The sequence below is a fragment of the Ipomoea nil genome, unplaced genomic scaffold (assembly GCF_001879475.1).
Source record: "Ipomoea nil cultivar Tokyo-kokei standard unplaced genomic scaffold, Asagao_1.1 scaffold1474, whole genome shotgun sequence".
NCBI classification, from domain to species: Eukaryota; Viridiplantae; Streptophyta; class Magnoliopsida; order Solanales; family Convolvulaceae; genus Ipomoea; species Ipomoea nil.
In genome coordinates this window covers 1158373-1230461 of record NW_017617902.1, presented here as the reverse complement: position 1 = coordinate 1230461, position 72089 = coordinate 1158373, and the positions used below count along the sequence as shown (strand labels likewise).

The 72089-nt window shown below is 34.7% G+C and overlaps 5 protein-coding genes across 5 annotated transcripts in view; all 5 read right to left on the bottom strand.

Moving 5' to 3' along the window:
• The window catches only part of LOC109188736 (elongation factor 1-alpha-like), a 2575-nt gene extending 2037 nt beyond the window's left edge, over positions 1–538 (bottom strand). Inside the window, exon 1 of the mRNA XM_019339356.1 lies at positions 405–538. The gene's annotated coding sequence lies outside the window, so the exon portion shown is untranslated. The remainder of the gene's footprint in view (positions 1–404) is intronic.
• Positions 539–28858: 28320 nt separating this feature from the next.
• Positions 28859–33144, bottom strand: LOC109188731 (isovaleryl-CoA dehydrogenase, mitochondrial). The gene is made up of 15 exons (XM_019339350.1): positions 32910–33144; positions 32721–32804; positions 32554–32611; positions 32102–32226; positions 31970–32014; positions 31542–31590; positions 31304–31413; positions 30682–30758; positions 30337–30387; positions 30188–30252; positions 29894–30048; positions 29752–29792; positions 29607–29661; positions 29408–29464; positions 28859–29205 (listed from the first exon to the last, which is right to left on the bottom strand). Exons 1-15 carry the CDS (start codon positions 33024–33026, stop codon positions 29059–29061), a joined length of 1236 nt encoding a protein of 411 aa, XP_019194895.1. The 5' UTR covers positions 33027–33144; the 3' UTR covers positions 28859–29058.
• A 4437-nt stretch (positions 33145–37581) lies between these two features.
• LOC109188732 (protein SENESCENCE-ASSOCIATED GENE 21, mitochondrial-like) lies at positions 37582–38147 on the bottom strand. The gene has a single exon (XM_019339351.1). The coding sequence runs from the start codon at positions 38025–38027 to the stop codon at positions 37731–37733; it is 297 nt and encodes a 98-aa protein (XP_019194896.1). The 5' UTR covers positions 38028–38147; the 3' UTR covers positions 37582–37730.
• Positions 38148–41960: 3813 nt separating this feature from the next.
• On the bottom strand, positions 41961–47462 carry LOC109188730 (auxin response factor 4-like). The gene is made up of 12 exons (XM_019339349.1): positions 46634–47462; positions 46491–46547; positions 46120–46311; positions 45926–46010; positions 45744–45834; positions 45351–45515; positions 44224–44343; positions 44065–44140; positions 43562–43724; positions 42724–43475; positions 42450–42640; positions 41961–42357 (listed from the first exon to the last, which is right to left on the bottom strand). Exons 1-12 carry the CDS (start codon positions 46958–46960, stop codon positions 42177–42179), a joined length of 2400 nt encoding a protein of 799 aa, XP_019194894.1. The 5' UTR covers positions 46961–47462; the 3' UTR covers positions 41961–42176.
• A 5669-nt stretch (positions 47463–53131) lies between these two features.
• On the bottom strand, positions 53132–63217 carry LOC109188710. The gene is made up of 11 exons (XM_019339340.1): positions 63151–63217; positions 62305–62391; positions 62120–62212; positions 61891–62001; positions 61616–61750; positions 61072–61513; positions 60022–60947; positions 58724–59941; positions 58203–58635; positions 57283–58016; positions 53132–53409 (listed from the first exon to the last, which is right to left on the bottom strand). Exons 1-11 carry the CDS (start codon positions 63215–63217, stop codon positions 53132–53134), a joined length of 4524 nt encoding a protein of 1507 aa, XP_019194885.1.
• Positions 63218–72089: the final 8872 nt, after the last annotated feature.

Here is a 72089-nt window from a genome sequence, read left to right as displayed (position 1 = left end):
AAAAACAAAGCAAACTACAAGTACGTTTAGTCGTTTATGCACCCAACTGTGCCTAAAAAACTCAAAAAAAGAAAGCATCGAAGCAAATCAATTCAATAAACTCATAAAAGAAAGCATCGAAGCAAATCAATCCAATTTCCATGCTTATAAAGCCCTGAGTGTTACATCTGTACGGTGAAAAATCAAACTAAACAAGCCAATAACAGATCTATCAACTTCGAAACGAGATCAGCAAGTTTATATGAAAGAACTACACAAAGATCAACAAGCTTATACGAAAGAAAAAAAATCCAAAGAACTAAACAAGATCAGCAGTAGCTTATACGAAAGGACAAGGAACAGACACAAACGAGCATAAACACAGATAAATTCAGTGATAAAGAGATGCAGAGAGAGTGGATTACCTTTCCTCGCTCGACGGCTGCGGCAGAGGGAAGACAGGATGAGCGTTTGCAGGAGCGAGGAGCGGAGCAAGAGGAAGGGTATTGAGGCAACAAGGAGCTTATATAGTTGGAGAAAGCGGTGTAATTAGGGTAAGACGACTCTATGTCTCTATATCCTACTTGTGTTATACTTGTGTTACGATAAGGTCATACTAGAAAATAAATCGCTACGATAACGTCATATCATACTACAAAATAAATTACTTAAAACGGGCTTAGTACGCCGGGCTAGTTCATCCCGACCTGTCAAAATGGGCGGGATAGACTTTATTTAAATTTTATAACTTGTATTTTGATGGGTTTTTTTATCATTTTTTCCTGTTAAAATGACGGGCTTGGACGGATACATTATTAATATTGTATATATATATATATACACTATTTTATATTATTATATATATAAATATATGTTAATTTATTTATACTGAAAAATGTATTAGTAACTAGAACATGGTACAAAAGAAAAATTTGTGTGAGATGGTCGGGTCGGACCAAGATGAAAATGTAATCCTTATGCGCACAAGTGTTATACTTATATGATCAAAAGTAATACTAATCATGATTAAAAAATTTGTTACTTATAAGTGTACTAGTTTTTTACGCGCATTGCGCGATTGGGATAATGCCCAATGTTTTTTTTTTTTTTAAATAAGTACTTTAAAATATATTAAGGCAATATTATATTGAAATTGTTCATGCATAGATAATTGAAGGTTGAATTTGCGTATTTAAATAGGTAATTCTTCTCCCAAAGGTTGAGTCCCCAACTCCAAGGGCCCCCCACACTCCGACCCGACAGAGCATTGTGGAAAGTTGTAAATCACGGTGACTCAATGGTTCAGCAGACAGGACCAAATGCCGGTGCGAACAAGGAATCTGCCCACTTTGGACATAATTCCCGCACTGCCGCCGCCGAGGTTCAAACCTTGGTCTCTTCTCCCAAATACTGCCCACTAAACCATTGAGCTAAGCCCGTGCGGGTTAAATAGGTAATTCTAAGTTTACAAATGCAAAATAATATAGTCAAGATTGATTATAATTGTCAATAAAATAATTGTATAGGTATGGTTGAAACCAAATACGGGACATAAGGGAGAACAAATAAAAATTAGAGCATAAAATATTAAATATATACTAATATTGTTTGAGGAGATTTCGACATTAGGATTTGTGGTTAAGTTCTATTAAGACTTTAATATTAGAATTAGATTAATGGTGTAGTTATAATTCTATATTAGACTTTAATATTAGAATTAGACTAACCGTGAATTAACGGTATTAAACGGAAAAAGTTAAATGGATAATCATATAATTAAGGATAAATTAGAAAAACTTAAAAAAAAAAAAAAAAAACCTGAACAATCTGAACCATTCATTTGATTTAATCATTTGGCGGTCATTTTTTCTACCCAATGTTAATAATTAAATAAATTCGTTGGTCAAATCCGCTAATATAATCCGCTAACTGCTGATTGTCAAACAAGGACATTGCAAGGTAGTTCTCACTTCAATTTGTTGTGTGATTTGAATACTCTCTTTGTCACAAAATCTCTCAAAGTAGTTAATATGGTTGGCTTTATTAATTATATTTTTTTTAATTTTTTCATGGTATTAATAAAATACTTGGTAAATAAATATATAGCATTATTTTGTATTATAACTTTGATATTTAATTAAAAAAAATGCACAAAAAAGATAATAGACAATGTAGTAAATATAATCAATTGATGAATTTAAATGTAAAAAGTTTTACATTTAAAAAAAATAAAGACAATATAACTAATGAAAATATTTCTCTTAATTAATTTATTGATAATGAATAATTTTTTTCACTGAATTAAGACATTGTAAGGACAATGTAGCGAATATAATCAATTAATAAATTTGAATATAAAGAATTTTTATATTGTAGAAAAATAAAGACAATATAACTAATACAATTATTTCTCTTATTTAATTTATTGATAATAAATAATTTTTTTTTGAATAAAGACATTGTGGACACATAATTCTAAATTAAAGAAATGCATATCTATAATTTTTTGTTGTAGCTACTAAATTATTATTTATATAATTTAATAAGAGTAAAATAGAGTACTAATTATGCCAACTTTGATTGGGATGAGGTTCGAACCTAAGACCTTTTTTTATTGAAATCAATGAGTAAGTTAATGGTGAACTAACGGCAATTCTTAAAATTTTAACGGAATTAGTAACGGTGTGTGGGTATTTTAGAAAATTTTAGTATAAAATTTAAATCTTATCAATCTTTTAATTTTAATCAATCTGAGCCATTCATTTGATTAAAATCTGTGACCGCCATTTTTTCTACCCATTATAGGTCTAACTCTCTTGGGCTCTTATATATATATATATATATATATATATATATATATATATATATATATATATATATATATATAGTAGAAACATAATTCTTTTAAGGGAAAATGTAAAACTTTTACATTTTAATTTAAAAATATTACATTTTCCCTCAAAAGTATTATATTTTCCATTATAAGTAAGGGGCACTTGCAAACATTACTTATTATGGAAAATGTAATACATTTGATGGAATTTATAATATTTTTACATTATAAAATGCAAAAGTATTACATTTTTCCTAAAAAATATTACTTTTTTCCTTATAAGTAACAACAATTTTATTTCTGATTAGTATTACATTTGAGCATATAAGTATGACATTTGCATATTGATTCGACCCGACTCGATCTCTTCTCACGAATAAAGATCCGTGAGACAGTCTCACACAAGTGTGACCTTTGTATAAATTATTTGTTATTGCTTTATATATTCACATATTATATATATAATTATGTATTATTTATTAGAACTTATTACTATATTAGTTATTATTGTGTTCAACAAACTATAAATGTATTAATATATGTTTAAACTATTTAACAAATTCTGCGTGGCGGGGCGGATTGGCCTATTTTAGGCTCGTATTTTGGCGGGCTTTTTAGCATGCCCCCGTTTGCCGGCCCGTATCAACAATTCTAACGACGAGATTGCTTTTTATGGAGTATTAGCATACGCCCCCATAGGCTATCTTTATCATGTAATACTCTCTCGCTTTCAAAAGTTAGAGCAACCCCAATAGAGGTTTTTGTGGAATTTTTTCAGCATAAAAACTAAGTGTATGATTTTTAACTAATAGGAGCCTTGGTTTTTTCTTGAATTTTTCTCCTGCAAAGACTTGGTTTTTGCAGGAGAAAAAAAAACACACAAGGAAGAGGTGCGGTACAAGCGCACGAGCCACCCAGCAGGCGCGTGCAACGGAGATTCAAAGTGGTCGCCAGCTGGCGGACACTCTGAATAAAGCTTTGTTTTATAAAAAAAAATTATAAAAACTGGTTGTTTCAATCTTGATTTTTTTTTAAAATTAATTTTTATAAACATACTCAATAATTTTTTAAAATTTTATATTGCCTATTTATTTAATTTTTTTAATTTAACATTATTATTAAATTTATGATTATCAATTAAAATAAAATTTATTAATTATAAATTATAATATTATTAAATATATAATTATCAATAACATTGTTATCAAATTTATAATTATAATTACAATTATAATTTTTAGAATGATAATAAATAAGGAAATAATTAAAATATAGTGAAGTAAAATGGTGGGTCCATAAAAAATTAGAAAAAAAAAAATCTAAAACTAATGACGAAAAAGGTTTTTTTTTTTTTTTTTTTTTTTTTCTTTAAGATTAAGTGAGATAGTTAAAGATGAGGTGGATGCTGGGACCCACAAAAAACTTATGAAAAAACCTCAATTATTGAGGTTGCTCTAGAGCATCCATAACAATTTATATTTTGTGGTTTTTGGAACAATACATGATGGCATGGTGGGGAGCAAAGGCAAGAGAGAGAAAAATGGGGTTGCTCTGCAAGGGAGGGATTTCTTTTGAGAAATGTGGGACCCACTGAAGAAGTCCTCCACTCAAAACGGGCTTAGCCCGCCCCGTCTCGCGGAAAGGGCAGGGCGGACTTTGATCTTTCGTGTCCGTAGTTTGGCAGGCTTTTTAGCCCGCCCCCGCTTAACCCGCGGGCTTGGCGGGCCGACAGGGGCCTGCCAAGCCATATTATATATATATATATATATATATATGTGTGTGTGTGTGTGTGTGTGTGTGTGTGTGTGTGTGTGTGTGTGTGTGTGTGTGTGTGTGTGTGTGTGTGTGTGTGTGTGTGTGTGTGTGTTACTCCGTATATCATAAGTCAGGCATTTATAGTATATAGTAATGTATACACTATACCATTAGTGTATTGGAAAATGACTTCTCTCCAAAAAAAAAAAAAAAAGGAAGTCATTTTCCTCCAAAACATACCTATTTTCCTTTGACTAAAGTATCATTTTTCATTGAAAACATTTTCCAGAAGTCATTTTCCGGGTTTTCAAACGCATCCTTAATTGCATAATTCTTTAATTACAATTCGACAATATTAGTAAGCTTATTATAATCATGTTGCTTTAAACAAAATATAAGTAAAGTTTGACTTATTCATCAATATCGTATTAAGAAGTTAATCTATTTTAAGAGTTAATTCCAGCAATGGTCCTCCGACTATTGCGATTTTTTAAAATTGGTCTTCGACTTTTAATTTGGACGAAAAAGACACTTGACTTTCTAAACCATTCCACCAAAGGTCCTTCTGTCCAATATTAGTTTGTTGGCTATTAATTTAAGGGGCAAATTTGTCTATTCAGTATATTGTTTTCTTCTTCCTAATTTCACATGTATAGCCTAGCTTATTTGATGTTTCCTAGCTTATTTGACTCACAGAAGCGCGAAGAAAGCACGAAGAACACCACAACTTCTTCACCGTCTGAAACCGCCGACCACTTTACACAGCTTTGTCGTCCTCTTCCACTGCCAAGCTTATCACCACCACTGTTGCCACCTTCTGCTGCTACACCTGCACAACCTAGTCACCACCCTCACCACCTTCCTCGTCATCTCAGCCAGGTCCGCTGCTGCCTCGCTTCAGACTACCAATTGTCAACCACTTCACCCAGCTGCCACCGCCCGTCATGCATCCTCGTCATCCTCATCTAACCTCGTCGACAACCAAGGATGCCGGCAAACAGCCTCAGGTCGCCTCTCCCATAGTTGCCCGTCATAACGTTGTGACACGCTCGGCAGCACGCAAGGCTGCTACTACTCTGCCATAAACCCCCCGATGTCCATAACTCAACGGAGTAGTCGGAAGCTCCGGTAAACGCGTGGATTAGCCTCCGCTTCCGTCAACGAAGCCGTTGCACCCTCCTCCTCTTCCAATTCTAAATCCAAATCCGAGGAGACGAGATTGGCGAACGATTCGAACCACATCAATTTGTTCGAAGGAATTCAAATTTTCGATCCTATTGAAGCTAAGCCTGAATCTAAGGACCAAAGGCCTATTAATAATGTGAAGAAGGAGCAGCCGCCTAGGGTTGTGATTGCCAAGGATGAGAAGTATAAACTAGGGTATGGAATTGTTGGGAAAGGAACGAAATTACCTTGGTACATGGAAAAACCGACCAAAAAATCAAATGAAAAGAGAGATGATGACGACGATGACGAAGAACAATGGGAAGAAGACGGTGGAGGAGATGCGGAAAGAGAGGTTAGAGAGGGAGAAACGAGAGAAACAAAGAGAAAGAGCTTTGCTGAATGAGAAAAGCCGCAGAGATGGAGGGCTCTGCTGAATAGACAAATTTGCCCCTTAAATTAACGGCCAACAAACTGATATTGGACGGAAGGACCTTTGGTGGAACGATTTAGAAAGTCAAGTGTCTTTTTCGTCCAAATCAAAAGTTGAAGACCAATTTTGAAAAATCGCAATAGTCAGAAGACCATTGCTGGAATTAACTCTTTATTTTAATATGAAAATTATTAGGGCGTCATTTTTATTCTTGATTATAATTATTGACAACAATACTTATATTTAGTACTACTTTTATTACAAGTTGAAAATACTCATTTTAATTATATTGAAAATAATCATTTTTATTTTATATTAATTATTTAATATTTAAAAATTATATTAAGTATTTACTTATTTTGCTTTTTGTGTTGGGCATTAATTTAATCGCACAATGTGTGGATTATAACTAATAATAAAATCTAATAAAAACCAATAATGTTAGTCATTAACTAGAATGAAAATTGTTTTGACAATATAAGTTGTATAGTGTTTGTTTTTTTGTGTTATTTGTATTGTTTCTTTACACTTTCTTTTCAATTATACTTTTCACATGTTTCATTTTAACATTAGTCCTTAACTGGAATTAAGAATTTGTTATTAATGGAATAAGTGACATTAAATCCATTTCTTTGGTGTTCTTTATGTTGTACATTTATACTTCCTTACCAAGTTTACTCTCATTATTATTTTTCTTTTACCAGTTATATCCTCACTTTATAAAATACAAAAATTAAACATACATACATATGTGAATATGTAATTTGAATAAATATATTTTAATTTAATAATAATTTTGAATTAATGAATATTGTGCATCTATTTTAATACTCCTGTCCCATTTTATATTGGTTAAACAAACTTTGTTAGACTACTTGTTCTTCTTTCTCCAGTGAGGACTCCTCCATTATCAACTGCTGCTCCTCTTTAGCTTTGTTGCTGCTAAGCTTGTTACCAATTCGTTGCTCTATCCAGCAGTGAAGGAGAGCTTCATAATCTACTTTGAAATGGCACAACTTCTGGGAATCTTGATTGACAGATTCATGGAGCTTACCATTCCAGACTCTGTAAAAGTTCACGAGATTAAGGGTGGCTAAGCAGTTGGAAGAGCTGGAGATATTCCACAACAGGTGTAAAGCCACCGGACATCGACAATTACCCGCAGAAGAAGCTCGGTCTCATGGAAGATCTTATCTGGGAGAAATCGGATATGGAGTGGAAGAAGCAAACCGGCACCCAAGCCGGACATGAATGCGATAAAAGCAATCCAGAATACAAGGATTAAGCTGTTAATTAATGTTTATATGTAATTTGCAGAACAAGCAATTTAGATTTTGTAAGAAGAAGAAGAAAAAAAAAAGCAAAAGAAAAGAACAGATGAACAAGAAGAAAAGAGAAAACACTGCTTGTGTGCATATTGAAGAGGTTCCCACATCGCCAGATGAACAAAATGGGGAGGAGAGGTGGGTTATAAAATTGGGCCAAGTGCTATTGGATTACATACTTACCTGGACGGGGTCAATGGGCGATCAACAAGGCCCATGGCCTAGGTTGATGACTTTCATTGCACTTTGGAAGGGTGTTAACTTAAGGTCTATCTTATAGATGGAGCCTACGTCATAATTTGTGATAGAGGGGGCCTGCGTTCGCGCGGCCCCTACCCAATTTCAGTACTAAAGTTTGGGCATATGTTAATGGGCTTCTTCGTACTTCGTAGAATAGATTCACCGCTAAATTTTGGGTTTCTGTAATTGGCCTCTTATGTAGTTATTATGTTTATTGCCTTATTATGACCAATTACTGTGATTGCTTCTTTGACTTATTATTTTATTGATATCGTTTAGAGTTGCAGAAATTGCCACAAGAAATTTGGTTACACTTGCACTGGATGCACTGTAACTACATTACCAAATGATTCGTAATAATTATTTAGGAGAAAGTCCAGTTGAGTTGATTTTTTCGTAATAATTATTTAGGAGAAAGTCCAGTTGAGTTGATTTTTTGAGTTCTATGAATTATCGTTCTAAGGGTCCATAACAATGTATTTGAACTTTTGTCTGTTGAAGTTCCAAACGCTACACTATCAAATTCTCAATTCCCCAACTTGATAGCTAACAATCCTTTAAATTGTTCTAACAATCCTTCAAATTGTTCTACATTGTAGTAAGTAAATTATTTATTATAATTATTTTTTAATTGTTTGATTATGGTACAAATTAAAAGATTTCAATAAAAAAAATCAACTGAATTTCAAAAAATAAATATTAAAAGACAAATTTAAGAGAAATGTAAAAGAAAATAAACACTTGAAATTGAAATCCTTTGAATGATTCATTAATAATAATTCTAAATTATAGATTCATTAATAATAATTCTAAATGTTCTAATAATTTCATGATCCAATTGGTACATAAAGAGTTACTCCGTATTATTTGTAAACTATTACTACCGAAATTATCTACGGAGTATTACTTGGTGAATATCTAAATAGTAAATCTTCCATTAATTTTAGAATAAATGAATAATTAGCATCATATTTTCCCTAATTACTCTCCTCCATAATTAGCCTTGTTATAATCTCATAGAGTTAATTTCCAAAATGGTCCTCCGACTATGGTATTTTCTCAAATTAGTCTCTTGACTTTTAATTTTCTCAAAGTGTTCCTCTCGACTTTTGAATTTTAAGCTTTTTGGTCATCTGTTAGCTTTGACGTTAAGTTGGTGTTAAAATGAAGGGTAATATTAGAAATTTAGGCTTTGCACTCCAATTTAATGCAATCTGTGATTCCTTTCGACTGTCTGTGCATATATTTTTTCAAATTAGGGTTTTGCTCTCCTAAATCTGCAGTCAAAATGTGGATCAACATTAGACTCAAAGTCTAAGTCATCATCTCCATCACTTTCATTACTGCACTGATAATCATCTGATTCATTGCCTGAAGATTCACCCTCTGCAGACCCATCACCATCACCCTCATCAGACTCACCACCAATAACCCACACCTCAATCTGCTTAGGAAACATTCCAACATCACAAATTGCCCAACAATCACTTTCATTTACTAATTCAAATAATTCTCCGGAACTAGTAGGTGTGAAATACTTAAACTTGTCTAATATGTTATATCCCAATTCTTCTACTGTCTCCCTTAATGTTATCATCCCACAAATCAATGTCCAAAGTAAAACTTTGACTAATCCCTCCAACATATCCTATTCCTTTAACTTTAAGGCAACCACCATGTCTTAGCTTCAATATACACTGTTTTCATCTATTTCATTATGACGAAAAAAAAAACCCCAATTTAAAGACAGAAGAAAACTGAACATTGTCAACTAACTTCAAGACAGTGAAAATGGACACACAAAACTACAATAAAGACACTACTTATACAGTAAAATGCAATACTGAAACTCTCCTTTATGGCTTTTCCAGTAAAAACAAAAAGGAACCAATTGAATACAAAATTGTAGTCCCCAATGGGAAAGACAAATGCAAGTGGTCCACACTATATGAATATATCTACTGCACTTCATAAAAGTGAACAACAACACAACAACACATGGACCCATTCACAACTGCACATGGAAACAAGAACCCCACCAACGACAAGTACAAATTATTTAAAGCCAATAACACATGGACCTAGATAACATACATATATAAAGGAACTACTTTCAATACACAGAGAACTCATACATAGCATACAATTTTAGTCAGTAAGTGCTCTCAATACACAGAGAACTCATAGATAGCACATAAAAATAAAGGAACTGCTTTCGTACCTAATTTATCCGTCTCCATTTGCCTGCCAGAATCCATCCTCTTTTTCGTCTTGGAAATGCCCAGAGCTGAGAATTTGGTCTTCAATCTGCAAATCACGTGTTTGAATCGAAGGATTTACTTCGCCATTGGTCTTCGACTGGTAAGATTATAGTCAAAATAGGTCTTCGAATGTTAAGTCTAATGGCTGAGAACGGCAATGAAAAGGGCTGCAAGAAGGAGGTATGTTGAAAAGACACAAATACCCCCTCTCAAACGGGGCATCTAACGGGAAGATTGACGGAGGAACAAAATTGTCCTTGTCACAATAAAATTGTCCACAAATTGTCTTATTTTTTTAAGGAGGACCAAAATTATCCGTGCATGACACTATAAGTCTAGGACCAAAAATGTCTTTTACTCTTAATTTTTTTTACTTCACTTAATAGATGTCAGTTTTTAAACTAACCGTCGTCTAATATATTGTGTTATATTACGTCACTTAATAGATGTTGTTTGTTTAAATAACGGTCGTATATTGTTGACATACATGACGGTTGTTTATAGTTAACATATACGTTGGTTTCTAAAATCGTCATAGAAAGTATATATTTACAACGACAGTCACTTACACGCGCGACACTTCGAAAATCGCCGTGTATGTGTAAAGAAAACCATCGTAGTAGCGATGTTATGTAGTAGTGAATGTTTTATTATTAAAAGGACGAAAAGTGTAACGTCAATGATAACTTAGGGACGAAAAGTGAGTATGACCAACACTTAAGGGACGAATCCTACAATTACCCTATAACTCAGGGACGAAACGTGCAACGCCAATGATAACTTAGGGACGAATTCTACAATTACCCTATAACTTAGGGACGAAAAGTATAATTTTTCTTTTATTTTAATATGAAAATTATTAAGACATCATTTTATTCTCGATTATAACTATCTACAACAATACACATATTTACTACTACTTTTATTACAAGTTGAAAATACTCATTTTAATTATATTGAAAATAATAATTTTTATTTTATATTAATTATTTAATATTTAAAATTTGTACTAAGTATTTACTTATTTTAATTTTTGTATTGAGCATTAATTTAATCTCACAATGTGTGGATTATAACTAGTAATAAAATCTAGTAAAAGCAAATTATGTTAGTCATTATTTGGAATGAAAATTGTGTTTACAATATAAGTTTGTGTTTATTTTTTGTGTTATTTATATTGTTTCTTTACACTTCCTTTTCAATTTTACATTTCACATTTTTCATTTTGACATTTATTTTAACACTAGTTCTTAACTGAAATTAAGAATTTATTAGTGGAATATGTGACATTAAATACAAAGTGAATTTATTTTAACATTAATCCATTTCTTTGGTGTTCTTTATGTTGTACATTTATACTTCCTTACCCAGTTTACTCATTATTTTTTTTCTTTCACCAGTTATATTCTCACTATGTAAAATACAAACATATATATAAACATGTGTATATGTAATTTGAATAAATATATTTTAATTCAATAATAATTTTTAATTAATGAATATCGTGTATCTATCTTAATACTCTTTCTGTCCCATTTTACATGTCTTGTTTACTATTGATTGGTTAAACAAACTCTATCTTCTTTACTTATTTTCTTTATTATTTTATAATTATTTTTAAATTTAAATTTTTGTTGTAATTCGGCCTATCAACTTGTTAGTTCTCTCGTGATAGTTGTATGGTAACGCATCGATTGTATGTATGAAGAATATTGCAATATGGAATGGAAGAGTAGAGAGAAAAACATAACACAAGAATGTAGAACTCAAGAACACAAGTTCTCCCTTTCATTATGCCTTGAACATGTATATATATACATCCATATAACCATTCATTTTCTATAACATAAATAATGGAATAAATATAAGGCAAATGAAAGGTCTTGTGATAATGACCATAATAATAATAATATTTATAACACTCCCCCTTGGCCATTATCAAACTATACTCATGCCTCGTTAAAAACCTCGCTAGAAAAACCCAGTGGGAAAAACCTAGACGAGGAAAAGAGTACACGAAGTATGTTGATCCATGTGTTGCACCGGTTGCCTCATTAAAAACCTTAGCCTAAGAAAACCCAGTGGGAAAAAACTTAGCCAAGGAAAAGAGTACAAACATAAGCCTTCTGGGCATAATCTTCAAGATTTCAAGAGTTTTCAGGACTATCCACTCAAGTGCACCAACATCGGTTGCCTCATCAAAAACCTTAGCTTAAGAAAACCCTGTGGGAAAAACTTAGCTAAGGGAAAAAGAGTACAACCATATGCTTTCGTAGCATAATATTCAGGATATCAAAAGTCCTCTAGATTGTCCATTCTAGCACAGCTAGGCGTTGTTGCTCCCCCTGAAGATAACAATCTTCTAAGCCCACGCATCCCAATTTTATGAACATATTACTCAAAAATGGATGTAGGCAGAGACTTAGTGAACATATCTGCAAGATTGTTCAGTGGGGAAAACATTCTCAATAAGAATTTTACAACTCTTCTAGAGTTCATGTGTGTAGAAGGATTTAGGTGCAACATGTTTTGTAAGGTTCCCCTTAACAAAACTATTACTTGCTTGTGCAACACAATCTTATTTGTCCTCATATGGGACATTGGGGGTAAAAATATAACATAACCAGTTTTGAACTTGGCATCATAGGGATAAAATAAAAGAGCTAATGCCCAAGTTGCCCATCAAAACCACATATTGGTTTCTCACATAAACGTCAAAATCTTTGTACCTCGAAGGTGTTGGAGGATATGTTAAATACCATTCCAATTTTCATTGTAGGGAGAAGCACTAAATCTTGCTAGCAATTTCATCGCAAATTCAATATCAGGCCTGATGCGATTATGGAACTTCTAGTTCAATAATAGTGCTCCAATAGCAATGAAGTAATGGACTTCCAGTCTCTAAATATCCTCATTATAACCTTCGAGTCTAAATGGTCATTTATCTACTTCAAGAGATTATTGGACAACCGTTTGTGCGATAAGTAAATAATACTTGTCTATATAAAACATCTTCAAGATATTTTTCAAGTAGGCTAACTGGTGTATAAAACTTCTTCAAGGAGAAGCTCGATCTTCAGGTCGAGACAATACTTGGATTTCCAAGTCTTTTATTTTAAAACTGCATCTTTCGGCATGAGCTAATATCACCAAGCTCTCTATGTGTTTCAATGATATTTAAACCGTCAATATCGACTGAGATGATAAATAAATAACTCCATTAGCAATTCTTTAACGAACACATAATGGTACATATTATTTATACATTCCTTCTTCGGGAGGAAAACACTCAGTCAATAATATTCAAGTCATACAAAGACTTTAGTAGTTTAATGATACATGTTGAGATTTTCACTTTCCACATTCCAAAAGTGTTGAATCCATCGGGGATTTACAAATAAATATTAGCGTCTAATGACCAGTAAATTACGGTCATGACGTTCATCAACTGCATATCTAAATTCATAATTCACTGCCAATAATGTTAATTTGCGGAACGTAATGCCATATGTTGTGGGAGAGAATATTTGATCAAAATCAATTCAGGGTCTCTGCGTAAACCCTTAAGCTACCAGTCTCGCTTTATATCATACCACCATATTGTTTGTATTTCTCTTTCGTACAAACACCCATTTGTAACCTACAGGGTTAACATTAAATGGTGTACGTGTTATGAAGAGAATACAGTTTTAGCGAGCTGAGCTGTACATGCCTTAATTGCTCCGTTATACATAAAAAATACCAAGGCACAACTGGTACCTATCTCTGGATCCAGATTCTCATATAACGAGAACAATTTGTAAAGGCAATTTTGTTGTCGACAACTATAACATTTTTCATAAATTTCTCCCATATATATAAAATAATGGCAATTTCTAATTCAACCAGACACTAGACATTTCCCAAAGATATTTTTATCTGGTCGTTTCGCATCCCCAGTATTATAATTTTGGGTGCACCTAAAATTTTACTGGGGTTTTCGCCTTCAGGACGAATGTCTTCACGACATACTTCTTTAAGCGATTTCAAGAGTGACACCATTTTCTACTAGATTTAGCTTTCCGCGGATTATACCAACATGTCTCCACGCTTCTGGCGTCAAGGAGCATTGGTAGATATATATGGTCCAAGTTGGGGAAAATATATAGGACCTAGTCACTCATGAGTATATATATTGGCAGATTAATTATCTACTGAACTTCTAGTTCAGTTTACTTCTTCTGAACTTCTAGTTCAGTCTACCTAGTACGTGGATTTAAATATTGAAGATCAATCATTCATAGAATTTCTCGGCATTCTATAAAATTTGAGATCTTATCTCCCCCTAATGCCGTGAAATGATCTTCATAAAGTGTGCAGTCGGCGTACCTAATTATATATTGATCCCTTATCATGGGCTCTAAGAATTTAAATAACAGACGGAGGTTTATAATCAACATATACATGCCCACAAAGGTACACTATGGTGGTGATATAGGAAAAAGACTGCACACTGTGAATAAAACGCAGATGGGAAATGTTTGGTTTTATACCACGTACTAGGTTCTAGGGGAAATAATTATGATATGCAGTAGGTCAGATTGTGATAACCACAATAGCATATAAAACTGATGTCCCCAACAAGAAAAAAAATATATAATCCGATATGAAAGCATACATATCAATTGATATTACAAGGGTACACAACAATCATAGGGAAGCTGTGAAGCTTGTCAAATAAAATATATCTTCAAGATCTCCCAAAAATCCTTATCCTCAACTTTAGATTAGTTCACTCACTGGTTTGGGAATTGCTTCGTGCAAATTCACATGATATATTTCATTCCCTCATTTGCTTCGGGCAAACTAATATGAAATAATTTAGTCCTTCGTTTGCTTCAGGCAAATTGATATGATATGATCCATTCTATCTTCCAAACCAATAACATCTAAATCAATCATATCATGTATGGCATAAGTCAAAGATCATTCTTATAAAAGAGTATACCACTCCTTAAACAACACAGAATTGCACTAAGCCATAGTCGGAGAGGGATTTGTCATGTTGACATCTTAAATTTAGTCAAAAGATGATTATCATAATTTGTTGATAATAGCAATCCTTCCGGGATTGATATAAGATTTATGGAACAAATAATAATTCAATTTTGAATTAGCAGCCAGTCAATTGCATACGAGAGTTATGTTGCATGCATGAGAAAAATTTCCATATATAAATAAGCATGCAAACTAAGAGAATTAAATCTGAGAAGTAAACTTCCTCTGGAAAATAAAGTTCCAGAAAGTAAAATTTCAAGAAGTAAATCGAGAAGCAAGATTACAGAGGTAAGCTTAGAGATGTAAGCTTAGAGAGGTAAACTTTTTGAATAGTCAATTCGAGTAGTAAAATTAGCAAGAAAAATCAGCAAAGTAAAGTCACTTTGCACTCATAATAATTTGCCTCCAAAAATAACTTTGCACTCAAAAACACATTTGGAGTGTATATACTCCTCGGTTACGCAATAAGTTATTGCGGCCATGAATTATCTTTTCGAATGCTTCAGGCATAAACTAACTTCTCGGATGCTTCAAGCATGAGTTTACTTCTCGGATACGTCATGCCTCAGGCATGAGCTAACCTTTTTGTCCATGAATATATTTTCATGAATTACTTAAACATTATCATGACACTAATCATTTCTTCATCAATACCTTATCATTTCATTATCACAATTTATCGCAATATTTGCTTCAGGCAAATTAGCTAGAATCATCAAGATGATGTTCATTCTCCGATGACCAAATGCTTTGGTGTGCGGCACGTAGGGATCAATGCACTTCAGACCACAAATCTGCTTCTGGCTAAGATTTTGCCTCGATAAGTTTGGTCATCCTTGAATATCTTGATCACTTTATTTCTTATTCTGAGCTCGAAACTCATACCACACTGGTTATAATCTCGACCACAACCCCTTATGAAGTTACTCAACTAGGTAACATTATGTGCTTCAGGCACCTGTGCAAAATCAACCAAACATGCACTTTGATTCTTCATCAACAACTAGTTATGTTTCTTAGCCACAAGAAGTGCTAAAATCACCTTAGGATGCTTCTCATAATTTGTTGTCTTGTACTACTGCTGGAGTACAAATTACTCACACGAAAAGTTGACAATGTCTTTTCAATTAAATATTTCTCTAAAACTTCTTGTTTAGAGTTTCACTTCTGAGACTATTTTGTGCAGAGCTGAATTATAGTCAGTTACTGACTTATAATCTTAAAACTTAAGATTAATCTAGTCAAATTGTGTCCGAGGAAGGACAATAGATGACTACTAGTCAAAATGGTCCTTCAGGGACTTACATAACGCAATAGGGACTTTTTCAATCAAATACTCATTTTTAAGATCGTAGTTCAAGTAGTGACGTATGAAAATGAGAGCTTGTGCCTTCTGGGCATCGGTTCTCTGTGACTTAGCAACAAAATTTTGGCTCGATTTCTTAGAAGGCAAATATATTTCAATATCCAAAACCCAAATGAAATAATTGCTATCGACATGAGCGAGCTCAATAAAATCACATTTGACAATTGAGTACGTAATCTACAAAACATATATCATATGTTCTCATATACATTCATAATATCACATGTTTATAGCAAAATAAGGAATCTAACATCTTCTAGATGCAAAATGAACTTTCCGAGATGAAGTCAAAAGATAAAATCAGAAAACAAATTGATCTTTCGAATATACACAAAAACCGAAATGGTGCAACACGAATTGGTGAGGCAAACACCAAATTGAAGCAACAAGCATTGGCTCGTGTTTATACCATCAACTCGTGCTACAAACAACAAGGCACGAATCGGTGCGAAAATACCGAATTGATGCAGCAAGCATCGACTCGTGTTTATAGCATCAACTCGCGCTACAGGCAACGAGTGGTGTTTCATTCTCCAATACACCGAATTGATGCTCCCAAGTCATCAATTAAGCTTTAAAGTCTTACTCACTCTTAAGCTTCCACAAAATAAACTTTAACAATCTTAATTAAAAACCATTCATTCATTGCCTAATCGGCACAAAAACTAATTGCTAATCACATGCAAACGACATATCATAAAAACATAATAATGCACTACATCATAGGGTATATAACATACAAAGTATGCGAAATGAAAATAATATGTATACATACATTGCATCTTCATACGAAAAGCCCCATCTATTTACACAAACATATATATCACATGCTTTTCTTTCAATTTTAAGAATCAAAAATAAAATTGGAAATATATATTCAGGAATTTACACAATCATATATATATGAACCGGTATGTGCAATTCATATTTCAAATTTTAGAATCAATATGTATCATATCAATCATGTATTTCATAATCATATCAAGAGGTGTAGAATCAACATGTGCCATATAAAAACATATATTATATGAAACCTATGAACATGCTTGACTAGTATAAAAACATGTATTATAACATGTCCGAGCATACCGTTCACCGAGGAATATGTTGGCGATTCGTGCTGATAACGTGTTGTAATTCGGCCTATCAACTTGTTAGTTCTCGCGTGATAGTTGTATGGTAACGCATCGATTGTATGTATGAAGAATATTGCAATATGGAATGGAAGAGTAGAGAGAAAAACATAACACAAGAATGTAGAACTCAAGAACACAAGTTCTCCCTTTCATTATGCCTTGAACATGTATATATATACATCCATATAACCCTTCATTTTCTATAACATAAATAATGGAATAAATATAAGGCAAATGAAAGGTCTTGTGATAATGGCCATAATAATAATAATAATATTTATAACAATTTTTATATTTTATAGTAGTACTTTTAATGTAATTTCTAAATATATAAATTTTATATACTAATAATAAACTTAATGTTATGAAAAAATGAATTCAAAATAACTTCACTAGGACTATGTGGTCCAATGGTACCTAGGTTGGATTTTCATTTTGAAGATTATGAGTTCGAGTCTCAGTGGAGGCGTTATTAGTTCTTTGTGTTTCAGTAGGTTGAGAAAGTATATGAACAGATACTACAATGTAATAGAGCCAGTAATTTACAAATGTATATATACATAGTTTTCTGTAAAAAGAACATCAATGTTGATTTGCACCCCATGCACATAAAAGAGAGCCTCTAAGCTATACAATTCAAGCTCTTTTTAAAATGGCATTGTATATATAGTAGTGCAAATTCACTTCCCAAACCAATGTGGGGCAAATGATTCTTCCAAGCCTTTTCACATTCATTTTCCAACTCAAATGGGTCTACTTTAAAATAGTTACTTAAAATGTCATTTTATGCTAAAAATTTCAACACTATTTATTTTAACTATTTTTTTTTAAAAAAAATCAATTTTCATTTTTTTTTTTTTTTGGGTAAAAAAGTTATGTTTTTCATTTGTATCTTATTTGATGCGGAATACCGAATATATGCATTGTTGGGTTATTGTCAACAAATCATTTATGTGTCATTTATTATATATGCTATTGATGTTAAAATCGAATCGTAATAGAAAAAAAACCATAGCTTGTATTACTTTTGTTTAATGTTTTAATTAAAATCATAGCTTGTACTAATTTTTTATATGAAAGTATTAATTTATATTTATATTATATACAATACAATGAACAAATATGGAAAATGATAAGTCATTTGAATCTTACTTATCTTCCGTTGCAATATCCTTTATTATTTCTGTATAGAGAAGATAAATATCATGACGATAGGTGGAGGTTGGAGGCAAAGAGTTATTCCAAGGTAGGGAATATCTGTCTTTCAAAATGCATGAGAAGTTATCCAAGATCTCTACGTCGTTTTGTGCAAATAGATTATTTCAACAATTTGTAAGCGATGGATACATCATGGTGGAATCAAACATGCTAATATATATATATATATATATATATATATATATATATATATATATATATATATATATATATATATAAAAGGACACATCAAAAAGTTCTGAGGTGTGAAGTTTACAAAGGTTTAGCTGAAGCATCAACACGGGGTAAGGTTAATCCAAGTACTAAATGAAAGCGAATTATACTTCATTCAACCTTCACTGGCGAAGCTAGGTATATGACTCAAAACTATCAAGATGCTATAGTTATTTGCAAGTGGATTAGGTACCGAAATCTATTCATTACTGTTACATACAACTCTACGTGGCCAGAAATCCAACGGTATTTATATCTTAGGGGACTAAAAGTAGAGGATAGACCAGACATTATATGCCAAATTTTTAAACTGAAGCTGGAAGCAATGCTTAAAGAGATTCACGTCAATAACATATCTGGTAAGGTAATTGCAGTTATGTTTCAAAATATAAATTTTGAACGGTTCAATTTATTATGCATTATAAGTATGCAATGTCAATTTCTAATTTTTATACGGAGTAATTTTTCTTTTGTATAAACAGTGATGTATATAGTGGAATTCCAAAAACGCAGATTGTCCCATGCACATATCTTAATATTTCTTCATAAGAAAGATAGGGTCAAATCGGGGGGAGATTTCTGTCCCAATTGCATACCAGTCCTTCTTCTACATGCAATGTTAGTTGCCTTTGTAGCTGCTTGTGTGCATATTGAAAAGAGGTTCCCACATTGCCAGAAGAACAAAAGGGGGAGAGGAGCCGTGGGTTATAAAAATGGGCCGAGTGCAATTGAGCTCCATACTTACTTGGACAGGGTTAATGGGTGTTCAACAAGGTCCATGGCCTAGGTTGATGACTTCCATTGCACTTTAGAGGGGTGTTATTTTAAGGACTACCTTATAGGTGGAGCCTACGTCATAATTTGTGGTAGAGGGGGCCTGTGTTCGCGCGGCCCCTACCTAATTTTATTATTAATTAAAGTTTGGGCTTATGTAAACGGGCTTCTTCGTAGCATAAATTAAATACTAAGTTTTGGGCCTCTTATGTTTATTGCCCAATTTGACCAATTATTTTGTTTAGAATGTTTACAGTAGCTGAAATTCCAACAACGAAATTTGGTTACACTGGATGCATTGTAACTACATTACCAAATGATTCTTAATAATTATTTAGGAGACAAGAGTTGGTTGGATGAACCACAAAGTTTAAAGTCAAAGTACAAACCAGTACAATTTTTTAGTCTTGTGATTGTCTAATGGGGTTCATAAAAGTTTGAGTCTTGTGATTGTGGTTCTAGGGGTTCATAATGTTACAATAGAACTTTTGTCTGTTGAGATTCCAAAGGCTACACTGTCAAATTCTCAAAGGTCCTACCTTTATGGCTAACAATCTTTTAAATTTCTCTACATTATAGTAAATAAACTATTTATTATAATTATTTTTTAATTGTTTGATATGCTACAAAATAAAAAATATTTCAATAAAAAAATCAATTGAATAATAATTATTTCAAAAAATAAATATTAAAAGACAAAATTAAGAGAAATGTAAAAGGAAATAAACACTTGAAATTGAAATCCTTTGAAGGATTTCATTAATAATAATTCTAAATGTTTTAATAATTTGATGATCCAATTGGTACATAAAGATTTATTATTTATAAACTATTACTACCGTAATTATCTATTACTTAGTGAATATCCAAATTGTAAATTTTCGACAAGCACATTGTGCTCAGATGACATGTAGTGACATCTCCCGTGCACTTCATTAGGTTGGAAAAATATGTTTGAACAGATACTACAATGTAGGCATTGTTGACTCTTTGTGCTTCATTAGGTTAGGAAAGTATGTTTGAACAGATACTACAATGTAATAGAGCCAGTAGCATTCAAAAAAAAATAATAAATCTTCCATTGTTGATTCAAATAGCTTGCCAAATTCTGTGCAAAAAGGGATTACCAAATCCAAATAGGAATCAAGATTCCTACTTCTATTTTGTCAAGGATTATCACAAATATCTCTTAGGACCACCACATGACTCTTGACACTATAAAAGCAGCTACTCATCAAGACATAAGGCTCAAGCTTTCAAGATCTAATTGTGAGTCACGAGAGTCCACTACTGGAAATTATGAAATTTCCGACCACCTGAAAGTGATCTTAAATCAAGTCGAAAGCCTTGTTCCGACCACTTTTGGTATCCGGAAAAATCTTTATTGCTATTTCCGACCACTTTTTGGTATCAACTTGATTTAAGATCACTTTCAGGTGGTCGGAAATTCCATAATTTCTAGTAGTGGACATTGAGAAGAGTTACCCAAATCCCTTTGAAAAGTAGTACATATGTTTAGGTCACAATAGTCTAATAGTAAAGATCATCATATTATGTAATCCCCGTTCCCTAAACAAGTGTACTTTGAATATTAAGCTTTTAGTGGATTTAGGCAAATTCTCAACTTGAGAAGTGCCTCGCAGATTAGGGTTGTTTGCCCGAACTGCGTTATAAATTGTTTGTGTCACAACGTCAGTTTCAACATTACTGTGTGCAACGTTTATATATATTTCAATTGGTATCAGAGCGGGTCTGCTCAAGTTACTAGCAGGATCCAAATGGAATTCCCAAGAGAAGGACTTTCAAATAATAGGCCACCAGCTCTACTTGGCACAAATTTCTCCTACTGGAAAGTCCGAATGCAGATATACATTTTAGCACAAGGAGAAGGTGTCTGGAATGCTATAAAAAACGAATGGAAGACTCCAGTTGATGACAAAGGAAATAGAAAACCTAAAATTAACTGGAGTGAAGAAGAGAAAATAGAATATGACTTCAACTCGAAGGCAATGAATGCAATATATGGAGATGTGAGCGAAGATACCTTCAAACTAATTGCTACCACTCGCATAGCCAAAACTGCATGGAGTAAGTATACTATGTGATCATCATGAAGGAAGCACATCTGTAAGACAATCCAAGTTATAGATGATACAAACAGAATTTGAAAACCTGAAAATGGAAGAGGAAGAAAGTATCACACAATTTAGTGCCAGAGTATTAAGTATCTCTGGAGATGCATTCAACCTAGGCGAACCTATACATGAACACAGGATCGTCAAAAAGGTACTACGCTCTCTTCCTGGAAGATTTCTAATAAAAGTCACAGCAATTCAAGAAAACAAATATCTGAATACTTACAAACTTAGTGATATAATGGGAAACCTTCAAACTTATGAGCTCGAGATGTTACAAAATCAGAAAAATAATGGCAAAGGAATAGCACTACAATCCAAACAAGAAGAAGACTCAGAAGCTGATACTGAAACCATGGAACAGTCAATCGCATTATTGACAAAGAATTTTAATCGAGTTCTCAAAAAATTCAACAAGTTCAGAAATAAAAACCCCTCGAATAGCCAAGGAAATTCCACAGTCAATCAAAAACCATCCAGTACAAAACGAAGAGACAATTCAAATACAGAAGGAATACAATGTTATGAGTGCAAAGGGTTTGGACAAATCCAATCAGAATGTGCCACATACTTGAAAAGGAAAAACAAGACATACATAACAACACTAAGTGATGACTCAGACAGTGAAGAAGACATCAACACCAATTTCGTAGCTTTCACCGCCAATCATGAAAATAACAATGACGAAGACATGCAAGAATTACTAGACGCATATACCCAACTAAATTCCAAGTGGGAATAGATCATCAAGGTAAATCTAGAACTAATGGAAGAAAATCAGTTTTTAAAGGATGAAAAAGATCGGGGAGAGAAACGTTACAAAGAAAGCTCAAAACGAACTATTAGACTTCAAAAACAGAGAAGCTAAACTACTACAAGAAATCAAGGAGCTTACCGAAAGACCCAGATCTCCGATCTCAGACTCCAATGAAAATCTCCAAACCGAAATACACGAAGTGTCGCAACATCGCTTTCAACATCGAAGAAGAATAAGATGCTACTATTGTCATAAACTAGGAAACATCAAAGCACACTGCTACAAAAGACAGAATGATCTTTATTACAGGCAGAACAACAGAGATTGGACAACACACAACAGAAATAACAGCAAGAAAATCTGGGTAAGAAAAGACCAAAATGTTGCATATACCTCCAAAGGGAAGATCATTGCAAGCGGAATTTTAAACATCCATGGACTACCAAGACTACCAAAAGTCTTTCTAGTACAAGGACTAAAAGCAAACCTAATTAGTATAAGCCAACTATGTGAAGATGAACTCAAAGTGGAATTTTCAAAAAACAGTTGCAATGTTCTCAACCAAAATCACGAATGTGTAATGGTCGGGAAAAAATCCACAAATAAATGTTACACGTGGGACGGTAATCTAACCTGCCTACAAACAACCGTCAATCAAACACAATTGTGGCATCAACGAATGGGGCACATAAACTTCCATGACATGAAAAATGGACTAAAAAGAGGAGCCTAGCGAGGAGTTCCATCACTCGACATAGATGAAAAAAAAATGTGATGCATGCCTTGAAAACAAAATTACACGAACTGCCAACAAGAAAACCTTGGGAATACATACGTCTAGAATTCTAGAACTACTTCACATGGACCTATTCGGACCTACTCAAACGGAAAGCATAGGAGGAAAGAGATATGTCTATGTAACAGTTGATGATTACTAACGATTCACATGGGTAAACTTCCTTAAAGAAAAATCTGAGGCATTCACAACTTTCAAATCACTCATCATCAAAATCCAAAATGAAAAAGGTGGAAAAATAGGGAAAATCATCCGTTCAAGAAGTGATCATGGTAGAGAATTCGAGAACACAAAGTTCAAAGACTACTGCGCAGAAAATGGAATTCATCATGAATTCTCCGCCCCAAAAACACCTCAACAGAATGGAGTAGTCGAACGAAAGAATCGTACCATCCAAGAAATGGCAAGGGTTCTTTTGAATCACAAAAGATTACCATCAAAGTTTTGGGCTGAAGCAGTAAACACCGCATGTTACCTGATAAACCGAATATTCATACGAAAGGAAACCAATATGACACCCTACCAAATCTGGAAGGGAAAGACACCAAATCTAAAACATACACATGTCTTTGGCAGCAAATGTTATATATTAAAAGATAGAGAGCCTTTGGGTAAGTTTGACATCAAAGGAGATGAGGGAATATTCCTAGGATACTCCTCAAACAGCAGGGCCTATCGAGTATTCAACCTCAGAACAGACAGTGTCATGGAATCCATAAATGTGGTTATCAATGACACAACACCAGAAAATCCCACCACCGATGATGAAGAATCAACTGTTGTTGAAACTACAGTTCCAACACCATTGGAACAGAAAACTGAAACAGAAACAACACAGAATGAAGAAACAAATGATACTGAGAAAATTGAGGAAAGTCACACTACTAATGACACAAGAATCCAGAAAAATCACCTAGTAGAAAACATTATAGGCGGACTCAATGAAGGAATCAAAACCAGAGGAAAGAAACGAGATTATCAAAAAATGGAAGAAGGAGACTATTGCTACACCTCCAAAATAGAACCCAAAAACATCACTGAAGCCTTAAAAGATGAATTTTGGGTGGAGGCTATGCAAGAAGAATTACAACAATTTGAAAGAAACAACGTCTGGGAATTAGTCCCCAAACCAGAAAACGCCAACATCATCGGGACAAAATGGATCTACAAGAACAAAACAGACGAACAAGGAAACATAACAAGAAACAAAGCCCGACTAGTAGCACAAGGATCCACACAAATTGAAGGGACAGACTTTGAGGAAATCTTTGCCCCTGTAGCCCGAATTGAATCAATTCGTCTCCTCATAGCAGTGGCTTGCATACTCAAGATAAAACTCTATCAAATGGACGTGAAAACGGCATTCTTAAATGGTAATCTAAAAGAAGAAGTCTATGTTGCTCAACCAAAAGGGTTTGAGGACCCTCATTCTCCACAAAGTGTATTTAAACTCAACAAAGCACTATATGGGCTAAAACAAGCACCACGAGCTTGGTACGAACGTCTCACTGAATTCCTAATCAAAAAAGGTTACAAAAGAGGTAGTGTGGACAAAACCCTATTCGTCAAACACTATGGTCAAGACATTGTCATTGCCCAAATCTATGTTGATGACATAGTTTTCGGCTCAACACATGAATGCCACAAAAACCAAATGGAAGGAGAATTTGAGATGAGCATGGTTGGTGAACTGCGTACACTACTTCCTTGGGCTACAAATCAAACAACACAATAATGAGATCTTTATATCACAAACCAAATATGCAAAGAACTTAGTCACAAGATTCGGATTAGAGGAAAGCAAAGTTGTTAAAACACCAGTTCCAACAACAGAGAGAATATCAAAAGATCCAGAAGGAAGACAGGTTGAGCAAACCCTATATAGAAGCATGATAGGAGGACTACTATACCTGACTGTAAGTAGGCCAAATCTAAGCTTTGGAGTAAGAATTTGTGCTAGATATCAAGCAAATCCTACTGAGCAACACCTAAAGGCAGTAAAAAAAATCATTAAATATGTCAAAGGAATTATCGAACTGGGACTATGGTATTCCTTCGATACCAATCACCACTTATCAGCCTATTGTGATGCTGATTGGGCAGGAAACATAGATGACAGGAAAAACATCTCAGGAGGATGTTTTTACTTAGGAACAAACATGGTATCCTGGATTAGCAAAAAACAAATTTTCATATCTTTATCAACAGCTGATGCTGAATATATTGCAACAGGAAGTTGTTGCACACAACTACTTTGGATGAAACAAATGCTAGAAGACTACGGAATACATCAATCAATCATGACAATACATTGCGATAACCAAAGCGCAATAGATATCTCAAAAAATCCAGTACAACATTCTAGAACAAAACACATCGATATTAGGCACCACTTCTTAAGAAAACTGGTAGAAGATGAAATCATCAATTTGACACACATCAACACAGAAAAACAACTAGCAGATATCCTAACAAAAGCACTTGATGGAAACAAATATGCAAAATTAAGGGCCGAATTTGGACTATGCATTATATAAAGATCAATAGGCACATGGGCCAATCCTACTCAGACAAATATAAAAAAAAAAGGGCCCATACCACAATAGAAGAGCCCATATCTTATTAATCACCCTACAAGCCCAAACCCGGGCCCAAACCAAGAAACATCCCCAAATTAAGTAACAGAGTCGTCTTCTACCCAAAGCAAACCATCCCCAAACATCTCTCACTCTTCGCAACATCAAACAATGGTGAGAACAAGAAATCAAGGAAAAGGAAATATACCGCGAAGAGGGATTACCGGCAGTTCACCACAGTACACGGGCACCGGAGCACCTTCGAATCCACTCTGCATCGAAGAAGAAAGCTCTATCACCATGGAACCGGTCCCAATCTCCCAAGTACCGTTCGAAGAAATCCAAGAACAGCAGAACACAACTCCAGGTAACATAAATCTTGTTGTTGAATTGAACGAAGAAACTACAAATTCCCTACCCACTGCGGTAGATTTAGGGGACAACATCATTCAAGGCCCGAATGATGATCTTTGCCAGCTGGTATTTTCCCAAAAAACAAGGAAGGGTTCCTTCACAAGACAAGTTCAAACATAATATGATATTAGAATAATAATATTATTCTTTTTGCAATTGTTCATTACAATCAAACAAGGCCTTATTAGTGGGCAGAAAAGCTGCCATACTGTTAACCTTCAACTCTCACCCAAGACAAGCTTCTTCAATTGCCCTGTGTTAGATCACAATCCATAACAGGAAGAACTCGTATCGTAATGTGGTAAATGGTAATTCCTCGTTCATTGCTCTTTAAAGAGCTCGCGACCAATTATCATTCTTCTAATCTCACTAGTGCCTACCCCAATCTCGTAGAGGTTGGCGTCGCGAAGGAAGCACCCAGTCGGGTGCAAATGAGTCAAGGTTTTGTAGGCTCAATTTTTGAACTCAAATGAGTTTACTTTGAGAATCAATTTCTCATTTACTCATTATCCATTTTGAACGTCAAATATATCAATTCTTTCTTCTCACTACGAAGAACCCGAATCCACTTTAATCCAACCCAAATTAGAAGTGAACCCCATATATACTTGTACCACAAAGTAGCCACTCAAAACTATCATTTTAGCTAAAATTTCCAACATATGTATGATTGTACTAGATCCAAGGCAAAAATATTGCAAAATGCACAAGGCATGGTATTTTTTTAATATTATCATCCTTGATGTAATTAGCTTCACTCTTGAAAGCTATTTAGTGTCTTGGTGATAATGAGTATGTAAACTAAGTACCCAATTGGCCGTTTCCTTTGTGATTCCAAACTCAGCGAGAATAGAGCAGACACTAGAGAGATCAGAAGAATGATAGTTGGTCGTGATCTCTTTAAAATGTAATGAACAATGAATTACCATACAACGGTACGAGTTCTTTACGTTATGGCTTGTGGAATCAAACCACCCTTCAATTCTGTTGGTGCTTTTCTGCCCACTAATGGCCTTGCTTGTACCATGACCACAACCCAAGTACACAACCATGGAATGTACTTATGTAGTGTCATGGTGGAATAGCATGGCAAGTTGCCATTTTATTTATTTTTTTCAATTCAACACTTGTAAAAATATTATAGTTATAATATGTGCCATTAAAAAGTAAATTGAAGAGAAAGACCAGTGGTTGAGTTTTTGAGTGCTAAAGAAATAGAGTAAAAGAATTAAGTTAAAAAATATTCAGGGTGTTCGTCAGTTGGTAACCACCCTAACGCATTTAACATGCACATACATATTGCACAATTTTCTCACTTATTTTTTTCCAACTCCAAAAGCAATGCAAGAATTTGAATTTGTAGGAGAAGTTGGTTTATTTCCCTTTCCCTACTCCAAGTCATCTCACATACACTATGCCACACAAGTCATCTCACATACACTATGCCACACAAGAAGAAAACCCAACAAAAACACATTAATAGAAATATTTTAATGTTTATTTTACAATAAAATCAAAGCGCTTATTGTAATTCGAAAACACCCAAAAAAAAAAGGGTATTTATAATCTTGCCAACCTCCACAATAACAACAAAATATCAAGGTCACCTAATTTGAGTATTACTTGGTATGTTTGATGAACGCGAATTTAATTTAAACTTACAGTGAATCGCATCAGGTTCAGCAGAGCACAAAATCAAATATACAACTGCGCACAAACAAATGGGCTTTGTATTAGACGCTGAAACTTTGGTATGAAATTGGGTAAAACGCAGGCCCCCTCTACCACAAATATCAAATATACAACTGCGCACAAACAAATGGGCTTTGTATTAGACGCTGAAACTTTGGTATGAAATTGGGTAAAACGCAGGCCCCCTCTACCACAAATTATGACGTAGACTCCACCTATTAAGTAGACCTTAGATTAACACCCTTCCAAAGTGCAATGGAAGTCATCAACCTAGGCCATGGGCCTTGTTGGTCACCCATTGACCCCGTCCAGGTAAGTATGTTGCCCAATTGCACTCGGCCCATTTTTATAACCTACTGCTCTGCTCCACTGTCTGTGTTCAGCCGATGTGGGAATCCCTTGCGTATGCAAAATTGCAAATGAACCACTTCTTCTTCTGCTGCTCTTTTCTTTTGCTGTTTTTCTTTTGGCATATACAAAATCTAAATTCCTTAGCATATTTATTGCATCCACAAAAGTTAAAATGGTACCAAAATCGATGTATATATGGTAATAAGATGCAACTCTTAAACCAACTTCTCTTCACAAAAATAATTGCAGATCATATGTATGTCTGTCCGCTTTGTTGCTTGGGGTTGTGAGAATGGAAAAGTTTATTCAAAACTTCAGAGGAATAATCTCTCAATATTCAAAGGATTATGTTAAAAGGCTCAAAACAGCAACAGCATATATGCAATTTCAACCAAAGAGGGGATTCACAGGACAAGTTCAAATATAATATGATATTAGTATTATTATTCTTTTGCAATTGTTCATTACAATCAAACAAGGCCTTATTAGTGGGCAGAAAAGCTGCCATTGTGTTAACCTTCAACTCTCAGCAAGACAAAGCTGCTTCAATTCCACTGCGTGAGAAGAACTCGTATCATAACGTGGTAAATGGTAATTCCTCGTTCATTGCTCTTTAAAGAGCTCGCGACCAATTATCATTCTTCTAATCTCGCTAGTGCCTGCCCCAATCTCGTAGAGTTTGGCATCGCGAAGGAAGCGCCCAGTCGGGTACTCGTTTACATACCCATTACCGCCAAGACACTGAATAGCCTGCAAGAATGAAGGCAATTACATTAAGGATGATAATATTCAAATACCATATAGCCTTGTATCCAGTACAATCTAGAGATACAGATTCGAAAAAACAGGCGTAGAACCATAGGCTAGTAAAAGAAGAATTTCGGCAGCATAGGGAAATGCAAACTCTATCGTAAAATTTTAGTGAAAGCTATTGCCAGAATTCTTCGCTCACCTGAAGAGCAACTTGAGTGGCTCTTTCAGCTGCACAGAGTATTACACCTGCACAATCCTGAGAGATTTATAACGTTAGAATCAATGACAAAATCTAGGCCCGACATTGTTTGTTCAACATCTAAATAAAGCAAAGAAGACCACAAAGATTATCCACGAGTGATAATATGTAAACATTAGGCGAAGTGATAACATCCAACCTTTGGATCAACCTTCCCGTTGTCACAGTCTCTGGCAACCGAATAGACATATGATCTGCAATCATGTAAGAAGAAGAGTTAGTATAAGAGCCGTGCATACTAAATAAAAATCGTGAGAGACAAAATTACTAAAGGAAACTTCAACCTTGAGGACTGTAATGCAGTATACATGTCGGCAATTTTGCCCTGCATTAAAAAAAAAAAAAAAAAAAAAAAAAAAAACGGTTGACTTTAATAAGAAGCATGCAACAATGAATAAAATAAGTTTTTGCATCATGTGTTGGAACCTGTATAAATTGATGTTCGCCAATGGCCCTCCCGAATTGCTCTCGTTGACGAACATATGGAAGTACCACATCAAGACATGCTTGCATGATTCCAAGAGGTCCGGAAGCCAGAACAAGTCTTTCCAAATCCAGGCCCGACATCATGACATAAACTCCTGAAGTAGACACGTGAGGCCAAGAAACATTACACTTTATGTTATTGTTTTCCTTGCACATCTATTAAGTTCCCGTGTTCTAAGAAAATGATATTGAAACCTCAAATGCATTGCTTTCTGACATTAAAAGAACAGATACCTTTCCCTTCCTCTCCCAGAACATTTTCTTCCGGAACAAAGCAATTTTCAAACACAAGCTCACACCTACAGGGTAAAAAATACAAGTGTCAGCCCATTTTCCACACAGAGGGTATGGTATATACAGGCTTTGGGATAAGACAAACATACGTATCACTTCCTCTCATCCCAAGTTTGTCTAATTTCTGGGCAGTACTGAAACTGCAAAGAGAAAAAGTTGCAACATGAGCTCTAAGACATGTAAAACTTAACCTTGTTACGCACAGATGCTTCATACTAGAAATAAGCCAAAATGGTCAAAACTGGTATGCAAATTGGTCCCTTAGTTATCATCTCATAATAGTTAGATCAATCCATCAATTGAAAGGGCAAACAATGTACTCCTTGCTTTCTCTCAATTTTCTTTAACTTTAACATGTCAAAATCTAAATTTAGTGGTGTATTTTGGGGGAAAAAAAATCATTTATTTCTTCTGAATCAAGATGAAGTACATACCCTGGCATTCCCTTCTCAATGATAAAAGCTGTGATTCCTTTTGAGCGAGCAGCAATATCTGTTTTTGCATAAACAACCTGACCCAATCTAATTTATCAATGATGGATACCAAAAAATCATTCCTAACCCAAAAAGAATAATAATAAGATAACAACTATACTGGAGTACCATCAATCCTATTGTTCAAGGAAGACTATTATTCATCACATTCACAGAAGAGATATTCCAGAAGAACTACAAAGAGAATGAAGGAAAATAGTAAATTGTTCAGATAAGACCATCAAAAAAGCATATTCTGAACAAGAATTCAGTTACCCGCAGCAGACTAAAGGTCGTCTATTCATACAAACTAAAAAAATGGCAATTGGAGGGGTACCCCCAACAAATGGCTGCATCTTCAAAGATAATACTCCAACAAGGATCAAATCTAGAGATCAAACTACTGCAATGAGATTCCTTTTTTTGTCTGGGCATGCTAATAGGCTATATTATGTTTAAAAAATCCTAAATTTAATATCAGATGGAAATATTTATAGAATAAGAATTTTAGCATCAACTTCAAACCAGTCACAATCTCTCAGATAGTATATAAAGCAAGGAAAGGAATTGTCAGGAATGATACCAGAGCCTGAGCCACAGGACCGTTGGTGCACCACATCTTATTCCCATTCAGAACATAACCCCCATCAACACGATCAGCTCTGCATTTCATGCTAACAACATCTGACCCAGCTGAAATGGGAACCGAATTAATCACAAACCATTAAAAACCCAATGAACTCATAAACCTCTACTAGAAGTTTATAGAGAGAAAGAGAGAGAAAACAACTCTGGAATAAATAAAATTATAGGAAAAGTACCATTGGGTTCACTCATTGCAAGAGCCCCAACATGCTCGCCGCTAATTAGCTTCACCAAATAAAGATAGAGAAAAAAGTTAGCCAGAAAACAAGTAATTTCATATCTAATTGAAACTGAGAAAAACAAAGTAAAGTATTAGCTTAGAAAAAGAAAATTTGACTCATTGCTGAGGGAAAAATCTTGAGAGAACCAATGTGCTATTGCATACAGATTTAAAAAGTGAATTTTGTTTTTATAATATTTATTAAATCTTCTGGTTGCAATGTAGTACTAAATATTGAAATCAAATAAGCATTGTGATACTGAAAGAAGTGTTGGAGTTTACCACCAAGAAACCACCTTTAATTATACATTTATCACATGCATGCATCAACCATACAGGATGAACACAAGACAACCAAAAAGATAAAAATCAAAATTTTGGAACCTTTGGCAAATACTTTTGCTTCTGATCAGGATTTGCATTCCTCACCTACAAAAATCTTAAATATTAGTAAAAGACGAGGGAGGCAGTAATACATATTCCTTTATAAAATAATATTCCGAGAATATTATTTACCAACTGATTAATGCATAGGTTAGAATGGGCACCAAAGGAAAGGCCAACTGATCCAGAGGCACGACTAATTTCTTCCAAAGCTATACAGTGATATATATAGCCAAGGCCAAGGCCTCCATATTCCTCTACAAAAATGCAATAGATTAACTCATACACTTAAAAAATGGAGTACCAAATCTAATCAAAATAAAATCAGGTCTGACAAATATATATGAAACTTTCAACAAATTTGTTTTAAAAAAAAAAATTATTGATAATCAATAACTAATGAAATCATAATTATTAGGCCCCTTTCAACACTGCTTTGTAGATAGCTTATTATGCATAGTGGAGTTGTACCCTTCCCTCCTAGTACCTCTGGCAAAGCTAGAGTTACATCTCTTCCATGCCCAAGGTACCATAAAAATTCCCACGATAAGAATATCATTTAGTGCAATGATGAAATGTTCTACCTGGAGCAGTAATTCCATGGAGATTAAAATCACCCATCAATTTCCATAAATTAACATCCTGAAATATATACATATGAACATCAGCATATAATCACAACAATTTCTTGAAAAATAAAATAAAAAATAGCACCCCAACAAAAAAAAAAAAAAAAAAAATTGTATACAACCTGTGGAAAGTAATTCGTTTTATCGATTTTTTCCGCATGAGGGGCAATATGTTCTTGAGCAAACTGAGAAACACTTTCTTTAAACTGAAACCCAAAAAAAAAAAAAAAAAAAAAAAAAAAAAAAAAACATTAGAGTAATGCTAAAATCAGCAAGAAATTATAGACAAGAGAGGTAGATGCAGAAGAGACCTGTATCTGAGTATCATCGAAGAGTAAAGAAGTAGAGAAAGCAGCAGGGAGCTGATGGCGGGGTCGATTTTTAAATAAAGCAGAGGTTAAGGACCTGGCAGCAAATAACTTGTGCATTTCTTTGAGAATGGCGATGCAGAGCAAAGAGCAGAAGAAAAGCAGGATAGAATGTAGAGTTTGGTGTGAAGGTTCTGACTTCTGAGCTGGAGGATATCTATCATCTATAAGTATGAAGAATTAATATGAATATATATCCGATTCATTGATTGGTGAGTCATCCGATCGTAGACGCAAGCAAAGAAGATATACAATTTTAAATATTAAGGAGACGTTTGGTTCATAGTGCAAGATTGTATTAACTAAGAGCAAATAAGCGCATTTAAAACAAGCCTCACTGGTACCCGGTCACTCTTCTAAGTGAAAAGTGAAAGGTTTGAACCTCACTTTAAGGCAAGTAAGGATAATAAAATTTATTCTCATATTCGCCCCATGGGGATAAAAATTGAGTTAATACCCAAAAGCGTCTTTGACTATAGTAATTTTTCTCAATTTTGTCCTAAACGACTTTGGTGACTTAATGTAGTCCCAGAGTTTTGTGTTTTTACTCAATTTCGTCCCTGACTTTTGTGTTTTTGCTCAATTTAGTCCCTCATTTGTTATTCCGTCCATTTGTTGTTAAATAAATAAAAAATTCAGTAATTTTAATATTGACATCTCTTTATTCATAGACATGTGAAGTGCGAAATGCCTCTTTTTTTTACGAATTACTCCCAGAATCACTTCTAAAGCTGCGAATATAAAATTTGATTCGTAAGTCTGAGAGTAACTCTGGGTGTAATTCGTGTAAGAAAGAGAGATATCTCACTTCGCAGGTTGAAAGTAAAGAGAGGTCAATATTGATATTATTGAATTGTCTTTTTATTTAACACCAATTTGACGGAATAACAAACGGAGGACTAAATTGAGCGAAACACAAAAGTCTGAGACTATATTAGGTCACCAAAGTCGTTTAGGACGAAATTGAGAAAAACCACTATAGTTGAGGACAATTTTGGGTATTAACTCAATAAAAATTTTATTACTGCAATTTATAATAAATATTACATTTGCTTCCAACTTCAACATTAATGTATAAAATCTTAACCACTAGCACCAAAACATTAGTGTATAAAATCTTAGCCACTAGCACCAAAAAATAATTAGAAGTTGTAATATTAGTGAGTTAGGACATTCCCTTACTACCCAAAAATCTATATAATACTTCAAGTTTAATGTTCCAAATCTTCATGAATTATATTAGTGCTTCAAATCCTCGACTTAATACAAAAAAGTAATTATAGACTTCAACACGAGAATAACACTATATATATATATATATATATATATATATATATATATATATATATATATATATATATATATATATATCTGTGTGTGTGTGTGTGCGGGGCGGGGATACCTCTCCCCGCACTCACCCCCATACCCGCACGGGTTTAAAACTTTTTCCCCATACTCGCACCCATTACCCAAATTGTGCGGGTATTTTATTGCCCATTGAGGCGGGGATGCGGGTAACCCGTTGAGTGCGGATAGAATTGTCATTCCTACATGTGACCAACTAAGACTGATTTTTATATTAATGGGAAATGTGGATTTTTTGTGGTTTATCCTCCTGCAAAATTAGGTTTTTAAGTAGGCCCCATAATTAACCCAAAAACCTCACTAACGAGATTGCTCTAAACAATTATCTCTTGAAAGATAATGTAAAATTTTGAGAATGTAATATTCCTTCCGTCTCATTTTATGTGTTTAGTTCAGTTATCGAAACTTGATTGAAGTTACTTTTGATTCAATTTTACATAATATTAAGTTTAGTATTAGTATACAAAATTTATATATTTAGAAACTACACTAAAAGTACTATTAAATACAGAAAAAAAAATCGCAAAAAAATACTAAAGAAAGTTTGACCAATTAATAGTAAGGCCATCTCCAACCCACGCAACACCAAAACACCCAATTTCTCCACCAAATGTCACATCAGAAGGAATATTCTCAGCATATTCTCATACCAAATTTTATTCATCTCCAACCCATTTACACCAAAACACCAAACTTTTACACTAAAATAATTTAATTTTTCAATTATTAGTTTGAATTTAATTAGTTTAATATAAATTAATTCGAACTTAATTAGTTTAATATAAAATATAACTTGTGATATAAATAATAATTTTTATTAACATTAATTTTTTTATAACATTAATTATTTAAAAAAAAACAAATTTAACAATATTTTTGAAAATTTAATTTATTCCACAATAATAATATAGCATACAACATCTAGTACATTTAATTATCGGAATTACTAAATCGTTCCCACAAATCGTGAATTTGATAAATATTTTGATAATTTGGGAGGAAGTGGGAGTGGACTAGAAAATTATTTATTTTATTTTATTTTTCAAAATTGTGTTGTATTTTCTAATATCAATATTATGTCGTATGTATTTTAATTTTTATTATGTTCTAGGTTTGATGTATTTGAAATTTTAATTAATATATATTCAATATTAGTCTCGTTTCGATCGTCTCAATGAGATTTTTAAAATGGTATAATTTATATTTAATAATACAAACTTTAAATATAAGTATTTAAAAAAAAATAAAAAATTACATATAAAACAAATAAAGGATACATTTGAAATCATAAAAAGAAGGAAGGGCAAAATGATAACTTTTCTCCCTATATTACATTTGCCGCGGATGAATAGTGCCCCGCCATATATGGCGTGGCACTGTTCATTTAACGCCAAAAGCATTGGCGTTATGCCGCGATGCCATCTTCCTTGGAACCGTCTAATTTGCATATTTAGTGTTTTTGCTGACATAATTTTTCGTTTTGCAGCCACTTTGGAGTTGCTCTAAGTAAGACAAATAAAATGGGACGGTATTACTTTGAATATTATTTAGTTTGGGTTGTACGAATAATTGTTTAATTAATAGTTATCAATTTACTGTACTAAAAAAATATAGATCAATGCTATAATGTCATCAATAATGTGTGTGTATATCAATGATTAATTATTAATAAATATATAAATATACACACATGTATATTTTTTATTATATAAATATATATTTCTTTTATATATGTTGTTATTGTTATATAAAGATAAGGATTAGTTAACAAGGGTAAAGTTGAGGGGGCAAGTGCGGTTGTGCGGTGAAAGGAGAACCATTGATTTTGCTTAAATCAACGTTTAGATTACCAAAATTAAATAAAAAACACTGAGGTATTTTGGCAATTTTTTACATTTAGGTCAAATGTAAGGTACATGATTTTTGTGAATAAGGTGCGTGAGTTTTGTATATTAGGTGTGTGAGTTTGTGCTTAAGGTGCGTGAGTTGTGTACTTAATGGTAGAAGTTGTTAAAACTTAAGGTGCGTGAGTTTTATGCTTAAGGTGCGTGGATTTGTGCTTAATGTGAGTAGTTGCTAAAACTTAGGTGCGTGAGTTTCCTTCTTAATGTGCGTTGTTTTCATCTTAAGGTGCGTGATTTGTATGCTTAATGTGCGTCAGTTATGTGAAACTTAAATTGAACTATTTTTAAAACTTTAGGTGCGTGATTTGTGTTCTTAAGGTGCTTTGTTATGTGCTTAAGGTGCGTGGTTGGTGTTCTTAAGGTGCGTGATTTGTGTTCTTAAGGTGTTTTGTTTGTGTGCTTAATGTGCGTGTGTTGTGTACTTAAAGTGCGTCAGTTTAATGCTTAATGTGCGTCCAACTGCAGAACCGCACGGGAAGCTATTCCCGCACCTGATCCCTTCCATATATATATATATATATATATATATATATATATATATATATATATATATATATATATATATATACACACACACACACACACAAAAATATAATAAGAGCCAATAATGTTAGGCCCTTAACTGGAACAAAAAAATATTGGCGTAATTGTTTCTTAAAATGAATGGTTCATATTATTTTAATTTTAGTATTTTTTAATGATTTTCCTTATTTACCCTCTATTATATTATTTTCTTCCATTAAATAACCCTAAATTCCATTAGTATAAAATTTAATAACGGAATATTTCGTTAACTATTTATTATTTCTTTACTTAATCATTAATTTCTATAAGAAAGGTCTTAGGTTCGAACTCCATCCTAATTAAAGTTGGCATAAACATATACTACGAATATGTTAAAATGTTTTAAAATTTTATAATAATATAAAATTTAACATAAACTTTGGTCAAATAATTGACAAATTATTGTGTGGACCATAACAAAAAGTACATTTTTAATATACTAAATATACATTATTTGTGTACTGAGTGTACATTATGTTATATAATCTACACTCAGTACACAAATAATGTACATCCCCTGAATACAATATACACTTTTAATATACTAAAAATACATTATTTTTATACTGAATGTACATTATTTTACAGTATACAAAATATGGTCCACACAATAATGATTGCAAATAATTAGCTCAACTAAATACATAACATTCAAAGTTTAGCATCAAAGATTATAAATTAGGAACTTTAAAAATCATTTGATTTTTTTTTTCCATTAAAAAAAACAAATTTAGGTTTTTTTTTCGTTTAATTAATCTTATTTTGATTATTTAGAACAAAACTTTTTTTTTTTTTTTTGAAAAAGAAACACAAATTCATTCTATTCTTTCCCGGAACCAGTATATGTCTGGGCGGGGTTGCTAGTATAGGAAGCAAACATCATATCAGCGGAACAACATAGTATTAGGAAAGTAGTAAAGATTGATGTGGTTTAATGTTGTCTAGTGGTATTCTTCAAGAGCATCTGACGCAGCTCGGCAGCGTCGACCTCGTTAACGTGGCTCTCCGGTCTGTAGTATCCGGTGACGGGATCCGGAATCCAGGAGGTGGCGCTCTTCCCCGATTCATCTCCTCCTTTCTTCAGCATCGTGTTGCTCCTCCCTGCTACACCGGAAACAGACCCCTGCGCCGCCACCGCCGCCGCCGTATAGCTCCTGGTAGCGGAAACAGAGACTCTGTCCAGCACGAAAGCAGAGACGAACTTGGCGTTGGAGATAGAACGAGCCATCTGATCCCCCGGAGAATTGACGGTGGTGAAAGTAACGCTGCCGCGGCGGAAGGCTTAGCTTTGGTTTTACTCTCCCCCGCTGCGGCGAGACGAAACCTGCTGTCTCTTTAGTTTAGTCTCTAATATTTCAATTATGCTTTTGCATTATTGGATTGATTTAGGTCATTATGGTATTAATATTTCTTGTATGTATTTTTATAATGGTACAATTGTACATTATTTTACAAATATTATACTATTATTTTTTTATCTACAATTGTTCTTATATAATTGTCAAACCTGCGCAAAAAACTACAAAGTTGTTGATCATAAATACAATTACACCTGGACTTTAAAACGGTATGACCATTTTTCAAAGAATTGACAATATTGACATCGCATTGACTCCAATTGAACAAGTTTACACATCAGAATTTTATCAATGCATGAAAACTTTTAAAGAAATTTGTAAGTTAATTTTTACTATAACCATATATTTGAATTATTTATTATCATCCTCTATTGACAGCAATTGCAATTGTCATTGAAAAACTCTCAAAACAATTTGTTTCAACGACGAATGGAAATTAAAAAAAAATAAATGATTTTATTATTGTTGATAAAAAGTATGTAAGCCACTTTATTACTCTTATTAAATTAAATAAATTAGTAGCTACCACAAAATATAATACATATGCATTATTTAATTAATTTAGAACTATATGTCTATAATGTCTTTATTTAAAAAAATTATTCATTATAAAAAAATTAAAAAGAGATATAATTTCATTAGTTATATTATCTTTATTTTCTACCATTCAAAGATTCATTACCTTCAAATTTATTAATTTATTATATTCACTACATTGTTTATTGTCTCTTTTTACATTATCTTGTAATTAAATATCAAAGTTATAATACGAAATATGTTATATATATTTATTTACCAAGTATTTTATACAAATATAATAAATAGCCTTAAGATCCTCAAATGCCTTCAAAAGACTTCAAGATCTTCAAAACAATCAATTCTGCAAAGCTCCAAAGTATCTGCAATGGATTCAAGTCGCCTTAAGATCCTCAAACGCCTTCAAAAGACTTCAAGATCATCGAAACAATCAATTCTGCAAAGCTCCAAAGTACCTGCAATGGATTCAAATTGCCTGCAAAATATTCAAAAGATGCCTTCAAATCTTCAAGCGTTCTTCAATGCCTCCAATCTCTTCAAATGCTCTCAACTCCTCAAGTCTTCAAGTTGTGTTTTGAAATGTCAAATGAATGGCCTATTTATAATTGTAGGCCTAAATAAAATCCTTCAACAAACTCTCATTTTAATTAATTAATTATTCTAGAAAATGAACCTGGCCCAGAATCAAGTATAATCTAATTCAAATTCAAATTAAATTATAATTATCTAATTCAAATATAATAAAAGTATATTATATTTAAATTATAATTATATTCAAATTCAAATATGAAGTGCGTTTGGACCAATTAATTAATTAATTCAATGGCCCAAATCAAATTTAATTGGGCTAATTAAATTAAATTAAATTGACTTATATGATCCAATTAATTAAATTGGCACAATCATCAATCTCAACATTGGCCTAATAACAATTTTATCCGTCTATTTATCGAGTTCAAATTTTCTGTGTCTACACTCGGCAATTTATATCCTACACCACGGCGCGCGTTGCACTATGCGCCCAGATGCAAAACGACGTCGTTTTAATTATTTTATTTTTTTTTGAAATTTCCTACCCCAGTGAATGGCAGTAGTCTTTCTTTAAAAAAAAAAAACCCGCTGTTCAAGAATGTACATAATATTATACTAGAATACACATAATGTTATACATGAATGTACATAATTATATAACAAAATATACATACTCTTTTTAAAAGATAATACACATAATCTAACATAATACATAATAAACATAAACTTTTAACATAATACACATCAACTCTTAACATAATACACACAAATTTTCTGATTCGGATGTACATAATTGTATAAAAAGAATGTACATAATTGTATAAAAAGAATGTACATAATTGTATAAAAAATACACAACTGTATGAACCAATACGCATAACGTTGTGAACAAATACACATAACGTTGTGAACAAATACACATAATCTCAGCAACTTCCTACCGCGCCTCCCAACACTACCCCAAAACGACGTCGTTTTGGGAGGCGCACGGCACACAGTGCTATGTGCGCCGTGGTGTAGGATATAACGATTGGTCTACACTCATCTACAGTAAAATTTGCAAACAAATAGGGTTACAGAGAGACAAAACGCATAAGCCAAAATTTCCTCATTTAGTTGGGCTATATACTACAAATAAACAAAAAAAAAAAAAACAAAAAAAAGGCTTTTCACGAAGCCCAATTTTTGGTCTACGATTGGGTAGGGGCCGCGCGAACGCAGGTCCCCTCTATCACAAATTATGACATAGGCTCCACCTATAAGGTAGACCTTAGGTTAACACCCTTCCAAAGTGCAATGGAAGTCATCAACCTAGGCCATGGGCCTTGTTGATCGCCCATTGACCCCGTCCAGGTAAGTATGGAGCTCAAAAGCACTCGGTCCATTTTTATAACTCACCAGTCCTGTCCCTCCTTTGTATTCTGGCAATGTGGGAATCTCTCAAGTCTGCTCCTTTCTTTTGCTGCTTCTTTTACAAAACCTAAACTTAAGAGATGTATAGTAGTAATAGGATACTCTTAAACGAACTTCTCTTTGTACATAATCGCAGATCATATTTATGCATGTTTACTCTGTTGCTTGGGGTTGTAACAATGGAAGGGTTGATTCTAACTCATTATCTCAAAAATTTATTTTGGAAGGGTTGATTCTTAGACTCATTATCTCAAAAATTCTGGTATTTGTAAGATGATATAGATGTATGAAAAATGCTTTTTTAATTATGTGCTTATGCAAGCTTGCAATCTTAATTTATTTATTATTTTACTAATATTTTGTTATTATAATAATAATAATAATAATAATAATAATAATAATAATGTGAAAATGTAACAATTTGTTATTGCAAAAATAATTGCCAAGAATACCGTGCATAATGTAGGCATGTAGCTGCACAATTTGACTTCCAATACATATCTAATCTACTAAATCTAGAGAAGAAAAAATGAGACCACAAAAAATAAAGTTAAATGCCTACAAGATAATGAATAGGCTTCTAGTACAACAAACAGAGAGCCCAATGGAGCCTGAGGCCCAGTAAAGAATTGGGCAAACAAAAAATGGGCTCTGTAAAAGTCGACCAAAGTTTGGTATAAAATTGGGCAGGGGCCGCGCGAACGCAGGCCCCCTCTATCACAAATTATGACGTAGGCTCCACCTATAAGGTAGACCTTAAGTTAACACCCTTCCAAAGTGCAATGGAAGTCATCAACCTAGGCCATGGGCCTTATTGATCGCCCATTGACCCCGTCCAGGTAAGTATGTTATAGAATAGCACTTGGCCCTATTTTATAACCCACCACTCCTCTCCCCCTTTTGTGTTCTGCCGATGTGGGAATCTCATATGTAAACTGCTTCTTCTCCTGCTCTTTTCTTCATATTCATTTCTTCCTTTTGTGTCTTTTCTTTTGCTGCTTTTCTTACTCAGATTACAAAATCTAAATTCCTCAACATTTCTATTGCATAAAAAAGTTAAAAATGGTTCCAAAAATTGATGCACCTAAGAGATGTTTAGTACTAGGATGCAACTCTTGAACCAATTTCTCCTCAGACATAATTGCAGATTCTCCATGTATGTCTGTTCTGTTGCTTGGGGTTGTGAGAATAGAAAGGTTGATTCAATGCTTCAGAGGAATAATCTTTCAATATTTAACAGTGTAAATCTCAGGTTTTGATTTGGGCATGTTAAGGCTCAAGAGAGCAACAACATATGAAATTTCAACCCAGCATACAACTGGTAAAAATGGAAATCTTCCAAAGAAGGGATTCATAGGACAAGCTTTTTTAGTGGCATTCTCATAGTACAGTACCATAAGACCACACATGTTACACAGTCATAAACAGTTTCCTCCAACACATAATTGTCACATGGAGTAAGCAATTATTGAGCACACAACTTCAGTATAATAGAGCATTACAGCATAATAGAGCGAGCATGAAATGGGAAGCAAATCCTAAAAGATGAGTGTTGGAGAAGAATCAGGCTGGCCGACCGAAGAGGACTTGGATGCATCCGTGACTGGCGGCGCCTCCTCCAAACAACTCTGGGTGTCGTCACTCATCCCTCCTACCGTCATTTTCTCCACCTCTTCTTGGGTGTATATGTGGATTTTGGAGACTACTTCACAGAACTCGCTAGAAAAGGGCAGAAAAATCAGAACCAGCAAGCTATGCATTTGTCAACAAGTCATCGGGAATAAAGATCAGAGAGAGAGAGAGAGACTTACTGCCATGGATCATCTCCCACGACCATCATGTCATTCTCACTATCGGTGTACAAGACTCTCCAGCCTTTATTTGGATCCCTTAGGAGGTCTTCCATGCCAAAAAGCTTCTCCAGCTCAACCAGCAGGTCATCATAGCCGTTGAGTCTCGAGAGATCTATAGCTCTTCCTACCAAGCTTCCTTGTTTGTGAACCTTCAGCCATAGATCACATGTCAAAAAGAGAGCCCACACCAAAAACCTCATTTTAATGCTCCATCAGCCGTTATTGAAGTTACCTTTGTGCAGCTCCTCTTACCACAACTTTGTGAGCTTGGGGTGGACGGCTCGTTGGTCAAAGAAAAGCCAAATAGTTTGCAGGGTGCTGCTGTTCCATTCAAAGGCTCGATTTTCTCATTCGTGAAGTGCGTCTCTGGAGTAGGCAGTTTGGGTCCTTTCTCGAGAGGGCTCTGCTCGTTTGCGTAATTTTGAACTATACGTTCTTCCCTCGTTGCTCCACCACCTTGGATGGAGATTGGCTTTAATACATGACTTTCTATTTGGTAATTAGTGATGCATGGAAGCATTACGGGATCTTGGTTAGCTCTATAGATCCCATTGTAAGGTAACAACACCTTCCTCGCCCCTTCAGAACCGAGAGGGTAGAAGTTGTTTTTGGGGGGGGCCTGGCATGCTTGGAAAATATTGCAACCAAGATCGGGTTTAGCCCAGGCACCGAGATTTATATCACTTTTCATGGTTAGGGATCTGAAAGAGCAAATTTCTTGACCTTGCAAGACCTTTGGAAACCTATTGGATTCCAGAAAGCCTGTGTAAATGGCTGGGGGCTGAGTTCTCACAAATTCGCTGCCAATTTGCGACTTTCCTATGCCAGTTGTTGGCCCGAGATTCTGATGCCGCCCAAAATCCTTCTGGCACCTAGTTTTCTCACCACTTCCCATAAGAGGTGATAGTAAATGTAAATTTTCTTGACCTTGCAAGACCTTAGAGGATCTTACAGACTCCTCAAAGTCCAATAGAGCACCACTTCCTGCAAAACGTTTTCTTTTTCTGTTTCTTTTAGAACATACAGAAAAATAAAATAAAAAATTTATTCATGACAACATATATTAATACCAGAAAAATGGCTTTCATGTGGCAGTGCCTGCTGACTGGTACGCAACTTCTTCATTCTTGGAGATGACTGGATGCTCAGCGGTGGAAAAGGAACTGAAGAGTCTATTTCCCAAGGAGAAACTCTTTCTTGATGATTACTCATAAAATCATCATCCCACATAACCTGTTACAGTTGACAGAGACACGTGTCATAAAGGTAACTAACTAAAAGAACATGGTTGTCACTTGAACTTGATAGGATAAAGTTTGATCAAGCCAAGCTGATTCGACCATTTATACTTGTTGAAAATAAATAACGTGTAATTCATCATCACTTTGACTGTGTCATCTCGTGTTTTCATTTGATTTCTTATAATAACGTGCTGTCTAGCATTTAAGATTTACAATCGCTGTTTAGTTTAGTCAGAAGATTCTCAAGTTAAAATATGAAGTATAAGGAAAAAGACCAACAAACGGGCACCTATGATTATGAAAGAGAATCATATCGAAAAATATTAGCATACCATCAAGCATCTCCACTTTGAACCGGGCCATCTATATGGATCCAAATCACCTACTCCAGTCACAACACCACTGAACCTGCAAAAGAAAAAACTGTCTCTATTAAACGAAAATATGTTGAATGGCAAGAAGTCGTTGCATTAACTGAAATGTTAGAGCACCTTCTGTCAGGAGAATCATCCATGTTGAATCTCATTTTAAATCGTGTTCCAATGGGTATCCGGTTGTTGATGCTTTTTACATATTTTTGGTAGGGGACGATGAAATCAGCATGACTTGCCCTGCATTGCAAAGTGTGCAAATGAAATCAGCACGACTCAACCTAATGGACAATTTGGATGCGCAAAGTTGAAATGTTCAGGTTCTGTCTGAGAATCCCCACTATTTAGTTTTGTACTTTTACAATTTGAGTATAACTGGGGGACCACATGAACACATGCAGATATATATATATATATATATACTAGTAATTGTCCCGTGCGATGCACGGACTATTATTAATTTAACAAATTTACTAATTAAATTTTGACATCCTCTGAATTAGCAAAGAAAGTAATGGTTAATGCTTGATCAGTGATGGAAACAAATTCAATTTGAATGGCGGCCTATTGGCCTTCTTGGTTTGAGCTGGTCAGCTATGGGCAACCTAGGCTGATTTTACCTCCTTGTGGTCCTTTGCCAGCAAGGATCACAAAGCGGGGTTTACACTCTCGATTCTACTAAAACTTTCTAATAGTCTTTCCATCATTCTCACTACTAACCAAACCGACTTAGATCAACAAACCTGTTATTAAGAGGTCCGTATGGGTGGAGGGACTAAACTATTTGATATACATTCGTAAGTGGTCCCTCGAAGGGCTCAGGCTAGTATAGCAAGTCTTACAAACTGACACAACCATTAGCTGATGCAGCAGATGAGTTAATAGCATTCTAGGGTTTGCTGTGTGTTCTTCTCAACCATAACAATCCAAAATCAACCTTATAATAAAATAAGATATCTACTGCTGTATGATCCCATCATTATCACAAACTGACACAACCATTAGCTGTAATACGAGACAAATATAATGATGTGTCACATCACCTAATTTACCATACACATTAAAAACATCTGTAAACCATCACAACTCAACTCTCTCCGGATCAGAAGCTAGGAAAACCCGTTTTATTTTGCTTTATTTTTGAAATTTTTGGATAGTTGTGTACTTGTAAAGTTCAATGAATAAACAAACAAGTAAAGAGTATCCGCGGCCATGATGATAGTAAAAGGCAAATGTGAGAGTCGTACCTTGGGCTATAGAAGACGTTAAATGTGGTCTTGCAAGATAGAGCGTTTGTCACTGCAGAAAGCACACTGGAATACGAAGTTTGATTCTTTATGATTGAGTCAGGCAACCCGTGTCTAGGCCTAGCAGCTCTTCTTATTCCCAGTCTGAGATCTCCCCCTTCTCCCCTACAAGAAACCATCTTTTTAAGTTGAAAGTTTTGCCAAGATACTATTAAAATCTTTCTACATTACCATCTTCTCGGTGGATTTTATGCTCTTCATTATTATGAGCATGAATGCAGAAGCATTTCTGGAACTTGAATCATGGATTTCACTTCCTAAGGTCCTATTTTCACCTTAAAATCACAAAATGGTTCCACTCTTAGGTGCCTCGAGACAAAATTTATATTATACCTTAAAAAGAGAACTGCGTCCCCCGATGCTAGATTCTTTTGGCTCACAAAAATACTCCATCCGGTGGTGAGCAAATGCCGCCTTGGCTGGCCTAATAAAAGAAGCACCAAGCTAAGCCTTTCACATTCCATATTGAACAACGTTTTAAAGAAATAATGGAGGCTTTCACATTCCTTCCATACCTCTATATATGTGTCGAAATTTCCATTCCACTCCATGCAGGTCTCTTGCAAGCAGCTCCTGAAATGGCCTCTGCTCTTTGTAATCCTAGAATTGTAATGCAACAAATAAAACATTGATAAGAAAATTTGATCTCCTTCAATTCCTTGCACTAAAAAGAAATAATGTTATTATAGCCCAGAAGGGAGAGTGGCACCAAAGGTGGGAAACAATCTTCAGCAGCTCTACGAGGAACCGAAAATCCTCCATGGGTACTGGTGTCAGAAGCAGTAAGGGTTTTGCAGAACATATGGGAGGTTGATTTTGTAGGGGCAGTTGCAGTTCCACCCCCCTCCTCATCCATCCCCAAATCCTCTGCCTCTTTCCCCTCCAAACTCATACCCACTGGCTGTACACATTACACAACACACTAAATCAAACTGGATTTTTCATTTCTTGGAAGAAAATGATACAAGAATGCTCCACATTCCACAAAATAGAAAAACCACCCAATTTAAGATAAAATACTAAATGCATATCACCAACTCAACATAGGATTGCTCAGAACAAGATCAAGTCAAGTCATACCTCTGATATAGGGAGAAGAGTGAGCTGTGTGTAGACATCATCATTTTCCTTATTGGCCTATAGTTTCAAGAAATCACAGACACCAATTTGTGAATAAAAACACCCCAACCAAAAGAAAAGAAAAGAAAAGCACAAAGCATTACAAGAAGTTGAACATCCTCTACTCTGCAGAAGATCTGGGGCTGAAGGCCAAGTGTTGGGAGGTCAGTCTCCAATGGTGGAAAGGGTGAAGCAGAAGCAGCCTGTTCCAAGTGGCCTTGAGGGAAATAGACCACCACATTCCCCTTCTTGGGCAAGCAGGTGAGAGGGCCAGCACAGGCATGCCAGAGCTCCAAGTAGATTGAAGATGCATTTGAAGAGTTATAAAGGCCCACCCCTTCTTCACATTCTGCATAACACCATGAACCATTCTTCTTCTCCTCCTCCTCCTCCTCACCACCCCTCACTTCATGGTTCAGATCAATTTCCATTAACAATTGAACACCCCCCTAGTGAGGTGCACAGTTTTTCTCTCAATATAGCATCCGAAGCATCAACCAACCAATCCACTCAAGAAATAACACCAAAAAGCTTGAGAAACAGTGAAAAACAAATTACTAGTACTGAAAAGTTTGGGGGAAAAGCAATCAAGTGGCTACCAAAATGCTAATAGGAAATTGGGAAATGAAGTCAATATAAAAAGGGGGTGTCTTTAAAGCAAGAACAGAAGGTGATAAGAGGGGTGTGGAAATACTAGAATACTAGTAGAAAATTAGAGAAACAATGAGAATTTGTAGTCATGGTTTGCCAAGAAGCTGGCTAAAAGATGGGAAAGGCAATAGAAAAACAAGTGTCAAATAATATAACGAGAAATTCAATGTACGATTCCTCCCCCATTTGCAGTTCTGAGAAGGGGGAGCAGAAGAAACAGCAGACATAGACAATTGCTAAGGAAGCACAGAAGCAAAAGGCAAAAAAAGCCAATGTGCTTGTGCCCTTTTGGATTCGTTTCTTTCTTCCCTTTTATTTTTTTTTTTATTTTTATTTTTTCTGTTTTGTATATTTTTGTATGTATGTATTTGTTCTTGAATGTGTGAGATTGAGACCCTTGGTGTGTGAGTGGAGGGGACAGGTTAAAGACAATGCATAACCCACACCTTCTAATCCCCATACTCCATCCTTTTGCTTTGTACCAACTCTCTCCTTTCTTTCACTTAAATAAAGAGTTAATACCCAAAATCGTCCTCGACTATAGTGATTTTTCTCAATTTCGTCCTAAACGACTTTGGTGACCTAATATCGTCCCAGACTTTTGTGTTTCGCTCAATTTAGTCCCAGACTTTTGTATTTTTGCTCAATTTAGTCCCTCATTTGTTATTCTGTCCATTTGGTATTAAATAAATAGACAATTCAGTAATTTTAATATTGGCATCTCTTTACTCATAGACATGTGAACTGCGAAATTCCTTTTTTTTTACGAATTACTCCCAGAATTACTCTTAAAACTGCGAATATAAAATTTGATTTGCAGGTCCGGGAGTAATTCTGGGTGTAATTCGTACAAGAAAGAGGAATTTCGCACTTCACAAGTTGAAAGTAAAGAGAGATCAATATTGACATTATTGAATTGTCACTTTATTTAACACTAATTTGACGGAATAATAAATGGGGGACTAAATTGAGCGAAACACAAAAGTCTGGGACGATATTAGGTCACCAAAGTCGTTTAGGACGAAATTGAGAAAAATCACTATAGTCGAGGACGATTTTGGGTATTAACTCCTTAAATAAATAACCACACATAATGACCCCCATTTATCCATTTAAATATAATAATTTTTTTAAGTTACCTCGAAATGATATAGTGGTAAAGCATGATTCTGGTTGAGCTCGTCGCAATAAATCTTCTTAATATAATTTATTTCTCGTGTGATTTTAGAATTATTACATATGAGCGAGATTTGCTCAACCATATTTTGTGATAGCTCCGGATTTACTCAACCTTATATATATATATATATATATATATATATATATATATATATATATAGGGAGTGGTTCTGGTGCGAAGAAGGCCGTAGGTGAAACATGCTAATAAATATCAGCCTTTGATCAAGTCCTTTAAGAAAAAAAAATTTGTCATTGCACCTATGGTCGTCAACTATGTGATATGGAAGGCACAACAATGAGTACGGGAAGATAAAAATGTACACGAGAAGGCACAAAGATATAAAACAATTATTGAAAAAGACTAAATTTAATATAGGATCTCAACACAAACCATAAATGACCATAAATAATAAACAAGCAAACAAGATACAACTCAAATTAGTAATTAGTGATCAATATTAACTTATTTTTTTTAAAAAATAAAAATAAAAATCTGCCACCTCTGGAAGGCTCAACAATGTGCTTTAAAAAACTCAACAATGTGTAGTCAAGGTAAAATAATATGCACTTCGAAGGCACAACAATATTATACTATCTTTGTTCTATTTTTTTGTGCCAAGTTATAATAAGAATTGACTCAAGTTATTTACAATTTAATATTTTGTAATATTTAATTTCATGTTAGTATACAAAATGACGTACTATAAAACATGAAATTGATTTAAAAAGGTATTGACCTTATGGTCTAGTGACATAAATGGCTCTCCCAAATGGAAAGTTATGGGTTCGATCTCAGTGGGATGATATTGACTCTTTGTACTTCAGTCGATTGAAAAAGTAGTTATGAAAATATACTATATTGTAACAAAATTGGTATTACACAAAAAAAGGTATGCAATAAATTTAAAAAGGTATTGATTTTAATAATGTATAATTATAGGTAGTACTCAAAAAAACAAATGTACTAATTATAGAATATGACAAAAGTGATGCAATGAACATTAATAGCAAGTAAATACAAAAACTATAAAGACTCTTAATAGTAATATGCATTTGAATCTTGCATAAAATCTAAACAAAAATAAATTAACTATTGAAAGAAGTTGACACCCATATTATTCGATGCTTTATATAATGTATATTTTACTGATGAAATTATTTGAATTAATAAAATACAAGAAATCAAGAAGTTATATACAAAAATAAAAGGGAAAATGGCACTTTTTCCCCCTGAGTTATATACCTATAGCATATTTTCCCTCTAAATTATTAAAGTGGCTGTTTTTCCCCCTAAAATGTTAAATGGACATATTTACCCTTAAACTAAATATTTAATTTATTTTTTTTCTCCAATAAATTATGACTATAATTTGGTTCAAACCAAACAAACACTATAGCAACCAAACCGAAATATTTCAATTACAATTTAGAATCAAAATTCGATATTTAGAGTTTATTAAAATCGTGAACCGGAATGGACGGTTCATGTTCCGAACTGAAAAAATAAAATACATTTATTGTTGAATTTAGACTATTTTAAAATAAAAAAATAAAATTTTAAAATAAAGACGGTTCAAAATCGCGAATCGGATCCGGAACCGCCAGTTCACGGTTCAAGATTCAATTTTTTTGATACATAATTTTAATAAATTCACATTTAAATATTGGGTTCTAGATCTGAATTATAACCGGAAACTATTAATTCGATTGCTTTAGTATCCGGTTCAATTCAAACCGAACTGTGGTCATCCCTACGTATACGCAATAATTTATTGGAGTAGTAAAATAAATAAAATGTTTACTTTAAGGGTATACATGTCAATTTAATATATCAGGGGGAAAAGGCACCACTTTTAGAATAATTGAGGGGGCTAATGTGCTTACCTAAATAATTGAGGGGGAAAAAGTGCTATAAGTATATAACTCAGGGGTAAAAAGTGCCATTTTCCCAAAATAAAAATATTATCAACATTCTCGATGGAGTCTATGGCTTCTTATTGCAATTTACTCCTTATGTATATAGTTTTTAATACACAGGAACAAAATTTATCTAGTACATACACGCAAGTAACAATTGCGAATTTTCCTTATAACTCAAACAACAATCTATTTGACTAATAAAATATATACCTTTTTTTGAATGCTACTAGCCCTATTACATTGTAGTATCTGAAACACAAAGAGCTAATAATGCCTCCATTGAAGCTTGAACTCATAACCTTCCAAATAAAAGTCCAACCCGGGTACCATTAGACCACATAGTCCTAGTAACTAATAAAATATACCTATTACAACAAAAATATCATACAAAATTTCTTTTGGTATTTTGTGCACTCATAGAAGTAATGCACTTGATTTTTTTTTTTTTTTTTGAGAACAGTAATGCACTTGATTTTTTTTTTTTTTTGAGAACAGTAATGCACTTGATTTGTGCATACATAAACGCACGAAATGAATCAAAATTCAAGTATGTAATTTATTTAGGGTGTGTTTGATTGGTTCGAACATGAGAATCGAAATTGGAATGAGAATCAAATGTTTTATAATTGAAATGGATTTTGGTGAAAGTATTTTGCATATTTGATAGTATGGTGAAATTGGAATGAATACCAGTTTTGATATTTGGTTATGTATAACTCTATAATCAGATTAAAGGTTTTAAAAATACAAAAACAAAAAATAAATGCAAGTGATTTTAAGAGTGGCGATGAAAGTGAGTTGACAATGCAGTAAGGAAGTCGATGACGTGATGAGAGATGAGTGAGGATGCGACAAAATGAGGATCCGGATGCGATGAAATGATGAGGGATAAGACTGAATAAATAGAATGATACCTGAATTAAATTAGGTAATGAATTTTGTAATTATAATAATAATAAAATCATATATATGTGTTTTAAAAAATTGTAAACCAAACAATGTGTATAGTTTCATTCTCATTCATTTTATCTTACCCCCATTAACCAAACACACCCTTAATTCATTTTAATTATTAGTCATTAATTTGAGAAATTGAAATGTCAAAGTGAGTATATAAATCAACTTTTATGAGATTTTTTTTTTTAAAAAATATGATATTGAACCTTGTTTAGAAAAATGTATAATAACTTACATGGATGATGACTATTACTCCGCATATGATTACATCATATAAAGAGTTTTAAGTCAAACATTCTCCAAATAAAAAGTTAAATTCAATAGGCGCAGTGCATGCTGAATCTTGATTAGGTCTCACAAATGTTGAAATACTGAATATTGTGTGTATAATTTGGATTAGGTGTGAACATAGACTTCTTGTGTGAACTTACATTTTTAAATTGATATCCACACTTTTTTTATAATTTATTTATTTCAAGTTCTGATATGCATTTTTATAATTTATATTGTATTTTTTTTTCTAAAAAAAAAAGTCAACCCACATTTATAGAAAATCAAAATGTCTTTGTATTTAACGATATATTTTAATAATTTTATTGATGAATAGCCAAAAATGATAATGCCACAATAATAATAGGATCAATGATGGATGTTTTGAAAAAGAACTAAAAGTGGATTGATACCTATAAATCTATGATTAAAAAAAAAGAATTAACTCTAGTTTTAAGGTAGTGCAATTTTACACGGGATATGTAAATTATATTAAGAAGAACATGTACGACAAGTTCCACTAAAATGGTGCTAACAATAATTAAACTGATGACTTCTTGATACAAAAATTATACTCTACCCACTTGATCACACATTTTGAGTAAAATTGTTTGTATATAAATTCATCCACATGAAAATAATAAAATGAATCTTAAAGTTACTAGTAAAATAAAAAGGAAAGAGAAAAATAAAATGATCTGAAATAGTAAAATACGAGAGGCGAGTTGTCAATGTAAATAGACCGGCAGAAGTTTGGCAGCAAATATGGTGGGGGTGTTATTTAGTAGTTAGACTCTGTGGGCCCACCACTCCACTCTGTTTTTAACATCTCTCAAGTCTCATCACTCTGTCTCCTCTTATATTGTTGCTGTCTTTTCACTCTCATTAACCGCGCGTGATCCCCTCCTTTTCTTTTTTAACCATAATTTTGCTTCAAAAGTATAACTCAAACTAGTAAAAAAAACATTTTTGACCAAAAAAACAACACATTAATTCAAATCCTGAGAACATACAGATAAAATCATGAGAGTAATCAATCCACTCCATATGATCTACAAAGAAATAGACTTCCGAACTAGATAATGGACAGCTTGATTCGCGGATCGTCTAGCAAAGCTAATAGAAATGTGGCTAATGGCATCCCAAGGGAGAATTTTGGACCAGATTTTAATCAATTAAGGTGAGGTGGAGAAAAGAGAGGGAAGAGAAAGAAAGGGTGGGGTGGTCCTCCAAAAATGGAGATTTTGCATAAGTAGTGGGTCCCACTATGGAAGTGAAAGATGCGCCTCACGTGCGTGAGGCGCGAGTAAATATAAATATATATATATATATATATATATATATATATATATATATATATATATATATATATGTGTGTGTGTGTGTGTGTTTTTTTTTTTTTTTTTTTTTTTCAAATTTTAGTTTTCTTTTTTCCCTTTTTTTTTTTTTCATCCCCTCTCATTTTCTCTTTCCTAATCACACCTGTAAAATACCCTCAAAATCTTCACCTAAAAGACAACATCATTTCGTTAATATCATGAAGAAGATGATTGAAAGAAGAATCTCTTGCATTGTTGTTGAGGGCATTCACAAGATGTTGACCATATGTTTCAACCTCCACAAAATTAGCATTTCTTTCTTTGAGCCAGCTTAAAATCCTCTCGGGTTGCCATAGCTTCCGCTTCATTAGGTTTGAAAACTCTTATCCACGGCACACTCCTGGCTGCAATGAACGCACATTCAACAGCTCTAATCACAAAACCAAACCCCATCTTCCATGAATTCTTCTGTACAATTGCATCAATATTCAACTTGATCCATCCGGGTTGAGGTTTCCTCCCCTTCTCCATTCTGGTTCCTTGCAACCTATTGCTTTGCCTTGACTCCACAACATTCCTCAATTCTGTTAGGTAGCTCATGACAATATTCACAATTGTTGATGGGGACAGAACTTGATTATTCCACACCCTCTCGTTTCTAGCATACCAAAGTCTCCAGCAGATGGCATTGTTGTTCTTTCTCTAGTCTAGCAAAGGCTCTCAGAGCCAATCTGTAAAAGAGTAATAGCCCCCAAAATTAAAGGGATTTCCCATCATATTCAATTAATAATCTGATAATTAATACTTGATTAAAAAATTAAAAAAAATTGATCCCAAATTGACTCAATTAATATTAATATTTATGTTGGACTGTCATACTTCAATATACATCACAAAAATTCATCACAGAATATAATCACAAAAAAAAAAAAAAATCTGTTACTCACAATATATAAAATTTATATTATTTATTTATTAATATTGGATTAATACTATATATAGTTTAGACTCATACTATAATTTACACTCATACTCATACTGAATATACTCACAGAATGGATTTGTTAATAAATCTACACATAATGGATTTGTTAATATATCTACACTAAGGTCACCGAACCTTAGAGTTTTGGCCTAAAGGCGGCCAAAACTCGGCCGGCCGCCTAGGCGGTCAAACTCGGCCGAGTCGACCGATTTCGTCCGATTTTGATTTTGACCATTTTGACCAATTTTGTCTGATTTTGTTCGATTTTGTTCGATTTTGACCGATGTCGTCTTTCATTAATTATTGATTTTAATATTATTATGACATTATGACTTATAAATTATAATTATTTCATTTATTTAGATGTGTTATTTGAGTGAACGTTGAAAACAACCTCATTAAAATTGTCGAACTACAAGTCTGTTACTATTTTTTTTTAAATTTTTTTGGTGCCCGCCTAGCGCCGCCTAGAATCCGCCTAGGCGCTAGGCGCTACCCGGCCGCCCGACTAGCGCCTACTGCAACCATGAATTCTACACAGAAAATATATCTTCCATACAGATAAATTAGGATATCAAATGATTTTTATAACTAAGTTGCTAGACAACAAATAAATTTGCCCAATTAATACAAAATCTCTAAAGTTTCAACACTGGATGCGTACATCTACACATTGACTATTAATTAAACAATTATTTTCTCGAATTCAGACAATGATAACATCAGAAAATACAATTGATCCAACTCAATTTTTAATTATATTATTTGATGCTATAATTTATATAATTGTATATCGATTCAAATATTATAATAAATTCATTCTGTATATCGTACGAGTGAAAATTACTAATACTAGAAATAGAAAGATTGTACCGTTTAAAAACACTGGAGGAGCACGCGCAGAAAGCGCGTGGATTAGGCGCTACTCTGCAAAGAAAGTGATACTATGGGATGACCTGCGCCTTTGCCGCTGCCCCCCTGCCCCACCAGACAGACACATTACAAATTCCTATCTCTGTCTCTCTCTCTCTCTCTGTATTTATACGGGGCTAGATGCGTATATACGAACGTATTGAATTGCTCAAAAATTAAAATAAGCTGACTAAATAATTTGCTTATGATATTATTTTACCAAAAAATTCCTTTTAAAGCCAAATTATTGGAAGGGCAAATACTCGAGTTTTGCATTCGCCATGCACCGACCAAACCTCAATAGCCTTCGCATCTTGCAAAATATGATCAATCCAATTAAAATTTCATAAATATTACTTCATATACATGATTTTGAACTTCTGAACTCATGCTTTAACTTTGATCCATTTGTACAGTACACAAAATTATATTCTAATATAAACATTACTAAAACTTGCTTTCAACTATAAGGTAGAAATCGAATTCAATTCCCGCCACAAACATTGAACAATCATTATAGGCTTATAGCATAGACCATCGTCCATATTGTAATGTGGACAATTGACATGCATGTTAATTTTTTTTTAATATAATGTTCATTTTTAGTGTATTAATGAACATTTATTATTGGGTATATATTATCTAAAAAAGAATCTCCAATACATTAAAAATGACCTTCAATATACTAAAAATGAACATTTATCATGGTACACAATATCATTTGCCAACATTGAGGGATTGTGTTTGAATTAGACTCCTTGTACATAAAAGTGTACAAAAAGGGCCCCAATTTTTTGAATGTTCATTTTTTGTGTGTTGACCATTATTATTAGGTATATTATCTAAAAATGAATCTCCAATACACTAAAAATGAACATTTATCATGGTCCACAGTATCATCTGCCAACATTGAGGATTTGTGTTTGAATTAGACTCATTGTACGTAGAAGTGTACAAAAAGGGCCCATATTTTTTGAATGTTCATTTTTGGTGTATTGAACGTTCATTATTGGGTATATCATCTAAAAATGAATCTCCAATACATTAAAAATGAACCTTCACTATACTAAAAAATTATTATGATCCACAATATAATTTGTCAACATTAAGTGTTTGTGTTTGAATTAGACTCCTTGCACGTAAAGTGTACAGGGACACACACTTTAGCCCAACAAAGTTACATGTGGGAGAATGTAAATCATGTGCAACTTAGCATATATTTTGGACATAACCATCACACTATCACTATCATTGGTGAATTTCAATTTTTTTTTTTTCAAATAATACCTACTGAATCAATGTGTTAAGTCCGTGGTGCCAATCAAGTTGAAATTAGGTTATCAAAGTAACATGAATCCAAGGAGTTACAAGAGAGAACCCGTGATCCGACCAAGCAACCCCATCTATCTTTAATTTCTTGAAAAAAACATAATTTTGGGGGAAACCCCCAAAAAAGAAAAAGGTGAGACACAAAGTTAATGAAGAGAAATAAAACCAAGGGACTGAGACGTCACACCAACACTTTGTCTAGGCCTAAAATAATGGAGCCCAACTTTATTAAAGTGACAACGTTGGTAAGGTCATTTTCATGGAGAAAAAGACGGTTACGTTGCAGCTGCAGATGGAGATGGATGAAAGCAATTAAATTTAACTCTCCGATCCCTTTGCCATCTCATCTTCTATCCATCCACATTATCATAAAGCTAAGCTGCGCTAGGGATATATGGAATTCAAGAATTGAGCCCTCGAGACTCATGCCGGCAACTTTAATTTGCTCCTGCCATTATTCACTGTTTGATAATTACCTCACACTACCACCTCATGTGTATGTATATATATATATGTATATAGTGATGATGAGTGGCACTAATTTATTTGGACAGCTACTGTTGTCATGTATGCCTTCCTCGATGCAATATCCACGCTTTTATGTATGTTAATCATATAATATTATTATAAACAGGAGATGGTTTAAGCATATATTACAAAATAACTAGTATTTCACCCGTGCGATGCACGGTATAAAAAATACAAACAATTATGTTATAAGTATATTATATTGTAGATACAAAAAATAAAAGGATATATTTATAAGGATGTTACATAAATAATTAAACAATTGAATTGTTATTATAAAATATATATTTAATAATTATTTTAAATATATTATTTTAACAACTGTAATAAAAGTTTGTAATCATTGTTCTAAAGTAAAATACTTAATTAGTATTAACATTACAATAGTATAAACATTACAAATTATTGAATACTTCTTTGTAAACAACATTAGTTGTTGACTTACAACATTTATCTAAATCATTACAAAGTAAAATCTTTAAACCAGTTGGATTACTAACTCTTGAAGCAACAACATACAATTGACCATGCACAAACACCGGTTTTTTCAATAACAACCCCACATGTGATAATGTTTGACCTTGACTTTTGTTAATGGTCATGGCATAAGAAAGCATTACTGGGAATTGTCTTCTACTGAACTTAAATGGCAATCTCGGATCGGAGGGAGTCATACTCATCCGAGGAATCAAAACCCGTGTACCTGCATGACTGCCTGACATTATTTTAGCCTCAATGACATGTTCTGAAAGCCTGGTGACAACCAATCTAGTACCATTGCATAGTCCGAGTGAGTGATCAATGTTTCTTAACAACATAACTGGTGAACCAACCTTTAATGTTAATGAATGATTTGGTATACCAGATGCCTTAAGACCATTAAGGAACTCAGGTGTGTGTACGTCTGCAAGTACCCCATCTCCATTCTCAGCTCTACAAACAGAATCACAACTAAGATATGTTCTACTCTCAGCTTCGTGCATGTTACTCATGTATTCATTAACTGCGCTCACAACATCAAGTGTTGGTGCAAGAATTGCCCGACTCTCAAGAAAACTATTATCGCACGAACCATTTTGGAACATAGGAAATGTACTTTCAACAATGGTTGCGATGGGGTCACCAGTTGATGACAAAAGCATTTCGTCAGGAATTTCAACCTCTGCACAATCTTCATTCGATGCACCTGTTGTACCATCCCCAATAGCAGCAATCCACTCTGCAAATTGTTCTACCTGTTCTATTTCTAGGACATTCTCCAAACGATGTAGGCGCAAATTTTTGGTCAACCGAAGTACTTTACAACTCTGCCAAAGGTAGGATGAATTGATTGTTGAAGAAACGATATCTTGCCTCGACCCCTTTGGAATTACAGGTAAGATCTGCCTGAAATCACCACCTAGAACGACCGTCTTACCACCGAATGTAGAAATCTCACTGAGAGGATTTGCGAAGCGCAGCAAGTCTCACATAGTTCTATCTAGTGCTTCGAAGCAATGTTTGTGCATCATGGGAGCTTCGTCCCAAATGATTAGCTTTGTCTTGACAATCAACTCACTAAGGTCGCCACCTGGTTTAATATTACATGTGGAGTCCTCATTAATATTAATAGGTATAGCAAACCTTGAGTGTGCAGTCCTACCTCCAGGCAAAAGTAGCGAAGCAATGCCACTTGAAGCTACATTGATAACTATTTCACCTTGCGACCGCAATGTGGAAGATAGAGCCTTCCATAGGAATGTCTTCCCTGTTCCGCCGTAGCCATAAACAAAGAATAATCCACCACCGTTAGATGCAACATCTCCAATTATTGTATCATACACACCCCTTTGCTCTTGAGTTAGTTGCCCTGCCAACCTAACACTCTCATCTGCAAGGGCTGCACGATCATATGACAATTCTTCAAACAACAAACGATTACCATTTAGCCTTGAAGAAGAACAAATCGGTTGAGGCATTGGAGGAAAGTCTTTTAAAGATTTGTTGTAGACTTCTAACAACTTCTCTAACTCTATTAGAGTTAAATTCTCCTTCTCATCATTTGTTAACACCAAATCTGTAAATAAAGACACAAATTACATATTGTAAGTATTGGATAAGAATAAAAGCAAATCTTTCACCATAAATCTATAATTAATGCGAACCTGTTATTGATAAAAGTCTGCGCTGATTATATTGTACATCTTCAGAAAGGAAATGAGAAACCTCATTCCAAACAATTTCTGGTCTATTAAATGAATTTGATGTCAACAACGTGACAAAAAGTTTTCTCATAGATTGAGCAGATGACCAATGACTTGCTTCTTTAATAGCATCAATATACTCCTTATCATCATCTAATAGACCACGTGCATAATATGCATCTCTAAATGACTGGTATTGTACACCATTAAAGCATCGGATCTCCTCAAAACTTGTAGCTCCACGAACTATGTTTAGAAGGCATCTCAAATAATACAACTCTCCAGTACCAGGAGGTACATAGAAAATACGACCAATTGAAAACCCTTTCTTTCTTGGATTCCATTCTCGGATGTCCTTTTTCCAAACAAACTTATTTGGCATCTCAATATAAGTTAGTAACTTTGCCTCAGGGAACCTTTTGTTGGCTTCAAACCATCCATTGAACATACTCTGACCAATTGTCTCTCGCATCAGAACGTTGTCAACTGTGTCGTCATCCTCAAATATAATTGTTTGACAATCTGGTAAGTGAAAACTTAGCCTCTCAACAGCTGGTGTTCTGAATTGCACCTCGAAGCTAAACAGACGCCATGTAGCCTCACAAGCTGATATGTACCGACAGTCATAGTACATGTTTATCTCATCAATAACTTCATTACCATGATCGTCAGAGGTGCTTTTATAAAACTCGACTGTGACCCTATCATTCCCTTTATTCACATATTTGAATAAGTATTTGATGGACCTTGATTGATTGCACCATTCCACGTTCATATGAGCCCTATACTTCATAAGCAAGTGCCTATTGTGTGGTACAACATATCTATTATCCAATTGAATACCATTTTTGGTTACAATCTTACCATCATCTCTACGCTTATAGATTGGGTAACCATTTTCATCAAAATTGGATGAGTCAACAAATTTTTTGGGGAAATGCTTTGAACACCTCCCATTCACCATACAAGGAGATTGCTTTCTTACATGTCCACAAAGACCATGGACCATGAATTCTTCTACAACGTCGTAGTATTGTTGATCCACTTCTTTGTTCGGTATCTCTGCTGATATAATTGTGTCAATGAAATTCGAATCAGCATTCCGATTATTGTTTGCTAAAAACAGTAGAATGTGAGCATGCGGTAGACCACGCTTCTGGAACTCAATAGTGTATATCACTAAAAAAAAAAGTAATTAGTACTGATCTAATATTTATGTAAAGTAACAGTTGATTATTTTATTATCAAAAGGACTTCACCTGCTCTAACTGTACCAAATAATTCTCCTGATCGCAAATCCTTTATCAGATCATCCAACTTCATTTTAAAAACACGACAGACAATGTCAGGTCTATCTTCAGCTTTTAAATCACGTTGAGATAGGTATCGTTGAATTTCAGGCCACTTAGGATTACATGTGAATGTGATGAATAGGTTTGGATAACCTATCCAACGACATATGGCCATAGCATCCTGGTAGTTTTGTACCATATACCGAGCACCACCGGTGAAGCTAGATGGTAGAATAATACGCTTGCCTTGTGTGCTAGGATCAATCTCACCACGCGTAAGTGCATCTGACAACCCTTTATAAGCTTCACACCTTAAGGATTTTTGGTTGTTCCTTATGTATATAAGCCTTCCTGTTTCCACCATTGTGTACGCGTCTACCACGAACTGTTGAAATAACCTCTTAGAGAATAGCAATGTTGATAATTCTCCAGGCCGTTCGTGAATGCGAAAAGAGAAGAATTCCCTTGCTGAAATACGATGCCTACCATTTGTTTGGATGTTGGAATCTCTACACAGTTGTATATCCTCTCTGTAACCATCTTCACCATATGGATATAAGATTGGATATTGCAAAGGTAAGTATGATGGGTGCAATTCACTGATCCTTTTCAAGAGGCCATACCGTGTCTCAACCAATATGTCACGTTCGCCCATTGTTGGGTCCAAGTCGCCCACAATGAGTGCTGCAACCTCTGACACTGTTGGTAGGTCATATGTTCGGGCATCTTTATTTCGTTTACCAATTAGTCTCATCTTGATTTCTACACATGGGTTTGATTCAATTTGTGTCTTGGCATTGCGAAATGATTTAACTAAAACATTATTCTCGTCAAGAACATTTTTAATATCGGAAACAACATCAACATGAATGCTATCTTTATCGTTGTTCTTCCTACAATTAAAAAAGTAATTATTAACAAAGAATAATGAATAACCTTAATAAAAGAAACTACTACGTAATAATTAATATTAGTTTCTAACCAACACTATTTTGTATATATCAGGAAATCACATACCTTACAGAACCAATACGATTATTAATCTCATTTTCTGTGTCGTGAATATACAATTGAGCAAATTTCGGTTGATTACCATGTTGGGGTAATAAGCTACCAATTGAATGGAAATTCTGACCATTGATTCTAAAAATAGGTGGTGCACCACCACGATTAATTGTATGGTCAATCTTACCACCCATGGATGTGAAACTAAACATACTATTGTATGACCTAATGTTGTTCAAAAAACATGTTCGCTTCTCCCCTATTGCAAAGAACAAATCATACAACTCTTTTGGCGGGATAGACATTTGCGGCAATTTTATTTTCCCATGTGCACAACAAACCGAGTATTTTGGAGATGACTTGACCCTAGACTGGCTTAAGCGCTCATTGTACCAAAATGTTGCAGAACAATGCTCACAACTATACATAGGATCGCCACAATCAGCATATTCAACTACATCGCAATTGAAACAAATGACTTGTGAGCTAATATAGAACTGCTTAATTATAGTTCCAATTATAAACATTTAACAAAATTAGTGAAAAGATAAATTACCATAATTTACTACATCTTCATGAACCTCGTCAAATTGTTGACTCAAGTCCCGACATATTACCACCTGTGTAAGAGGATGTTTTGGAATATTTCTTGTAGGCATTCCTGCAAAATCGACTGTAGTGTTAACATTACCTACAAAATTGATGCTATAGTCTTAAATTTATATTATCCAAAATTTACATGTTTAAATTATTATGTACTTACGTGTAGGTGTATTAAATAACAATGACTTTACCAAAATGATTACAAAAATTTTAAAAGTTTAAGCTTACCATTTGTAACGTCACTACAAGGCAAAGAAGGTGTTAGTTCAACCGTATCTTTCAGCCTACTGGAGGCAGTAGCCTTGTTCTTATCAATGCATATAGAGCTCATATTTTGTACTACAAAGGAAAAGTAATTTTCACTAATAAACTCATAATTAATACATTATAAATAAATTTGTACATATATTTGATATTAAATTGTACTAATGTCTACGTTGGATGTATTTTCTTTTACCTGCTTTGTTCTTGCAAGTTGGTGTCTGATATGTCCCACAAAATATAGAATTGTTGTTTGTGTTACGAATAGTCGTATTAACAACATTTCGATCTAAAAGAATAATAATAAAATTAGATTAGAGAAGTATTTGTTCATAATATCTTTTTTTAAAATAACTTAATACTAACCGTTAGTCAACATACTCAAAGGAGTCAATAGCGATCTTTGAAATACCCCATACATGAGCATCGGACTTGATCCACTATTATTCGGTGTAGATGAAGAATTTTCTAACAATAGAACAAAAACAGAGTACATTAGTTAAAGTCATACCGGTCTTATGCATGTGCAATAACTTGTTACACTTACCAATGTAATTTTCTAATAATTATTTTATAGATACATGTTCTTTATATATAAAATATTAAATACATATTATATATATATATATATATATATATAATATGTATTTATTATATAATATAAATATTTTTTTGATATATTTATTATATAATATAAATATTTTTTTGAGAATAACATATATAATATAATATATATTGTGTGGATGGTTTTGGATGGCCTGATTTATTCTAGAAATCACAGCCTCCCATCTCACATGGTTCTGTATTTGTACTTCGGAATCTCCAACAAATTTATGGGTCGAAGATGTGTTATTCCCAGTCATCGCCGAGAATATTACTCCATTACTCCGTTTTTGAAGTCCATTACTATATTTCTTAGGATACAGTTATACAATTCTAGCTGTTTCAACTTGGTTTCGCAGATGGGTAACATCTTTCTTCAATTCAGCGATTCTAGTTCTTTATTTATACTTCAATCTTTCGAGAAACAGATCTACACTTCTATGTCTTCTATATTGTATGTATAGGTAAGATTGAACACATGCATGTAAGATCTGAGTACAGATCTAGGATGTAGAAGATATTTACATGTTTTAGTGTTCTTTTCTATCTATGTATTTCATACTGTTTATGATTTAAGATATAGCAGAATATATATGTAGAATGCAAATTGTACTCTTGACTAACCTTTGGTAGATGATGATGGTATCTTCCTCTTGTTTCCTATAACTGTTGAACTTGATAGTTGCTTCATTTCTGGAAAATGTGGTATCTACCCCAGGCTAAGGCTATTTAGAAAAGCTCTTTGAATGCAGTTTGGAACCGATGGTTGGTCTTATATGCTGTAAAAATTCAAAATCATATTAGAAATGTGTTTTAAATGATGTCTTCACATATCTGTAAAATATTAAAGGCACACCACTGAAATGAGTATCACTGTTTTCCAAATCATAATAAAAATGAAACACATTAAAAATAAATTACTGTGATGAATTTAAATTTTGTTAAGTGCAGTAAGTTTTACCTGTGCACTATGCTAAGGCTGAGTTAGATAAGTTTTACCTCTGTGCACTATGCTAAAGCTGAGTTAGATCACCAATCGGAGTTGAAAGATAATCTAATCTTTGTCAATCTGTGGCTTTCGTAATATGATCTGGATGTATTTGCAACCCAAGTATGGTGTTTCAATAAACAGCTTTTTAGTACCAAAGAGAAGATGTGGTAGAATATGTAGAATTTGTGTGGATATAAACAATGCTTTCTAACTATATATATAGAGAGAGACGTTGTATGCATGTTCTGAAAAGCAAACCCAAAATCTCAAGACAAATAAAGATTTTTCTTGGCAATCAAGAAATTTTTTTAAAAAATTACTACCGTAAAACTTTAGCCAATAGGAATACTTATAGATCTCCATTAGAATTCAAATAGGATTAGACATGTGAGTAAAGTAATGATTTTGCATCTTGGGACTCTAAATTTATTACTGTACTTTGCAGTTTGCATTTATTACTGTACTTTGCATTTATTACTGTACTTTTGCATATTGGGACTCTAATTTTTTTCAATATTGCATTGCATTCCCTCCAAACGTTGTCGTATTAGTTGGGCGGGATTTTTCCACCAAAATCTGTTTGGCTTTTTTTATATATAGGATTTAATATAAATTTAATTATAAATGATTTATTTTAAATTTTATTAAATTTATAATGTAATGATTATTTTGAAATATGTTAAATTTTATTGATTATTTTTAAAAAATATACATCCGTACTATTTAATTATGGTTCCGCCCTTGGACGTGACTATAAAATTTCTAAATATACAAGTTAATTCTTAATTACTTTAACTATTTTGTTTTTTACTATGTTGTGTGTATAAATACTATTTCCTAAAAATAGGAAGTGATAGAAATAATCTTGTGATTAGAGATGCTTAATTAAACTAGTAGTATCATTAACTCAATAGTTTGAGGTAGTTAGTAGATATATAGTTTGCTAATATAACTGTGATGTCGATTTTTTTTTTTTTTTTTTTTTTTTTTTTTTTGGTGTCAAGCCATGTGTCCCAATCGAATACTAAATTATAACATCAAATACTCCAATATTATATAGTGCAATTGAATATATAGTTTGGATCGTTTATGTTTCTTGATGTTATTACCATTACTTGAATTCGAGCAAGTAATTGCTCAAATTAATAGTTAATGTGTATATGTATGTACTCATGCGGTGCGATAACTTTAGAGATTTTTATATATCATTGTTTAGGATTTTTATAAATTGGGCAAATGTGCTCGTTCTCTAGCAACTTAGTTATAGTAATCAATTGCTATCCTAATTCATTTGTATAAAGGATATATTTTTGTCTAGATATATAACAATTTTGTCATTTTGGAAAAAAAAAAAGAGAAAACAAAACATAATATCATCAATTGTATTTACACATTATTGAAAACCTCTTTGTAGACGACATTGGTAGTCACAACACAATCTTGTTCATCATTGTCTAGAGCTAACACCTTCAGGCCATCAGGATGGGTGACTCGAGAGAAAGCCACATATAATTGTCCGTGATTAAAGACTGGGTTTTTAGTAATACGCACCGTGAGTTAGTGTTTGACCTTGGCTTTTGTTGATAGTCCTGGCATATGCAAGCATAAACAGGAATTGTTTACGCTGGAACTTGAAAGGCAATCTCGTATCAAAAGGAGTGAGAGACACTCGGGGGATAAGAACTTTGGTTCCTTCATGTGTCCCATTAATTATTCTTACTTCGACAATGTGATCTACCAATCTTGTGATGTTGAGTCGCGTCCCGTTACAAAGATCAAGAGAGTGGTCTATGTTCCGCAATAACATAATAGGTGCACCGACCTTTAATGTCAATGAATGATTATGAAGACCCAACAATCTCAAACTATTTAAGAATTTAGGAGTGTGTACTTCTAATAGATTTTCACTGTCTGATTCTGCCTTACACAAAGAGTCACAACTTAAATATATTCGTGCTTCTGCAGTATTCATGTCGCACATGTACTAATTAATTTGATCAATGAAATCTAAAGCCGGCGAGAGGATTGCTTGGCCTTCTAGCTGCGATTCATCAATCATGCCATATCTCGAGCTTGGGAATGTGCTTTCCACTATAGTTGCTATGGAATTGTGTCCACACTTCAACAAAAAGTGTGCCGGAATATCTATCTCAAATGAACCGCTGTTTACAACCCTTGCATGTGAATGGTATTATTATTGTGTTACATAGTTGTGTTACTTTATTATTATATTGTAAAGTATATACTTATGTGGTGTATAATCAGTTGACTAGGTAAGTCTATTTGATAGGAGTTGTTAGAGTTGTATTATGTTAATATCTTTTGTAATCTATTTCGGTTAGAACTGAATGAAAGACTTTCTCTAATCTGGTATCAGACAGGTCGATCGCTTTCTCTCTCTCTCCACCGCAAACGTACCCCCTCATTCCCCTCACTAAACCGACCATGTCCACTAATTCGTCGGAGCGTACAGTCTCTACCGCCGGCTCACCGTCGGCCACCGCTCCGAACCCGCTCGTCGGTGCCCACCATTACATCTCCATGAAGCTGACAAATAGGAATTATTTATTTTGGCGAGCCCAATTAATTCCCTTTCTGAGAGGATAAGATCTTCTAGGATACGTCGATGGTAGTACTCCGTGCCCTCCGGAGATCATCGCCGTTGCCCCTGCTTCCGGCAAGTCGTCTCCAGTGTGCCCGCCGTCGTCTCCCAACCTAATCCAGCGTACAAGGCGTGGGTGCAGCAGGATCAATCGATCCTGTCGCTGCTCATCTCCTCCATGGCTGATGAAGTCATGCACCTGGCGCTCGGGCAAGAGACATCCACGCAGGTCTGGGCGTCAATCGCTGCTGCCCTCTGTTCTTCCAGTCAGGCAAGGTGCCTGAATTTACTTGGCCAATTCCAGGCTTTGCGGCAAGGCAACTCCATCACCGCAGAGTACTTGGGGCGTGCGAAATTTCTGGTCGAGTCCTTAGCGCAAGCCGGTAGACCGCTATCGCTGATGGAACAGAACTTGTATGTGTTCCGGGGTCTTCGGACGGAACTGAAGGCTATGGCTGCGTCACTCACCGCCTCCGGCAACCCAGTCACGCAGTCTCATCTCTCGAATTTTTTGCAGGCGAATGAGTTCATCCTTGTTGATGACTATCCCACGACAGAGATGATGGGTTCTCCGACAGCTATGTATGCAGGCCGGGGACGCGGAGCGCAGAATGATGGAGGCCGGCAGTCTCACGGCCAGAACTGGCGAGGTGGCCATAATGGGCGAGGTGGCCAGAGTCGTGGCGGCCGTGGCAATCTGTGGTGTCAAATTTGCCGCTCCCACGGTCACACGGCCGTGTACTATTTTAAACGGTATAATACACAGCCGCCGGCACAGGCTCACATGACGGTCTCCGGTGAAGCGCCGTCGGCATCTACATCTGCGCCGGTTGATGGGTGGTACCCTGATACCGGGGTCACGACACATGCCACGCCCGATGCCAGAATGATGGTTCAATCCGAGGAGTATGGCGGTCCGGACGTGCTACGAGTCGGTAATGGCGCAGGTTTGGTGATTTCACGTATTGGTCACGCATCAATCCCATCCAAATCTCACCCTTTAAATTTATCTAATATATTACATGTGCCAAGCCTGTCAGTTCCGTTATTGTCTGTTCACAAATTTACCAATGAGAATAAGGTGTTCTTTGAATTTCACAGTAATTGCTTCTTTGTGAAGGACTCCCAACCAAGGCGGTTCTCATTAAGGGTTGCACGGCGGGTGGCTTGTACAAACTCCCGGTGGTTCAATCTCATTTTGCGTTCGTCAGTTCCCGGGCTACTCCCACTATCTGGCACAACAGACTAGGTTACCCATATAATCTCGTGCTAAATAAAGTGTTGCAGAAGTGTCCGGTCACGTCCAATAAAACTAAGCCTACAGAGTCGTGTGTTGCGTGCCATCTCGGAAAGTCATCGCGGTTCAAATTAGATTGGGTTCCAAATTCTAGTTCAAATGTTCTAGATTTACTATTTACTGATATCTGGGGACCTGCTCTTGTAATTTCTAGTACTGGTTATCGCTATTTTCTATTATTTGTAGATGACTATTCCAGGTTTGGCTGGTTTTATCCATTACGGGTAAAATCAGACATCTATAAAGTGTTTGAGTCATTTCGTGTGTTGGTAGAATGTCAGTTTTCGCGTTCTATCAAATCTATCCAATCGGATTTAGGGGGTGAATACCGTAAGTTACATAATATATTCCAAACACTGGGCATAAACCATCGTCAATCATGTGCGTACACACATGAACACAATGACCGAGTAGAGTGCCGCAACAGACATATTGTTGAAACCGGTCTTGCTTTACTCGCCCAAGGCAATGTACCCCTTCAATACTGGGACTACGCCTTTGAAACAGCAACCTGTTTAATCAACTATCTGCCGTCCTCGGCAATAAACTTTGAAAGCCCTTATTTTCGTGTCTACAAAACACAACCTCCAGACACGTTTCTACGCGTCTTCCGTTGTCGTTGCTATCCCTATCTCCGCCCTTATAATCGGCACAAGATAGAGTACCGGTCAGCACCGTGTGTCTTCTTAGGTTACCCGTTGTCCTTTAGGGGATACAGATGTGTTGATCCAATAAGTGGAAAAACCTATGTCTGTCGTCATGTCCGATTTGACGAGTCTGTTTTTCGTTCTCTACAAGAACTCCGACTACAGTCTCTACACCAACCTCTGTACCTTGGGCTGCCGGGCCTATTGTGCCACGGCTATCTCCGTCAGTAACAGTTCCAGGCCCAAGCCCACTGGATCCCGAGCTGAGCCCACACCGCTAGCCCGTGAAACACCACCCTTGGCAATTGAAGAACGACCCGCAGCCAGGGCATGCCCTAGAAGAATCTGTGTTCGGCTTCAGGACCGAGGGCATGTCATGCGACTTCGCTACATGACTCGGGGCACTGGTGAGCCCTTGCAGGCTCTAACTGTGACTACTGACCCAACATGCTATTCCCAGGCGGTAGGGCACCCGCAATGGTGAGAAGCCATGGATCAGGAGTTCAATGCTTTGTTACATAATTACACCTGGCACTTGGTCCCACCAGAACCCCACATGAACATCATAGGGTGTAAATGGGTTTTTAGGACGAAGCGCACAGCTGATGGCTCGGTTGAGCGATACAAAGCACGGTTGGTCGCCAAGGGTTTTAATCAGGTAGCGGGGAAAGATTTCTTCGACACATTCAGTCCGGTTGTAAAACCAACTATAGTCCGGTTGCTTTTCTCTCTTGCCGTGTCCAATGGGTGGACGTTGCGTCAGTTAGATGTACACAATGCCTTCCTAAATGGTCATCTGGAAGAAACTATGTATATGAAGCAACCCCTGGGTTACGAAGACCCAACTTATCCAGAACACGTTTGTCATCTTCAACAGTCACTATACGGTCTGAAACAGGCTCCCCACGCCTGGTTTAAGAGACTACATGATTTCTTATTGTCTCTCGGGTTCTGTGCTTTGAAAATGGATGTCTCACTCTTTTATTACTCTTCAGGTGGCTCAAGAGTTTTTATGCTAGTTTATGTTGATGATATCATCATGATGGGCACGGATTCGGCTCTAGTTTCTTCCATGCTGCAACGCCTGTCCACTGCCTTCAAAATTCGTGATCTGGGCACACCGAGTTTTTTCTTAGGCATCGAGACTATTCCAGTTGGATCAGGTGTTATTCTATCTCAGAAATGGTACATGACTGATCTCCTTGGTCGCTCTGGGATGGTAGACTACAAGCCACTTACCACGCCCGCTGCTGTCACACAGCCAGTCACTCCTTCCGATGAGCTATTCGACAATCCAACACAATATCATCGCATCGTGGGGGCTCTCCAGTACTTGACTATTACCCATCCAGATTTGTCTTATGCGGTCAACTGCCTATGTCAGTTTATGCATGCACCGACTGTGGATCACTGGGGCTTAGTCAAGCGTGTGTTACACTACATTAAGGGCACTATCGACTACGGGTTGCGTTTGGAACCATCATCTTCTACTGCTATTCATGCTTTTTCAAACTCTGACTGGACAGGTTGTCCTATTGACAGGAAGAGTACCAGTGGTTATGCTGTTTACTTGGGTTCGAACCTGGTCTGTGGCTAGGTCGTCTACTGAAGCTGAGTACAAAGCTCTAGCCGATGTGTCTGCTGAGGTAACTTGGGTCGTCTCGCTGCTTCGAGAGCTTGGATTACACTCTGGTGAACCCTCGACTTTATGGCGTGACAATCTTGGAACTACTTATCTGTGTGCTAATCCAGTCTTCCATGCTCGGACTAAGCACGTAGAAATTGATTTCCATTTCGTCCGCGACAAGGTGGCTGCCGGGGACTTTGTCGTTAATTTTGTCACTACTAAAGATCAGCTAGCAGATATCTTCACCAAACCGCTACCGGGTCCGAGGTTTGTTCTGCTGCGGAACAAGCTCAATGTTGTAGCACATCAACCTTGTGCTTGAGGGGGTGTGTGAATGGTATTATTATTGTGTTACATAGTTGTGTTACTTTATTATTATATTGTAAAGTATATACTTATGTGGTGTATAATCAGTTGACTAGGTAAGTCTATTTGATAGGAGTTGTTAGAGTTGTATTATGTTAATATCTTTTGTAATCAGTTTCGGTTAGAACTGAATGAAAGACTTTCTCTAATCTTGCAATCCCATCTCCGATGTCCGCAATCCATTTTGAAAACCAATCAACCGTCTGTCTATCTTCCTCTGAAGCTAAGTGTGACACCCCGTACTAATTTTTCTATAATTAGTGCGTGTTATTATTTTGTAAGCGATTTGTTCTTCAATTGAGCCCAATTTCCTAACATAAATAAATCACTACCCTATTCTTTGTAGTTATATTTAATTGGTTTGTTGGCCCAATTTCCCTAAAGTAAAGCCTTATATTCTTATATAATATATTAGCCCATGAACCATATATTATAACCCATCTACACATCTTTCACCCTAATACATACAATATGTATATCTATCCTATCCTATTTATTCAAGACTTATCTTGTCTAGACAAAATAAATCCCTCTCTCTTCCCTACTTATCTTTCACGCCATATTCATCTTCTTCCATTCAAAGTTTGATCTTCAATAATCGAAGCAAGATTCCTCCTTTAGTGTTCTTAGAGAAAGATCATTGTACGCCTTCACATTTTCTAGCACCTTCTTCCTTTGGTTTGCTATCTTTAAGAATCTCTTCCCCATTTCTATGGTGGGTTTTGAGTTTCCTAGTTGATCAAGGTAGAGATGAGTTGCTAGGATGATGCTTTGAGGTTGCTTTTGGATTGCTAAGCTTAAAAGGTAAATATCATGTCCATCAAAACCTATTTCCAACATATATAAATACTCTTGATGTTCTTGAAAATCTCTGAGTATATTCTTGATATTGTTCTTGAGAAATGACTTGTTCTTGAGTATATTTTGGTGTTGATCTTGAGCTATGATGTCTATTCTTGATTCCTTTTGAGCTATTGTCATTCTAGAGTTGTTGGTATGAATTTCTTGTTGAGTTATAACACTTGTGTTGATGAAATAGCCTTCTATTCTACTGAAATATTGCTTCTGTTTCACGTACTGCTTCTGCTATGAGTTTGGCCTTGCGGGCATGTCTCGCGGGCATTGTTTTCCCGCGAGGGATACCCGCAAGGTGTCTTGTAGTAGGGTGTGGCAGGAACCATTTTCCCGTTACACTTGCCCGTTGCCTTCATGCGGGTAAAAGTGACGGGATTCCTTTTACCCGTCACCATTGACCGTGAAGTCCTGGGAGTTGAGTCCCTGACTTTAGTTTCCAATGCATTGTTGTTTGATCTTTGGTGCATTGCAAGTCTTTCCCGGTATTTTGTGAACTCTTTGACCTCCGTTTGAGTTGTGATTCCTTCATGAATCTTTGTTCCTTGATATCAATTGAGTCTTGAGTAACTTGATCGTATATATATACATTTCTTTGGCTATATTGTATTATTATTGTATGTAGTTTGGCGGAATTGGAGAGCTTCGACTCCACTTTGTTTGGCGAAATTGGAGAGCTTTGGCTCCACTTTGTTTGGTGGAATTGGAGAGCTTCGGCTCCGATCCACTTTGTTTTGCAAAAGAAGCTTAGGCTTTACTTGGTGGATAATGTTGGACTGATGTACATGTTGGACTCTTGGTGTAAATGTTGAACCTGTTATAAGGTTGGATATTGATTGATATTGATATTGAACATTTGGCTATTGTTATATAAACTCCTTTGGCTACTTATATATACCATTGTGACTTGATGTTGTATGAACTCTTGAAATCCCATGATTGGTTAACTTGGTTATATCTATTGAATTGCCTATTGAGTCTTGTTATTCTTGAAATGAGTCTAGTGCCCCTAGAATTGATTATTGTTGATTGAGTATCTGTCTTTGGAATCCTTCAGTTGAGTTCGTTGGTACGATATATATATATATATATATATATATATATATATATATATATATATATATATATATATGTAGTCATACAGTTGCAAAACCTATTTTGAATATAAAAGTATAATTATG

Bases quoted from the DNA above. Each gene is read 5' to 3' on its own strand.
- LOC109188731 (XM_019339350.1), bottom strand. From the start codon at position 33,026: ATGCACAAGTTATTTGCTGCCAGGTCCTTAACCTCTGCTTTATTTAAA. The intron at 31,414-31,541 runs GTACTTTTCCTA...TTCCCATTTCAG, and splicing joins TGCAATGAGTGAACCCAATG to CTGGGTCAGATGTTGTTAGC. The intron at 30,049-30,187 runs GTATCTGTTCTT...TGTCTACTTCAG, and splicing joins TCTGGGAGAGGAAGGGAAAG to GAGTTTATGTCATGATGTCG.
- LOC109188732 (XM_019339351.1), bottom strand. From the start codon at position 38,027: ATGGCTCGTTCTATCTCCAACGCCAAGTTCGTCTCTGCTTTCGTGCTG.
- LOC109188730 (XM_019339349.1), bottom strand. From the start codon at position 46,960: ATGGAAATTGATCTGAACCATGAAGTGAGGGGTGGTGAGGAGGAGGAG. The intron at 45,516-45,743 runs GTATAATATAAA...GGTTTCTTGTAG, and splicing joins GACGCAGTTCTCTTTTTAAG to GGGAGAAGGGGGAGATCTCA. The intron at 42,641-42,723 runs GTAACTTCAATA...CTATGGCTGAAG, and splicing joins GTAAGAGGAGCTGCACAAAG to GTTCACAAACAAGGAAGCTT.
- LOC109188710 (XM_019339340.1), bottom strand. From the start codon at position 63,217: ATGAAGCAACTATCAAGTTCAACAGTTATAGGAAACAAGAGGAAGATA. The intron at 61,514-61,615 runs GTAATTTATCTT...ATTGCGATGTAG, and splicing joins TGAAGATGTAGTAAATTATG to TTGAATATGCTGATTGTGGC. The intron at 58,017-58,202 runs GTTTGCTATACC...AAATCCTCTCAG, and splicing joins GGTAGGACTGCACACTCAAG to TGAGATTTCTACATTCGGTG.